The following is a 72,089-nucleotide window of genomic DNA, read 5'->3' as shown; positions in this document are numbered from 1 at the left end:
TAAACAACAAGATTGAAACGTCAAAGTTTTACTGTTATAGCTATAGTCATCTAAATATATTATTTCAGCTTTGGTAGGGTCGTTGCAAATATAACTGGAAGTTTTTTAACATTTTTGAAAATTTGAGAAACACAGAAAAATCAGGTTGTTTTATTCGAAAAGGTTGAGTTATATTTCTAGAAAAATATTGATCTGACAACATAATGTCCATAATATCGGTCATTTCAAGTAGTGCAATCTCTTTATGTATAATAAATACGTTCTAGAGTTAAAATTGACTTTATTTCGAAGGTCTTTGATTTATAGAAACAATAGAGATAATAACACTATATTTCAAATGAATATTCTATAATTTCTCATTCAACTTTCGTCATAATTTGACTAACGTCTTCAAATCAAGTGAACAAACTTCACTCAACTTCTTCCTGGTAGAAAACATCAAAATCATGTACTTAGCGGTTGAGTAATAGTAGCCCCAGTCATGTTTCATCTGACAGCATCCTCTCTTTTGCATATACGGCCGAGAATTATTAATGATGCCCTTTTTCCGTGTAGATAACTTCCCGTGAGATATACCGCAATCATTAGACGACACTGAAAGCTGTTTTTAGGTAGAAACCTTACAGAAATACAACACATTAGGGAGATAAATAAGAATATATAGCCAGGAAATAGAAAGATATATGTTCGAGACGGCAAGGCTAGAAAAAGGTTAGGAAGTAAATTGAATGAGAAATATAAAAGAATGAACAAGCTGTTTTTCCTCGTGGTTAGTTGTTTTTGTGATCATGACTGTTTTTTAACAGACAATGTGAAGAGTATATATGTATAGTTTTTTTATTTGGTAAATTCCAGAGCGGCTTCAGTGATATATGAATGGATTAAGATTTTATATTGAAACTACTTAACTACTTATCTACTCTAGGATACTTCACCTAGTCAAATACATTGATAGCACTTCTATTTATCAAATTTCCGAAATTAATTTGTCAAGCAGTTACGTAGTGCGTTCTTAGACTAACATAGGAAGATAGCTTGAAAAAACTGTATTATTTTTCAATATATTCCCCCTTTATTTCCATTTTTACCTTATAACTGGGTCTGGGTCATTATGAACAAAACATAGTCGTGGAAGTTCAGATCAGTGCCATATGGTGAGATTTTAATCTTTGTGAAGCCCCATTTGTGTACAGTAGCCCTGGAAAACGAAGACTGGAACGCCAACGTCGCTATTTTTTGATAATTTTTTGACTCAACTGCCTTAGTAAGTCAGACTAATATGCCGCCTTGCCTCCAAGTTTGTATTTGGTTCCTTATTGTCAATAAAAAAGAGTTAAACATATTACATGGATATACGTAATCATCTATGTATGAGAAAACTTTTTTCTTGTCACAGCATTATTTCCGCGTCATCTGCTCACTCTAAAATTTTATGCATCAAGTCCCGGAACAACCAGTATATCACTTTCATCTTGAAGCTATAACATTACTAAACAGTTTTTAGGAAACTCCAAAGCCGCAATATTAGGTAATGCAGCAATCTACTAAAACAGTAAAGCTGCTGTAAAAGTTGTAACAGTTAAACTGATGTGTTTTTGACTTGTGAGGGAGTGCTAAGAAGTACTATATGAACTAGTAAGTAATGGTTGCTTATTGAGCATCGAGCGTGATTCGGGATCAGAATAAGCATCAATGAGCCTAAAGTGCATTCTTGGTGTGTATCAGATCTCTCAAAAGTTCACATACATCTGCGACATATATTAAAACAGAAACTGAGGTACACATAAATGAACCTTCTGAACAGACTTGAAGTACCACTGGTAACTGGTTTTTTGAACGTACGCCATCATCTTCCTGATATAGGCATTACGAACGTTCTGGAATGCTGTAAATACATGAAGGAGAATGAAACTGCAAAGCTTACTATCGGTGAATGTGTAAAGATCTTACATGCAACTTCAAACACTTCAAATACTTTCCTAGTGACGTTAAAAGGCTCAAGTTGAGGTGCCCAATTACCTTTTGTGAGGACATTGATCTTTGGTAGTTTCAAGTGCAGTTCGACCAGCCTATGTGAGCAATTTTTGAGGAAAATTTGAATTAATAGAAAGATATTTTATATGATTCTAATAACTTCAAATTTAATATCCTTCAAATATATTGAGGTAATTACATATATTACAGAAATTATCCTTTTTTAACAACACAGTATTTATTCTTTTATATTTATTTACTTTTAACTATACTTCAACTGAAATCTATTAACAGTGAACAAACAACCAATTAACATATTGTTACGACCCCATATATCCCCTTACATCGTCCTATGAATTCGAATTCTCAACAAAATTTCCATATTATATCGATAGAGAGTCAACAACCTTGTTACCACTAAGTGCACTTTATTGTCCCAGCAGCAGTTGCAGGAAATTGCATATTTTTCAGGATATTTTATAGATTGTATATGTTAATGTTATTGGTTCAGTTAGTTGTCTCAAAAAGCGACGCTTCTATAAAATGTAACCATGCATCTCATTGATCCTTAGTAACTTTTATAAGGCAACGGTGTAACCTCACTTCCCCGGCTGGAGACTTCCTCGGAAAGAGGCATAAGGCCTCATTAGAAATATATAAATAACTGGTACTTAGATGGGGTTAACAATCAATATTAAATTCAACGTTGAAATTGAATTGAAAAAAGGTAGGTTTAAATACTATATGAATTAAATTGATAAAAATTAAACAACCTATCCCCGGGCACGATCCTCTAAATGAATATTTATTGCTGTGAAGAATAAAAAAGTATCAACAACACATAAATTTGATACAGAAATAACAATTTCACATCAACTGCGTGTACAAAAATGCTTGGAAAGCCAAAATGGCTGCAGCCCTCAACTAAATTCCCAGTTGTTGGAGTTGAATTTGTTAGTTTGTTTGTGGTGTACCTGTTTATTCCTTTGGGTGTGGTTGAACTCCAAACTGGCAGCTGTAAAACTAGCATATAAAAAAACTGAATTTGATTTTTCAAAATATAACTATATAGGAATCAGTTCCATTCTGTTCATTCTGTTCCCCAAATAAATACAAAATACGAATTTGTACTGAAAATATTATACTAAATATACTATAAACAGAAAGAAATTCCTAGAAAAACGACTGCAATTGCAACTAAGCTGGAATTTTTTAAACCGTTGGTTATATTCATACTAAATACACCATTTATACTACAACTAAACACTCACAATTACACTGTCTGTAGCTTACTTGCAGTCTCTGAAGACGATAACTTGGTTATCGAAACGCACATCAGACAGTATAATAGTGAGTGTTGGTGTAGTAGTAGTGTGAACAGTGTGCAATTTTGTGAGTAATATACATGAAGCATTGTTAAAAATTTATAAGGAAAACTTCTCAGCGAGTTTGAGGTAATTTGAATATTATCTCTCACTTGAGGCTCGTATTTATAAGAATGGTTGGGAAGATGTTTTTCAAATCAATTTTATAATAGGAATGATAATAATTACCTATTATTATTCAATTTTCATATTTCTCATTTCAAGTTATGCATAAGCGATGACTGATCTATATTCTTTATATCTAGTTCATAGATATACAGTAGTCAAGCTAGATGCCTGTAAATTTCAAAGTAACACCAACGGCCGCCGAGGGTAAATAGTGAAGTATTCTCAAGAGGAAGCGGGACAAAAGTTCCTTTTCACTACATTCCTCCTTCTCACGGTTTACTCCAATAGAAAACGTCACAACGTCAGCACTTTTTCCCCATTACGAGAGATTGATTTGATAAAGGCGTTCTTCAGTCAAATTTGAAAAGCTCACACCCGCATACGGATATACAAGCCAAGATAAAAGATAATTTTCTCACCGTTTAGGGATGTTCCGCTATGAATGTCATTATTTCTACTTTAAGGATTTTAGACCAGGATATGATAGTAGAATTCTCGTAGTGTTTATGTGAAATAGAAGAATTTCTATCATTAAACAGAAAAGCAAATTCTATAACTCACCTATTTTGTTTATGTTGATAATAACTGGAAAACATAAAATTAAAAATATGAATTGGGATATTATGTTTTAAAAAGCAATATTATTTTCAATTTCAAATCTCACTTGAGCTATTAAATCTTGTAGTAAATGAAAGTTAATGTATTTTTCTTCAGATCAACTAATTTTTCACTGCTATCAAAACTTTACTAGAAATACTAAAAGTTGTTTAAGTCTTTTAGAAATGGAGTACTTAATTAAAATTTTATAACAAAAGATAAAAAGAACCTTCTAAACAGTCTCAGTATCTCATCAGAAAAATGCAAAATAAACTTACGATATTAATCGATATACACTTATTTCGAAATAATCTGCACGGGATAGCATGTAAAAATTTCTAGCTACATCTGGATAAAAGCACCATTGCGTCCGAAAGCACAACTTTTACAAATCGGATGTGTAACTTGAATCAGGGCTGTCCAAATGGCGGCCCACGGGGCGCATACGACTCGCCAAATTGTTTTTACGGCCCGCGAGAACATTTTAATATTTATTTTACCAACTTATGGTTGGGAGATTATTCATTTATTCTGAACAAGAATGGTAAACTACAGGTTGCATGAAAAAAAGTATCATTCGTACACGCGGGACGTGAAAATACCACTAGTGAAAAAAATTAAGGAGCAGCTAGATCATCAAACGATTTATTCTAATCAAGACCCAAAATTTGCAGAAGCATCTGAAGCTGCATCGTTTGAAGTTAGTTTACAAATAGTAAAGATAAAGAAGCAATTTATTATGGATGGAAAATTAATTGAAAAATGTCCAGAAAAAATAGCAGAAAAAAGCATTTAATGACGACAAAATTGTAGGAAAATTTCAAACAGTATCACCAGATTATAAACCGATGACGTGTAAACGTGATTAACATGCTTGTCACTAATAACTTAGTTAATAGTTGATGTAACTTGAATATAATTATTCAAAAGAACTTTTAAAATTACAATCACTACACCGAACAACAAAAGGTGAAGATATTTACAAACAATTAGAATGTGCAGTTGAGCTAGAGCTATGACGGACAAAAATATTGGGCTCTCGGTACTTTTGCAAAAAGGAGGAATAACATGTCGTATTTTCCATTATGTGGTTTATTCCTTCAACTAAGAGACGTAATGGACGAGGTTTGCAAAATTATTAATTTAACTCACGGCAGAACTCGTTATCTTCCACACCAAAAATTTAAAACATTTTTGGATGAATTGGAAACTGAGTATGGAGGTCTGCTTTTACACAGTAACGTTCGTTGGTAAAGTACTGGAAAGTGCTTGAGGAGATTCTTTGAGAAACTTTTTCTCAAAGAAACTGCCGTCGATAAAAATTTTACTGCAAATGTAGTTGTTAAAAATTTTATTTCTATCTAGACTAGCTTTCCTAACAGACCTTACAAATTATTTAAATATTTTTATCAAATAAAAATGAGTGTTGCTTTTATAAATCTGTTACTAGATTTGAGGTTTAATTTGAAGCAAAATAATTTATTTTATTTAGAATCTTTCGAAGAGATCTGAGTAGAAATGAAAGAATAAGATATAGAAACGAATTTTAAAATATTTCTACCAAAATTGAATGTACTAATCACAGATTCCAATGAAAGATTTTCTCGATTTGATAATCTTAAATCGATTTGTTGTATGATCCAAGTAATATTGATATAAACTCAGTTGATCTCAAATATCAAATAGAATTATGCCATCTGCAGACTGACCCATTTTTTACATCTCGTGCAGTAACTGGAATAGATATATTCAAATTTTTAGGTAAAGAGAAATATCCAAATTTGTGAAATTCTGGACTTCAAATTGTTTCAATGTTCGGAAGTACATATATTCGGGAGTGTGCTTACTCTGATTTGAAATACATAAAGTCAAAATAAAGAAAATGGTCGAAGATTCCACTCTTGAAGACATAATTAGACTTGGAAAAACAACTATTGATGTCAACATAAAAGATATTGTTTCTAAATAATTACGGCCACAATGTTCTCATTAATTTATTACGAGTATTTTGTTAAGTTTTCTTCTTAGTATAAATTTTTTTTTCAGTTCACATAAACTAGCTGATAACTGATAAGTTGGACAGCGCTAACTTAGACTTTTGCAGTATGGAACATATTGCTTAACATAAATTCATATTTAGTCTTCTGACGAATCTATCTATTTACATATCCATAATTTGTGCGAGTACAAATTAAAACCTACCACTCTGTATATTTTAATCATGATCTGGAACTTGATTAATGCAGATATTAAATTATGCATTCCACATAGAGGAACGTAGTACACTAATTAACTTATACTCCGGCTAGCAGAACATTCCATTAGAAATAACAACTTCGGTATGCGATCTTTCTGGGAAGGTCGTTTTCGTAAATAAGGGACAGGAAAGTGTCAACATAACAATAAACAAAGGACTAAAACTTAATTTCTAGGATAAATAAAATGTATAACGGATGATAATGTCTAAAAATGACTTTTTTCTTATATAAACTCGTTTATTTTCAATCTTTCATAGTAAGAGATTCATAAATTATGAAATTAGCAAGTGAAGTAGTGACTCAAAAACCATTGAGACAGAGTATTTTCCTAATTATCATAAGGAAGTGAAATTATCGCAGAATTACACCGTTATTTGCACTGCAGAAGCAGAAGCTAAAAATTGCATCATATTGTTAACGAAACATTAAAACATGAAATGAAAATTTCCAGGCCACTATGTAGTATAGCTATAATGAGTTTCTTTGGTTTTAAAGCCCGCAATTGTCGAGAATTGGTAATCACTATCTTTTGCAGTAACTAGAAACAATGAGGTTTCTTTTGTCTTAGCCTGTACCTACCATTATAATACTTATGCTGATCTAAATCACATTTTGTTAGGATGCAGTGATTACATTCACTTGTTAAGTAAAACTACTCCTCACCTTTGCAGCTTACTTCCCTTCTAAGCATAGAAAACCGTCTTACTTTAAATATAGTCGTGCTTTCATCAAAAATATAGAAATTAATATTTAGATAGAATCATTAGAGAAATTACGTGGCTCAAGGACTTGTTTCAAAAGCCTTTTTCTTTCACGCTCGCTAACTAAGTATCGAAAAGATTTAAATATTATTTTCACCCATTCAGTGGTATTTAGTTGACATCATTCGGTTTAGAACAATTAAAGCAGACAGGCACGACAAATTTATCAAAATTGTAGACAATTTCAACCAGAAAACACCCAAAGATATATTTTGTTTTATACTACAAGCTGGTCTGGCATAGGTAAACAGGGCATTAATATCTTCATCAACGCTTTCTATCGAAATTATTCAAGACAGTATAAGCCTTGCCAACTGGTGTCTACGATGTTCTGAGGCAAATTTTTATCAACATTTCTAGTTTTACAGCTTTCTCGATATAATTCCAAGGTCTAGGCAGATTGAGGCTTTCACATCAGCCGAGATGAGTAAATCGTTGCCTAAAGTAGGCAGATAGAGACCATGTAATTTATTTCCTAAAATAATTCAACGAAGCCTAAACGTCGAGATATCAGAGAGTGATAATCTCTCTATTTACTTTGATAGAGGCGAGAGAATGTATGAGCCATATACCTTTGTAGTGCAGTATTTTTTATCAACTTTTTATTTTTGTTTCATTTCTATTTTGCGAAGTGTCTAAATTATTGCCATTAAAAAATATGTTGTCTAGATGGTGAAACAATTATTCTCCAATTTGAAAAGATACGTTCACAATCGTTTTCTTTGATATATGAATGTGGATTCTCATCTTATCATTTATTATATTTATTGTTGACCTCCTCAAATGTTCCATTTTCACATTTATCTTCATCACAAGTTAATTGAAATGAATCGAATACAATAAAATAAATATTTTGTTGCTCTGGCCATAATCATCATCATTTATATCGTATACGTGTTTGGATAATTCGTTCGCTTTAGTTGGTTGCTATGAAAAAATGGCTCATAAGCTATTTTTTTTTCGAATTCTTTCCCTTTCCCATATTTTTTAATGTACTATTATATTCCTCTTCAGTGAATAGTTTGGGTCTATAAATTAATATTTCCGAAACATAAATATATGAATACGATTGATAGCGTAGGAAATAACAAGAGTCTGTCACGGTATGGTAGTTAGAAACATTTCTTATTATTGCAGAAATAACTGAGGGGTATTTGAGGGGTGAAAAACACTCTAACTAATGAAAATAAAACGTTACTTAGTGAAACAACCACATTTATTTACTGAATATAGTTAACCAGACGTTGAGAAAACAAGGCGTAAGCTCAAGAGCACTTCTACGATATTTCACGATTATATAGAGGAAGAATGAATTCCGAGTTTTTTAGGTGACAGTGAAAAACACAATGAGAGAGACCTTCACAAAAACAATTGTTTGTCAGCAATTTTTCTTTTTGTTATCATGCTAACATATGAGCCAGTTGAAAGTGAAATTGAGTGCTGACAGATAAACAAGTTGTTGAATCTTTTATTCTTAAATAACTTTTTTCGTGGATAACAGCTGTATAGAATCATTGAATATTTATATTTTTATCCAGATTTGAAAGAGCAAATGTTAGGATTCAATTTTAAACTCAACTTAACCATATTATCCTGATTGCCTATGCTGATAAATTTCTATAATTCGCCAAGGAAAAGAGAACTATGAATTGAACTGAATATATAATGCAACCTCTGAGAACATCAACATTAAGATGAATGGAAAACAAACGGAAACAATGATAAAATAGACGATGAAATATACTAATTTGAAACAAAGCTGGAAGAAGAAGGAAGTGAATAGCTTCAAATACCCAGACTCAGTAATAACTGAAGATATTATGATCGAAAATAAAACAAGAGACAAAAGGAACAGTAGGAAGAATCTTTGAGAGTATTGGAAATAACTTCATTGCAAAAATAATTACTGAAAGGAATAGAAACAGTAATCACTCCTATATTAACTTTTGGAGTGAGTATGGATAAACTACAACACCAAGACAAAGAAATGAGATACAGAGCTTGAAGGTGAGACATTTAAGGCAGAAAGAATAGAAAACAAGATTAGACAGATCATGAGATACATATAAAAATATGTGAGAGCTAAACTTATAGATACTAAAGTATAAGGAGCGCAACTAAGATGGTTAGAGAATATTACAAGAATGGCAACAGATAAAATAGTTAGAAGAAGAAAGAGCAGCTAACAAAACAAAAAGGAAGACCAAGAAAAACATGGAATGAGGAAATTAAAATAGCGAGAGTTTTTGATCACACCTACCTTGACAGCTATATCCCAGGTATACAGTGCGCTCATAATATTCCTCTTGAATAAAAGTTCACCAAACTCGAAATAAACATATTTTTCAAAGAACAGATCCTGTATGTATTTTTGATTTTTTGAATCAGGAATTTTCAGTTTGCAATTGATATTTTTAAATTAGTTTGTATTTGAAAACATTGGTACATTTTTCTGTCAATGAGATAAAAAAATAATTCTGAAATCCAAATATGTTTACGAATAAGATAGGTATAAACTTCATAGGAGTGGTATCATAGAAAAATTTATGATGAAATAACATACTTATTGAATCACACGTATAAAACTCGCACCACATTAACAAAACTGCAGTTTCTCAAGTTTTTCTAGAAGTTGATTCACCCAAATATGTCCTGAAACTGGCCGACCAAAGATCGTAACTATTAGTGTAGACTTTGTCTGTAACATTATTAAGAGGAACACGTTTCATCATTATAATGTGACATTAGTAAAAAAATTGAATTTAAAGCAACCATAAAACCAAACGTAGATACAGATCCTAATTTCACAATTTTTTTTTCAAGAAAACCTAGAAGAACTCCATATCTTTGTTATCTGATCATTATCACGATCAATGAACAATGAACAACTCACCCAGTAGAAGCTCCTTCAATTATTACGACTACAATTATTGTCTACACTATTATGTAAAATCCGGCACTTTGCTCTGCTTTTACACTAAGCACTTAGATAACTAGCTCAAAAGGCTTCGTCCTCTTCAGTCTTCTCTCCAGGCTCGTGTCGAGGAGGTGGATTGACTCGATGTTCACTCCTCGTGACTCCTTGCGAATTTAGTGGATACCGGTCTTACGGTCCCGATGAAGATCGCTAATTCGCTAGTAACAGGGTGCATCAACGATGCATTATTCTGGTGTTGATTTCGCTGGCACATCCTCATAGTTGAATCCCGTAGATCCATACCGGCTTAAGGATTTGCTCAAATACAAGTAAGTTATCATAAATTCACAGAGCGGATTGTCTTTCGAGCAACCAATACCATTCATTTTATCTCATACCTATCTTTTCCCCTTTTCTTTTTTTGCAAGGTTTCCAGCGTAACTTCGCATCTAGTGTTAGCCCCAGATATTTTGCTGTATTAGCATAAGGTACCTTCAACTTCTTCAAGCATATGGTACAACGTCTATTCGTACTGGTACATATTGCTCCTTTTTATTTGTGAAATTCACATGTACCGATTTTTTCTTGTTTAAACTTATTCTCCATTTTTTGGTCCAATAAATAATTCTATTAATTGATGTCTGTAGGTTGAATGCTGCTTCTTCAAAATAGCTGTGTTGTCCGCAAACGTGGCGATATTGTGGTTTTCTAGTTGAGGGATGTCACTGGTGTATAAGAGGTAAAAGACGGGCCCGAGAACACTACCTTATGGTACACTCACGTTAATTTCTTTTATGTCTGAGTATGCATCTTCTTGCAATATTCTGAAGGCTCGCTCTTTTATAATTTCACGACTAAGATGATATTGATGGAGAATCACAATTGTAGATATCAAATTCTAAATATTTTCCTTTTATCAAGTGGAAATATCAGACGATGAGCAGCTCCTCAAACACTTAACTATTGTTAAATTGATATGCAAATAAACGCAGTCTTTGAATTCACTGTGATTAAACAACAAAATTACTTCGATGTTGGTTATCATTGAACAGGGTTTCTCCAAAAATCATTATAATTAAACAATTCAAAAACCAGCGAAAAGTAGAAACGAAGATATTAGGTCTATTTCTCTCTTATTCTACTGAGTCACCAAAAAATTCCTTCCATCGCACAAAAATTAAAGAAATTGGAATATTAGCAGGCTATGTCACTACGTGAATACACTTTTAGTAAGTGTACGTTCAGTAGAAGTGGCTAATTATCGACAGCATGGTTGAACTCGGTATACTTCCATGAATTTTTCCATATGCTTCATTCCAACTGTCCAATCATTTCCTTGAAGACGATCTAATTCGAAAAATTTGGTATGACAACTTTCATTCTGCTTAGCAATTTCATATGGAAAAAATGGACCAGTAAATAATCTGTTAGAAGTGTACCTTCTATCTCGTGGAGTACCGAATAATTTTTTTTTTGAGTTGCCAGCATCTATATCAACTTGGACCTTCTTGATACGCAAATATAGCGGCCAGAAATCAAAAGTACATAATTAATTTGAACTTCAGCAATAGGATTCCTCAATTTCCATCTATAGCAGGCTGAGAGTTTTCATTCGAAAGTAAATGGGAAAAGTATCCTTAATTTTAGATTATGAATATATTGTATGAACCAAAACTGGACGCCCTGGAATAGTCATCTCTCTCAAAATTAAAGGCTAGCTACACTTGGATTTCAATGATATGAATTCTGCACAGAAAGTACCTTCCCTGTCAAAGTAAAAAGAAGTAGTTCCAAGGACTAAGTTAAATAAATATCTCTACTAGGAATTTGGTAAGTAATAGAAAGCCAATGTAATTCAAGGTATAATTTTGTACGATTGTTAAAATGGAAGTCGAAATAGTCAAGTACTTTTTTTTAATTTAAGAAATAAGTGTAAATATCACTAAAAAATATGTATCTAAAATATCATATCATTAATGATGTCATTTTATCAATAAGACGGTAAACTTAACACTCACAATTTCAAATAAATTTTTGATTTGATACTGATATTAGTTGTTTATTCTCTTACATCCAAAGTCAGATTTTTTCTCAGTGTATAATAGAAAAATTCCGTTGAACACTATTTCCACGTTATATCTTATACAACATAAAAAAAAGAAATAATCAAACATTTGAAACAACTAAATAATTTAATTGCGATATATAATGTATCCGTTTTGTTTGTGTGCGTACATCAATTATTTCATATTTATTTGCTGCAAGTTCAGGAATCGAATGATAAGGAAGTTGTTTACGTCTGAAAATCTAGTGAGAGTGCCTCTGTTCAGTTGCAATTTTACGCTAGAATTGATATGAAAACAACGATTCAAGTTCTTTTTGTGTGGTCGGCATTCCACATCAAACGGTAATTGATTCAATGCAGCTCCTATCTGTTTGAAATGCGATTTTTTTCATTTTTTCTGGTAACAAGCCTCACTAAAAAAGCTTTTTATGTAGCGAAATCTAGAACAGAAGTTGGTATTCGCTTTTAGTGCTGGAATTAGAATGATTGAAGCAATTTAGCAGTTTCAATTTATATTGAATTGAAGTGATTAAAATATAGGACACTATAGAACTATCTGGTGTAATAATTGATATTCTAAGGTAAATCATAGATGCAGGAACTCATTTTTTTCATGAGATATAAGCTCGTTACATTTTATTGAACTCTGCAGTAGCGTCTCATAGTGATAAATTGTAGGTGTTCCTTAAAAAATTACCTTGTGGGAGATTTGTCAAATTTGATGGATTGTTAGAATGGACCCCAAATAAAAAATTCATGATTCATGATTCATGAAGCATTACTTTGTTCCTTCAACGATACCATATTTTATTACATCAATTTTATGGTATTTACAAAGCTGTGAATTGTGATAAAATTTTGTTTTGGATGATGATATATCCCATGATTTTGATTTTATATCTGTTTCTCGTAGAAAGAAGTATTCAACATATATTTTTTAAGGTTAGATTCATTATTCATAGTTTCAAGTAAACTTAAACATCATCCGATTCTACACCAAGAAGATCTTTTTGTAAAACTAGATACATACTTATATTGTTTCGAGAATAATTTTTGTCAGTAGTTTCGACAAAATCGTCAAAAATGAAAACTGGAAAACTGGTTACGTTGTGAGAATTTCTAACCAAGGAAACCCCGACTATTCTTTCTATCTATCCTATAATACGTTTTCAAACTAGTAGGACCGATTTGAATTTAAATTGGCAATCTGTAGATTCCTGATTAGTCAAATCGCAGCAGTTTTACACAGCACTTCTGACTGAAAACTTTATAAATTTTATAAATAATATATATTATAATTTTATATAACTTTATAAATAAAGTGTCCATTTTGTTCTTTCTTGCATTATTGTTATTGTTTTATCAAAATATGGAATCAGTTTTTGTCAGGACCAGTTTGGGAATATTATAAAAACAATATTTCAAGTACTAGCAGACAACGTTGGCCCTCGGAGTTCTGTAATTTTAGGCCACTTATCGTTTATAGAGAAGCAAAACATTGTAAATCTGCATAAACAAATCTCAGATGATGAACCAGAGAAAAAGGTGTACACCATCAATCGTTAAAACGTTGGGTAAAAAATATAGAAACACTGAAATAATTGTCTCTTCTTCACATCATGGTGGTCGTCCAGGAATTGTAGAAACGATCGATGATCAATAAAAAATATAATTCGACGCATTCTTCATAATTTCTTCTTAAAAATGGAGCACCAACTCCTAGATTAAATACAATTTTTTCGTTCATCATTGCAAGAAGTTATTAAAGAGAGAAATTTTAAGTAAGTCATAAATTTTACTAATTTTCAAATGAATTGAAGGTTCCTTTATTTTTTTATGGTATTTACTAAGTGAATTACTCTTTTTTAGATATTTGAGAGTAGATAGAAAGAATATTTGAATGGAACGCAATGATGATAGAAAAACATAGAACGAAAATAGAGACCTATTAATTATTGCCTAAATAAATGTCATACAAAATCCAAAATAAATGCGTTTTCTAAATATTGTCTAACAATTATTCGTGTGGGATTTGAGCATGAATTTAAAGTTGAAGATGCATTGCTTAAATTTGAAAGTAAAACTGGATATTATCTATCAAATAATTGCTAGACAGTGGTGTATTTGTAAATGACAATGCATCTTAATATGGCCATAGGGTAGAGAAGGTTTCAAAAATATTTATATTAAATTTAGATATGCAAAATGGAAGTTACAATCTAAGAATGAATATGGTTCGATCTGAGATTATATATATCATGAAGATGCATAGAGACTGCCCCCATATGATTGTGAATGGAATCCTTTAGAATTGATTTGTGCTCAAATGAAAAATGAAGTAGCAGACAAAATTACATGCTTTTAAGCTAAATGATATAAAGAATCTTCTAATGCAAGCCTTGGCGAATATGACAAAATATGGAAAAATTGTGTTGTGCATGTCATAGAATGGGAAGATCAATTTCAATAGGATTGTGATGATCTCTTGTCATGACAGTAAGGCAAATTCCCATTGAATAATTATTGATGAATTTATATAAATTTGATCACTGTTTCTTGGGTTATTGAGTGATAGACAATGTAATCAATAGTTCTACTATACTGTAAAATGATAATTTGTTACAAATAATGTTTAATAGAAAATGATACAAATAGTTCAATGTTTAAAACAATTTTCATGCCGCTTCTGATTTCTGAGTACTGAAATTACTATTTTCAGAAAGAGGATTAACTATAATAGGTTGTCTATTGAAAAAGAGGTCTTTTTCCACACCATTTGAAAATTTTCTGTTCTATAAAAGTGGTTAATATTTGAAATGAAAAATCTGTAGAAGAAGTAATGACAAGCATTATTCTGCTAAAGTGTATCACATACACATATTTTAGATAATTTATCTATTTTCAAATTAAATAAGTCCTTGTTCTTGCAATGGAACATTTTCTTATATTTCATACTGAACCAATTTGGGTAATTTTATACTTTCGCGGTCTCCACGTTTTTTGGCTCTAGAAAATCGGAAAATCGTCCGATTTTGATGAATTTTTTTTTAAATTTTCGTAAAATTATGGTTTCAGCGCTTTGAATGTTCACGAAAACGCACTTATTCACCTGTAATTGTTGATTACTTTCTTCCAAACAATCGAATGAAGTTGTTATATCTATTTTCATAATCTACACAAATTAAAAAAAAATTATATAAAAATGTTGATTCATCAACTTTGAAAAATTGAGAATTTTCACCATTAAAAAAATGGAATCTAACTAAGTTGGACGGTTAAAGAGAATTGGGAGTGGGGCTAGAGGCGGGGGGTGTTTGAAAAGCAGACCAAATGTGAACATTTGTGCTGAATTTTTAGCACCTCACCTAACTTAAGCTCAACTTAACCTAACCTAATCTAACCTAACCTAACCTCACCTATTCTAAGTTATATATATATAAATTCTTCATGGATTCAATTCCACAATTCGTTGTATTTTTTTCTCGCTTTCAATAATATGCAGTCGCCCTTTTACTGCGTGTTAGTTTGGATTAATGTCCAGACTGCATTATTCAAGTATGACTAATAATTTATGTCATCGATTCCAATCTAGTAACTTTTTTAATGATTTTTAGTGGTGTAGTGGTGTCATTCAGGTTTTCCAAAATGATCCTCCCAGCTTAAAAACAGGGTATAGAGGCCGAATCGCCCGTTTTTGAAAGGCTCTGTGTTATATAACTGTCTAATTTTATGTTTCATTATATTATGTGAAGCAATTTTTTCAATACACTTCGAGCATCATTGTGATATTGTGAGTACGTTTCAATGTTTTATTCTTATAGTATTATCTGCTGCTTTTCTCTTATAATCTTTCACTGATCGAATATATTATACAAGATCATGAGCGTAACGGTTTGAAACAATGCTGCACCACAGAATCCGATTTTATGGAACAGTGATAATTAATTGAATCCACTCAACCACTACTAAAGCTGTACAAGATAAAATAACAACAATCAGAAATTGAAAATTAGTAAAATGTATTGTATTGTTTAGTTCATGAAGCTTCATAAATGCCGTATTCGAGACCCATGATTAAATTGATATTTGACAAAGGAAAGGGAATTACTGATATAGCGCGGTTGGTCCGACTTGCTAAAGTAAATTTATAGAGGATTGTTTCGAATATAAATGATACATGAATGTATACAGGGCTTGTACTGCTAATTAGTTGGGCGCTTGCAGTTCATAACAAAGAACGTTTCTTGAGGTTATTGGCACGAATAACTAACAACTAATCAATGAGATAATAAGTAGTAAGATAAACCGACCTGTCGATACCTTAAACTAAATTGTACTTCAGGGGTTGTTAGTCCAATTTACCGTTATTATTTTCAAACGTATTCTTAAATTTCAGTGTCTAATTAGAATTACCTAGCTAGATATGAATTATTTGAAGCTACTTTCAAAGTACCAATTTCTATTATTCTATTTGTAATTAATTTATTATCAACCAATCTCTTGTCAATGCTTGGATCTAGATATTACACAATTGAACGTGAAATTTGGTAAGGTATGAGTTCTATTTTGTTTTCTTTATAGGTTTTCTGTATATAGACATACTTTTAATGAATTTTATACATTAGAGCTTCAGGTTGTGAAAGTATTTTTTCAGTTTTTTCTCAGTACAATAACTGCAATATGCAAATGTTGCGATTCTTGTTAATCCCTGGAATATACATAATGTTCATAAAGTAAAATATTTTGTTAACAATAATTATACTTGCGCGACAATCAAAATGATCTTAAAACCAATTAGCAACTAACAGCTAACTTGAATAACCACCGTCAAACTTATCTAGCCACGGTTTTACCCAATAACATCTTTAGACACACTTTGTAGACTTCCATATGCATATTATTCTATTATTATGACTAATTACAAATAGTTTGATCAAAATATCGATATCCAAGTCTTTATGGAGGTTATTATTATAAGGGCTGCAATTCTAATACTATATATACATTGAAGTTATTGGAAAAAAATTTCACAGAATCATTTTTCTCACAAAGTAATTGATGCGAAATGACTTCCTTTTTCTCTTTCTATTCCATAGTATAAATCTATTATGGAAAACTGATATTAATTTACGCAATGGTTGATTTGTTATCAGATTTCATTTCATCTCTGTTGATAGGTTTTATCTTGTACACAAAAATAATTGTCCCCAGTAAAAAGTGTGAAATCGAAAAATCTGGATATTTAGTTAGCTACTACTTTGAACAGTGTCTTAATCTATTGCGCTATTTGATTTCTAAGCAAATTCAAATTCTTTGATCTATTCAAATTGTTCTCACGAAGGATAATACAAAAACATTGATGCCGATGATACCTGCTCAAACATTAACTCTCAAATACATTTGTATTTTTTGTATTTATTGTGAGGATAAACTTTACCACTCCAGATAAACAAACTTAAGGAGAAAACTATACTACTTTTAGAATGAGCATTTGCATCTTTAATTATTTCAGCTAATTCTTAAACTTTATACTCTATAAAGATGAAAATGCTTCTCAGTAATGGGACAAATGGAACCCATACTAACATTATATTGTAATAGGGTTTGTCCTTGGCTACTTTGTTCCAGGATTTCTCATCATTAGTTACACACTTCGGTCGACCAGTTGAAGGTAGGAATGTGTTTGAATTCGGATCTTTTATTCAAAAATATTTTGCCATCCTTCAAACTGCATTTTTGGTGATTTTCTAATGAAAATTGTTTTAAAAAATCTAAATATTAGCGAATAGAATTTACTTCATGAATGTATCTGAGTGGTTTTAGGTATTTACTATATTTACTCGCCATTTTTGTCAAAGTATGATATTTGAATTATGCTGCCTTCTTATTTACTTAAACAGCTTTATTCTTAAAGCGGTGAAATGGATTTATATATACGATATATCTTACTCTTCGTGATTCATTTATATACCGATTATTTTCACACTTAAATATTCACTAACACTCTGCACTAAATTATTCACAAATTTTTAACACATTCATTTATTTAAATACAAGAAATATTTCAACTAGCAATGACCCAAACTTAATTTTTTGGTTTTTGCTCTAGGAACACAGTTTCCTTCTTACTGTATACAGACATACTTTTGATAAACTTGATACCTCAGTGCTTTAAATTGTCAAGGTATTGATTTAGTTTTCTTACAGTACAATAACTACAGTATACAAATGAAGCGTTTCTTGTTAATGTTCAGAAAGTAAACTCTTCTGTTAATAATAATTACACTTGCGTGACATTCAATATGATCTTAACATCAATCAGCAACTAACAGCTAAATTAAATAATCACCGGTCTACTTAATTAGCCAAGGTTTCACCCAATAGCATCTTCAGACTTCTAACACATTTTGTGTTTTGTCTTAATACTCAAGTAGCAAGCCTTATATATTATAGCTTGAATCATATATTGATTAGAAACCCAACTAGCGTTAGAGAAGTATTGCTGGATTAGCTTTGGTTTGTTGGGATGTTTTTTGGAGTTGAATCGTCCAGTGTATCTGTTAGCAGGTAAAATATAGAAATGAATTAAAAGAAAAATTACTCTGAATAAAAAAGCGTTTCATTGAGGCCAAATAGGCAGCTGTTGCTTCATTATTTTCTATCTTTTAGCTCTAAGAACACAGCTTCCTTCTAAAATCAATACTGAAATAATTAATTATCTTCAAATTCACTACACGAATCGAATTTCTTATTGTTTTCTTGTCTCCTTTATCAAACCAAATCAAATTTGCTGAGAATCTAATTTCATGAGACTTGTTAAAAACAATAAATAACCATTACTCCGATTCAGAAAACAGCATTTACACTATTACTCATTAATAAGACCTTCGTGGAAGCTAGCAATATTGTAGACCTAACACTCATGAAAAATGTATGTTTGATAGTAAACTTGGCGTTAATTCCAGTTGTTTACTAGTTAGAAGCTGCAAAACAAACATCGTATCTAGTTTTAATTTTATGAGAGAAATAACATATATAGCACTCAACCGCCGTTACACATTGACCTTTTGTGTATGGCCATGAGCGTACCCAAAATATATTTTAGAAAATTTGATTCATGATAAAGGATAAACTTCCCAACTTTTGATAATAAGTATTACTTATAAATAAGTATTACTCTTGTATAAAGTTGAATCTTCTTGCTCGAGATATGATCATTCTTCCATGTCTTCTGTCAACTAGAAAGTACCAAACTAGCAGCTTAGGCTTTGGAAATGTGAGAAAGTAAGAAGTAAGGTTTTTAGCACTATAATTTTTCTATAGTGGAGTGATGATTTTGAAATTGGTTTTAATTTGATTGGTTACGAACCCAAAATTTTGGCGTATGTTCCATATTGAATAACCACTTTACGTGACCTAATACTTTTTTATAATGATGTTAAATGCAAATCCAGTCGATAACTATCAGCCTTTGTATAATAAATAGAAATTTGCGCGTGTACATGAAATGCTATTTGAAGTGCGAATTTTCAAACAGATTCTTTGTTCAACTCGATTAACTTATTAACGATTAACGCTACCATTTGGACTTGAGCCTCCTGAGAACCTCCTCATTTCACAGCATATACACGAGATGACGATGGTTTTATATGTAATACAGTTAAAACAAGTAAACAAAACAAAATTATAAAGAATAGACCATGCATCAATGAAATACCAGCGTTGTTTACCAGACAGTTATAGAATATGGTGTTTTAGCAGAGTTCTTTCTACTACCCATTTTTTGAATAAAAGTTCTTTTTGTTTCAGAAGAGGCTTAACTCTAAAAACTGCAGAATGAAAGGAATGATTGTGAATGATGAACCAAAGGTTCTTGGCTCATCGTCACAAAAGGAACTACAAGAATATATAAAACCATCGGAATGGTAATAAATAATTTTCTATAGGATCAAGGAGTTTTTGAACGAAGTCAGTGAACTTTTCATTCAGGTGACTTAAAAAATGAGACTTTCTCTTGTGGAGATTTTTTATAGATGATGATATGATATGGATACTTATTGAGAAAACATCCAAATACGTGCTGTTTAGGAATTGCCTTGACCCAAAAGTTTCTATAGATGCTTTATAGACACATATTCTCAGCAACAATTCTTCAACTTCTTTTCAAACCTATGCTATTACTAAGGTATGATCAAATACTTTTGGAAACACAGCTGTAAGCAATTGATTATGAAAAAACAACTACTTTTTTATTTCAAAGTATGCTGCATGTACAAAAATTCTGGATAATATTAAGCGGCGTCGGTGGGCTGTGGAAGATTGTTCATCGGCAAGCAGAACAATATATCAAAAGTCAGTTTCTATATAGAGGTTTTTCATATTCTCAATACAAAATAAAATTTTTCCATCGATAAACAAAATTCAACAATTATTAATATGTATATTTTGAAAAATATCAACAAGTAGGTAGTCAAAACGCTTAGAGGTAATATCCTGTATTTCGAAAAGCTAGAAATGTAAAACAAAAATAGAAAATAGCAGATCTTGCTCAAGATGAACTGAGAAAATTGAAAACAGATGACATCCAAGCAATTCCAACACAGGGATTAGTACAATTGCCACAAATCTTCTCAGGAAAGTTTTTAAATTAACAAATGTGTGAGAATGTAAGATATAATTTTAATTATACGTATAGTAAGCTGACAAAAACGTGCATTCTAGTGTAGAAAAAATTGTTGAACTTTTTTATGTATATTTATTTCTATGTATTTCTTGTTTGTTCGATGTACTACAGATTCTTTACAAGTAAGAGAAAATAATTTCCGATTTTCAAGCTAAAATACATAAAAATAGAGAATTTCTGTGAAAAGTTTGCTATAACGCATTTGATTGTATATCTGGTAGTTACTTTCCATGTTTTTTATCGTTTTTCGTAGAATAATAGGAAAAGTTTGGGAGTTTTCGAACGACCCCATTATATTTCGTTTTATCCAACTACATCCAGTTCATAATAGATCAAAAAATACAGTAAAAACTATAATCACCGGTAGAAAATATCCTATAAAGAGAAAACTTTCAAATCCAAACACGTTATTCAATTACTTCGAAAAAAAAGATAAAGAAATATTTTTGTTCACACCTGATGAACTCTTCTTCTTCTTTTAATGCTTATCCATTAATGGATGTTCGCGACTACATTTTTCATGACTTCTCTATCTCTAGCGGTATGGATCAATGTCTGAATATCTTGTATACCCGTCCACTGCCTCAATTTCCGTAACCATGACATCCTCTTCCGTCCCAATCTTCTCTTATCTTCAATCTTGCCCTCGACTATCAGCTGAAGGAATTGATATTTATGGCCTCACATTATATGGCCAAGATATGCAATCTTTCGTTTCTTCACGATGTTATAGAGTTCACGGTCTTTATTGATACGCCCAAGAATATCCTTATTCCTCACTTTGGCAGTCCATGGTATCTTCAGGATTCTACGATATACCCACATTTCGAATGCCTCTAATTTGTTGATGTTTTTCATCTTAAGGGTTCAACCCTCTATCCCGTAAAGAAGCACTGACCAAACTTAGCACCGCACAAGTCTCAGTCTAAGATCAAGATCAAAGTCGGTACATGTAAATACATTTTTAAATTTTATGAATGTACCTCGAGCTTGTTCAATTCGGCATTTTATTTCACCGTCCGACGACCATTCTTCATAGAGCCAAGTTCCTAGATATTTAAATTTTTCTATCCGTTCTATAGGTTTTCCATTATATGTTACTCTAGATTTTCTAAACGTATTCGCTTCCCTAGTGATAATCATGAATTTAGTTTTTTTGATGTTGATGTTTAATCCCATGTTTTGGCTATGTCCGCCTACTATATTAATTAGTTGTTGTAGGTCATCTATATTAACTGTAATCAGTACTGTGTCATCGGCGTAACGTATGTTGTTGACCCAGACTCCATTGACTTTGATCCCAATGTCTCTATCTTCAAGTGACTCTCGAAAGATGGCTTCAGAGTATATATTAAACAGGAGCGGCGACAATATACAACCTTGACGTACTCCTCTGCGAACATTGGTCAAAAATGTTACAGTTGTTTTTAATTAAGTTATTTGTTTTAAGAAGGTTTAGAAACATTTTAGCAACATCATCTAGTTTATTGGAAAAATTTGGGGAAAAATTTTGGTCGGTTTCTACGAATCCTCAAGAACAAGAAGGCATTCAATAGTCTAAGACACCACAAACTAATGCATCTCCTCAAAAGACTTTATATAGATCAGAGAGGTATTCGATTAATTGAAAACTTATATTGGAACCAAATGGCACAAGTAGAAATAGATAATAATATGTCCAAAACCACTACCACCTATTACAATCAAAAGGGAAGTAAAACAGGAATGTATGCTTTCCCAATGTCTATTTTTTTCAGAGGCAATTTTTCAGGAAGCTAAAATGAGTTAATGGAGTGTGAATTAACAATATAAGATGTGGTGTCTCAATCGTTGATAACTTGTCGGACCTTTAACAATTGTCAAAAGAAGGGAATAAATTATGTGTTCAAATATAAACATCGAAAAATATCTGGAAACTACAATTTATACGAAAATTTCAGCATTTAACGGGAGTTAGCAAATTCAAGTTCAATCTAGCTTTCTGAAGATTAGATATCATACAAAGATATAAAGTGCCGCATCGAACATACACAACAGGTATTTATGAAACTAAAAGTGTTTACCTGAGCCTTAATCTACGATTGAGATTCTTCAAATACCACATATGGTCGGTGCTTCTCTCCAGTATGGAAAGTTGGACATAGAAGAAGGATGAGATTAATAAATAAGAGGCTTTGGAAACGGATATATCGAAAAATCCTTGAAGTACTCTGGACTAGACTTACAAATAAAGCGATACTAAGAGGTCTTAGAAAACAACGAGAATTTTGAAATCATTAAAATGAGAAAGACAGCATATTTATTGCACATGGTTCGAAATACGATATATCAATTTCTGCAACTGTTAATTGAGGTTAAGATCGTCGAAAAAAGAATTGTCTTGGCTGCGAAGTATCAAACTATGGACAGGCCCACACCATATACAGTACAGCTATTGCACCTATCAATTGACCACCATGGGACTTGTGTAACTATTATTAAATTTGTATTCGTTAATAGATTTCGAATAACTTCAATAATAAAGTGTGGTTTGTTAATTTGAGGGTTTGAATCTTGGTTTACCGCAAATTTTACGTAACATAATTATTATATATTTTTGAGGTTTGATATATATTTATTGTGAGTTCTCTGGCCTTCTATTTCAGAAATTAGATTTTTAGGTATCATTCTTTGGCCTTGAAAAGAACTTTAGACATGGTATGGGTGTTCGTGAACTCACGTGATATTGCTAGGATATTGAATTGTACAATTAAGTTTCTTTCTTCTACCAATTCATACGTTATGCTTTCTGCCATTTCACATACGTTGAGCAAAATTTAAAATCCTGTTTTTTAACCTTATTCTACATATTAGCAAATAAATGATTAGAGCAAACAAATCCAACAGTTTCTCATTTAATCATAAGCAGTAGAATTAATTTAAGGGTAAAACTCGGCACCCCATTGTCAGCGATATATTGAATAATTCACTCCTTCTCGACACGAAGTTAGCTTATTGGCAGCCATCAAGTTGTCTAGAACAAGATTCACAAAACCAAATAGCTACTTAGTGATTACCTCTTGACCAAAAATGATTGGATTATTATGAAGACAGTGATTTGAGAAATAGGATTTTAGGGGATCGAATAATCATCCCTTCTTTATTCAATTAATCATCCAACAGGGATTAGTTCGTTTTGATGACTCTAATTAACTCATTAGAATGTAATTATTATTCCTTTTTATACTTTTTTCATACACGAAATCTCCTCTAAACTTATAAAGATTGTATAAGAGAATATTTCCTTGAAATCTCCACCTTCACGATAAAATTACTTTTTAAGAAATTTCCTTTACCCTAAAGTCCTATCATCGAGAATTTCAGAACAAGGTGAATTTATGGACTATTACATGGAAAAATCCGAATTGTTATCAGTTGTATATCTGATTCTGCCTTCCGTTCCCAGGATATTCCACCAACTTTTGTGGTCATCGAAAACCGTTCGAGTGAATTGAAATATAATTTTGTGCGTAGTAGAATTGGGGATGATAATCTTATAAATCTTCAGATGGGAATTATATCCTATACAAGCAGAAACAGAGTGGGCAAGCAAATATCTACAGGGTAGTGACGCAAAAAATTAATATTTTTTAAATACACTTTTAAGCCAATTCTGGTGTTCATTCACTTCTTCAGCACAAAGTATATGGTAAATAGATCTTGTCAGTTGAAAACGTACCAAGTGTTGGTTTTTTTTGTATTGTGTAAATGTAAATAATTATTACACTTTGCAAAAAAAGATACGCATAGCTTTCTACATCATGACTGAATATTTATATAGAGGCAGCAAAATTTAGTGTAATTTTTTTTAATTACACTTATATTTATCATTTTCTAACTGAGTTTCACGAATCATCTCTCAAGGAAACTGTACTAGCTTTCCGAACCAATGTAATTCAATTATTTCGAGTGATGAAGCCAAATTTGAAGCATGTGCTGCTAATAATAGTAGTCTTGTCATAAAAACTGAAGGAGCTTTCTAGAATGATTGTGACACTTCATATACGACAATCGAATTTTGTCCGCTTTTTATCGTACAAGTTCTGAATTATCTCTTAAAATAAGAGTTGGTGGAGAGTAGCATTTAAAGCAATTTGATTAGCAACGTGAATGCTAGAGGGCGTTGTTTCATATATTTTGAATAATGTAATTTTTCTTGGCAAATTTGAGTAGACGCAAAAATGTTTTAGTAGGTTTTTTTGAAGTAAATTAAATCATCAATAGAATGACAGAAACCGCATAATGATATCTTTTTTAAGTCTCTAGATATCTTCTAGCAGGGACACAAACATGTTGGTGAAGTCTTTTCTCGTGTATTTTGTGTAAATTGATAATATCTTCTTCGATAGCTTTTATCTTCAGGTCACCATGAGAAATACTTTCACTAATATACCAGGAGACATATCTGGTTGGTACAGCTCCCATAGTCATCATATGATAGATATAAGAGAGTATCTCCCTATGAACCAATATATTTTCCAAATATTCCAAATATTCTTTTTTATAACATGAGGCTTCCAGTGGAGCTTCATATTGAGCTTTGTTGACATACTATATTGGTAAAGTTGACATGTATAGATATTGCTTAATTTATTCTGATTTTTTATTCCAGTTACTCGAGACTTATTCGTAATTTTTTTTCACTACTGCACTTACAAATGTATATCGTCAGTAATTTCTAGTAGGAAAATCACACTTCGTGGAAGTTATTGCAGATACATATTCAAGTGTGCTTCACATTGTAGACATGAGCTCAAATAATATTTAACGTATTTTTAAACTTGACGGTACAGCTTGTCATACGGCTGGTTCCTGTAGTCCAGATCTGTACTCGATCGAAACCATGTAGACAAAACTCTGATTTAATCACGTAAGAACCATTTCAGAATTGCGAACCCGCCGCCAAAAAATTCGGTACACCACGAAACTGCCAAATGTTTGTTGGTAGTATTTTGAGACAAAAAGAAGCAGTAATACCTTGAAAAAGCAATGAAATATTGTGGTTATTTTTTGACATTTTTTTTCCACTTTTTGAAAATAATTGCTTCAGTAGTGATGATGATATTCTACAAAGAAAAAGTTGTACATCTTTTTTTCGAAAAAAAAATGGTTACAACTCAAGAAACAAGTTAAGAATTAAGTAAAAACATACGCAAAAAATAATTATTGTCTTAAAGTCTCACAATTATACTGGTATATACTGAAATATCAGCAATTTACCTTTTTTGGCTATAAATTTGGATATGTTGATTTTTAAATTGAAATTATATGAAAAAATGTTTATCATGTACTTGTATCGAAACTGCTTATGTAAAGTTCCTAATTGGAAAACAAAATTCAAAATTATCTGGAAAATCATAGAGACGCTGAGCCGTAAATTTGAAAATTAACTGTTCAACAAGTTCAACGAGTAGTTTTTTAATATGAATATTTGCTATCAAAATCATAAACATTCATACAGACCTCAGCTTTTGCACACATTTCTTGATAGTTCAAAATACGAATGGTGATACTACCTACACAATAAACATAGTGGTGGACAATATAGAAATTATTTATTATTTCCATGAGAAGATGAACTCAAATTTGGATATCAAAAAATAGGGTCCATTAGGCCATAACTGAGACAGTTAATTTGTTTTCCTACTAATTCTAAGTGAACTTCTCGTTGGATTTATAGCAAATAATTATAGCGACTTGCTATAGAAGCTTTCGATGAAAATAGCTTACTTTTAGCCTCAAAAATAGTCCCAATTTCTTTGATATAGACATCTATTATCACTATCTAAATTAGAAAAAGAATAATTACGGTTTGTTCGTAGGTCTTTTCAACTAACTCATATTTTCAACGTGTATTTTCTACTTTTGAGTCTCTTTTGAAACTTTTTCTTTGTATTACAATACAATACAAAATGTTACTATATATTCTAGCTCATAGTAAAGTAATTAAGTGAAATTTTGTGATAGAGAGCTAATAAAATGTTGGAATCGAATTTCCGTTAAAAGTTGACAGTTTGAAGACCTGCAAATAACAGGTTATTCTACAAGATATTCAAAACAACGTAATCATGACAACTTCTGGGAATTTAAATCAGGAGATGTAACGAATGGATTAACTGTCGTATTTTGATAGATGCCCACACATCATTAAACGTAAACCTTCTGCTTCGAAGCACTACAATTGAAATCGTTATTTGACATGGCTATGATGTTTCAATTATAACGGTCGCTGTTACTGAATGGAAAGGATAATCGTGGAGATTAAACATTATGTTTTCAGAGATGGATTCATTTGAACCAGGGTAACTGAAGAACTATTGTATGGGTAACACAGGAAATTTTGTTATGAAATAGTTGCCAATCTAAATTTGATTAACTTTAGTGTAATGATCCAATCTGGCATATCGATGTGTTTAGTCTGGGAGTTTGCTGGTCTTTTCAAGTTTCAATGGAATTGAAACTGATTTTTTTCATTGTATATTCGACTGTACTATAAGCATTTGCTGAAATGAGACCAACATACAACATCACTTAATAAGTCGTGTGACTGACATACAGATGGTACTGCATGACTTTTCGATTAGTCGGAAAAAAGTGACAGCCATTTAAGAAATTTTGTTATTTTTAAAACAATGGATTCAAACCGATTTCGATTGATTGCTTCCTGATGAGAAAAAAATACTTCACAACCTCAGCAATGACTTTAAAAGTATTATACGGACTCTGCTCCATCAAATATAACCATTTGTTATTGGTTTTCTGAATATAAACGTAGTCGTACAGACACTGATGATGGTAAATGTTCTGGTCGTCAAATTAAGGTAGTTACTGGAGTAAAACAAAAAAAAATTCACAACTTGTTCATATGTAATCGTGAATTCAACTTGCGTGAGATAGCTGAGGCAATGGAGATATCAGAAGGCAGTGTTTTTACAATTATGCATGAACATTTGACCATGAGAACGCCTAGTGTTGATGATTCAGAGCAGCGTTTACACGTAATTTATCGGATTTTTTGCGTCAATATGAGACAATAGATGGAATATGGATCCAACACTTCACTCCGGACTAAACTATCATCATCTGAGGGGTGAACCACGTCCCAGGCGTTCAAAGGCATAACAGTCAGCTGGGAAGATTATGTCTTCAGTATTTTGGGATGCGATTAGAATATTGTTTATCGATCATACCCAAAAGGGAGAGACAATCATTAGCGAGTACTATTAAGAGTTATTGAATCACTGAAAAGGAAGAATTTTGATCAGTTATATCTGGAACCTGCTTTTTACGTTCAGTTTGTACATTTTTTAACAGATTTTATACAAAAAAGGAAAAAGGTGTTGTTTGTTGTTGTTTTATTTTTTATGGAAACTTTCCACAATTTGAGATTACTATCAATAGTCCAATTAATTTCAGGTCATTCATTCATAATAACCTCCAAAAAAATAATAATTGAATTAAGGTTTAAAATCACATCACTTATTGATAGTGGGTCTTGCTCCAGCTCTGAACAATATAAATGTTTGCAGTGACACAGATGTGTATCTGATAGATCATCGATATTTGTCGTAGGTTGAAATGATCCCACAAAATTCTATTGGTCTGCCGGATATTGCACGTAAATTGAAACGTTTAAATTCACGTCAAACGGAGAAAGGTTCACTGCACGCAAATGTATATTTGATTAAATCAATAATTTCTTTGTTATACGATATCGTTCACCTACAGTTTGGTGTTCATTTGTATCAGTATGACATTACTTCAATGACAAGCGAGAATTACAATAAATCATGTCTCAAAGTGGTTGCGACGGATTGTCGTTGTAATTTGCATGCTGTGAAAAAAATGGTCAGATTCGTCTATATTTGGTACCAGTAAGATCTCAATGCTCCCTTCTAGATAATGTTATTGAACAAGTTACGATTTGAAGTGACCTAATACATCTAACTAACTGTACATGGAAGTTTTTATTTCTCGTTGGAAGGACAAAGGATATGGATAAGAAATAATTGAGGTGGAAAGCTTAATATATGGCAACTGTTTCACAAAAAAAATTAACTTTTGCAACATATAAGCTTGTTCAGCTTCATAAAAATAAAATTTATTGATTCATATGGAATTTTGAAGCACTTGGCAACTTGAACCAAGCTGAAGCTCATTTTACCAAATCGTTGTCCTTAATCCAAGAACAAATTGTTCCGATATTGGAAAAGATGAAATAGTATACAATGATGTTTTTCAATTTTTTTCTTTCATATGACAGTATTTTGATAAAACTGAATTTTATTATCTATATTCAGAATACCGAGTGAAAAAAGTGTGAGTTCATTCTCGTTGTTTCCTGATGTTTTTCTCATTCATTCACTGTGATCCATGTAGTTTCATTTGAATCTCTTTGAATGGAAAAAATACCTGAACGATTATAAAAATTTTCTAAAATTTTTTTCCTTCAAATGACAGTTCCCTACAATCTCATTAAAATTTTGACAAAACACTCGAGTGAAAAAAATGTCAAGTGATTCCAATTGTTTCCTCATATTTTCTCATACTTGATACTGATCCTTGTAGTTTCATTTGAATTTCTATGAATAAAAAGAATAACAGAACAATTATATAATTTCATATGATTATTGTATCGTCGAATGATAAACATAGAGGGCCATTCCTAATTAAACTTTCCAAACCATCCAAAATCTTTCAAAATCTGCCGTACGGGATGAATCTCTACAATCTACGTCGAGTAATAGGTTCTGTCACTAGTTTTTTGGCAATTGATTGTTGTGAAACTGAAATAATTTATCGTCCTTTTCACTAGTCACTTCAATTTCGTTTACTTAACTAAAATAACTAAAAGAACTTGTAAATTCCATACAATGATATTGGGCACATTCCATGTAGTATTTTTGATCATGTTCAGAACTTTTTATTTAAACCTCCCGATATAGTAATATCCTCCTTCTTCATTTAAATAGTTTTCCAATGATAAAACGATAGGGTATATTCATACAGATGGTGTATATTCCATTGTTAAATCATCTTTAGGTGAGGATCTCTAATCATCACAAAATGAGTGAATCTTCCAAGAAACTAATAACCGGCACATTCACCAATATTTAGCTTTAATTAACATATTGGCACAGTACCGGCTTCGCAGTATATATAAATGAAAGAGTTGGAAACACTAATATTAAATTTGATTTTGAGGTATTGTTTCATATATCAATAGTCTATTTTATAAAGCAGAGATTTCTCATCGTTTTTAAACATGAAAGCTGTATCTCAATCTATTTGCATTAGTCACTGAGCGCTAGATCGGGATTAAGCAAAATTGTGTTAATATTTCATTTTATCATGTTTTATGTTTGAAGAGCACGTAGAACTTTTGTCAAACCGTCGTTAGCTGTAGTTGAATTTATTCTTTTTCCATTAGACGAAAGATGTCTCGGTAACAAAACCCTATTACGCCAAAAAGCAGTAAACTTGATTTTTCGAACTCACGAATTTTCCAGAAAGGAAATTGTCAAATTTCGTCATTCCATAGACTGCTGTTTTGATTGTGGTTCAACGTAGGCCCTTATGTTTCATCGCCTATCTTTATATGGCTTTGAAAATAGTCATTGTCTCACAAAAGTCGCTCTTCTAACAATTTCAGTACCCAACGAGAATACAACATCTGTTAGTATATATAATACAATTTTGTACAGAAAACTATTCAGGCAATGACGAAATTGTAGAACGGTTGTTCTCTTTGATTATTTGGTCAAATTTACCATACCAAATAAGGATAAATTTTGACGACGTTTCGACTTTTCTTTAAGTCTTTATCAAAATATGATATTGACATTGACAATTTGATTTTATCCTTATTTTGATATTCATGATGAAAGTGATCTATAGATCAATATAAATAAGCAAATTGTCAAAGTCAATATCATATCCAAATAAGGGTTAGACAAGAGCAGCTACTCAATTTTCCATTGTGCCATTGTGCACAATGATACGGTCATCTCTAAACGTCGTAGCCATTACCTCTACTTTTTCTTCTCGCTTGAGGCTTCCATTTCATTCTTCGTCTTCGCCACCTGTCTCCTGGTATTCTTTTGACATGACCATATATTTCCAGTGTTGTTTTCAAGTATCTCCATAGTCAGTATTCTTTGACATATTTCAACAGCTCTTATTTTGTTAATTCCTGTAATGTGTAGGATCCTTCTCATGTAATACAATATAATCATTTTCATGTTTTATCACTTGTTGTAATTGGTTAAATTTCTACCGAATATGTTACTCAAGATCTTGTTTGTAAACTACAATGGTTTTACATTGAGTATCCATAACTTCTAAGTCTGTGGCTTAAAGAAGAGCACAAAACATATTAGGGGAATGATAAAAATTTGTACATTACGATTCAAATGATGTACTCGCTTCATATATTGCCGACAGATGTCAATATTGACTGATACAGACACGCTACTCAGTTGAAGAAAAGTTCAACTGTTTAGAATATCCATAAGTTCCTTAGATATTTTTATATGCAATTGTCAAAGTTTTGGTTGAATGATGTGTTAACTAATACAATAAAACTTTGCTGTGGCTCAGAAATATCATTCTTTTTAACTATAGGTTTACTTTGTGTGAACGGAAGTTTATGTATGGAGTGATTCCCCCACAATCTTATTAGTAATCGTAAGATGTTGTGTCTTCAAATAACTATTATTATAATAATTACACTATGAGATAGCTTTCTGTTCTACTTGTAATCTGCACAATTCCCTTAGATGTTCAAAGCTTGTATTTATGTGGCTGCTTGTCTTTTAACCACAATATGCCCGGTTCGTGACGCAGTTAGCGTAGAAAGTTTAATTACCCTCACTTCCGCTATTTGACCATATTTATTACACAATCTATTATATTCCTTAGCGTACATTAAAGTTTCAGGTAAGACTTTAGAGGTTTCTCCAGTTATTCTTCTAGCTCCAAATTTCTGTTACAGGGAGCTTCTAAGTTCGTGTGACAAAATTCAGAAGATGATTGCTCGAATGAAATTAAGATGGATCGTTCCCTTAACAAAATTTTCTCAGCCCATTTCTTAAAAGATGGTGATTGATTGAAATTGAGTTTTTATTTTTTCTAAAATTTCAATAATTCTCAATCAAGTTACTGATGAAAAAAAATGATGTCTGTCCATAAAAAATACCGAAGAAATATTTCTAACTATACTGATGTTATAAAAAAGAGTATGTACATTTCAAACAAAGCACTTGGGACAGTAATTTTTGAAAATGAAACCATATTACTACAATTTATTTATTTTTTCACTAATTATAATAGAAGAATAGGATTCTCTAAGGAGTGTACGTTTATTGTTCTTCATTGGAATTTTTGCAAACCTATTCTTGTTGCTTCGTTTTATTTTCTATATATTCAGTTTCTTCTACATCCAAAACGCATTCGTGAAATAGCAAACTTTTTTGACTTTCTAATTTTTGCCGTAATAATAGTCAAGTAAGTCCCACTTTTATCCCTAACTGTCCTGAATCTTTTTCTTAGAGTGCTTGGTAATCAGTATCCTTCAAGAGTGAGTATCAGTATCCTCTCAACTCTAGATAACTTCATTTGAAAGCTTCGAAATTTTAGAAACTCCCAAGAATTCTCTTCAAGCTTCTTCACAATATACAGTTTTATTATTTTTTCCATGTTTAGAAATATCATGTCTAGTGATATGAAGAGGTATCTCTGAATTACATTTTTCTTGTAAACTAGTAGCCAGTTACAACACTTTTTTACTCAATACGAGAATTTTTGAGGTTAGTTGTTTCTAAAACAAATAATTTCAATACGATTTGGCGCAATCGTTTTCTGTAGAAAAAAGCTTGAAACGTTGAAAATTTGAAATACTCATGCAAGTGATTTTGCACTCAATGCAATGATATTGTGATTCAAAATATGCTTTAGCACCTAATTTGTGTACTCTCTCTATGTTATATATTTTTAGTTTTGATATTTGAATATGAAAAACTTATCTACGCAGTGAGCCAATTCCTAAATAAGTGTAAGTACTTAGTATGTTTTTTTAATTACAAGGAATAAATTTGAGAATACTAGAATTAATTTTCCGGAACTTGATAATATTCAAGATTAAAGGGAAATAGAGAATGAGACTATTATTCTGTGGATCGTTAAGTAAAGTATCATAAAATTTCATCTCCATATTTTGATATTTCCCATTCAACTTATTCTCTTATACTCGATTCTCTCTAGGTAGTAAAGAAGTGAGATGGGGATTATTTACAGTCGCTTTCTGTTGGTTCCTAAATTGCTCATAAACATTATTTTCATACTGGTACAATTTTGTTATAAGAATCTAGAACGAAGCTATTCACATAATGATCCTTGTCCACGTTCGCTTTGTTTGAGTCCTCTCCTGTCAACTGGATTGAAAGAAAACATCACATATTGAAATGTCCTTTTAACAATTTTTGTGTTCCTTAACTATTTTTGAATAATAATTTCCATTTCTAATAACTGGAATGTTCTCATATTATAGTTACACCATTGATAAATAGGTTTCTTGGAAAATGTATCTGTAAACAGCAATATTAATTCATTATTATGATTTTTCATTGAGGCAAGATTGATATACCTCAATTTAAACTACATTATCCATAAACTTCTATATCCACTTTTTTAAATAATAATTTTTACAAATGTTTTTAATACCTTCACGAGAGCGTAGCATCTCGTTTCAACTCGACTTTTTTGAAATTGTACGTTTTGAAATTCTTCTTATATCAAAATTCTGCAAATGGTAAATTGGTTTAGCAATGTTTTTATTGAAAATATTTGCTCATCGGAATGTGCTTTAAATAGCTCTTAAATTGGCGCATTTGTTCAGCAAATTTTCTGGAGTATATAAATTATTTGGTAGAATTTTTTCAAAAACTATGAAGTGATCTTCAATGCTTTTCCTATATCCCCATTTTCATTTTTTCACTTTGTAATTTCCATTTAGTGTCAACTAAAACTAGTATATAAGAGGATTTTATAAATCATTTCATTGTTGTATCAGTGGTATCCAAGCTAAAAGACAGCAAGTTGTGAAGACAACGCAAGCAGTGAAGTTTTTAGTTTCGTCCGGAATATTGGTCACATGAGTAATTATTCTACTTTGACAAAACGGACAAGTTGTAATCATTTGTTCTCTTCCCCTGATTTTGAGGCAGAATTTCTGATGTGGGAATTCGTTCGTGGCATCGGTAGTTGTTAACTTTTCAAACCAATTTCTCAAATTTCTTGTATCTATGGACGGAAATATTGATAGAAAATCTCGTGGATATAACATTTTTCTTTTCAAAATTTGGTTCGAAATGAGAGAAAGGATTATTATTGAATCATGGGAAAAATGACATTTGTGATTGACAGCTTTCATGTAAAATATTGTCATGAATTCTTTTTTTGACATTGAAGTCTCAACATACGAGAGAAGCTTCATTATTTTCTCATCATAAAACAAAACGTGATTCTTGTCAATAATGTTTGGAAGAATAAATAAATAAATAGGGGAAAACCGGGCAAAGTGAATACCCCAGGCAAAGCGACTATTCACCACTAGTCCTAAATTATTAGTTTTTCATTCAACACGCCACCACTGTTACGTTCGGTTATCTTCGTTTAGTACGCGGCAAACATCGAAGCGAGAGGCGACGTCGCCTCCTGTCCGCGGAGTGGAGAATTATGTTTTCGTAAATAAAAGATTGATTTTACGCGGTAAATACATTCATCCATTCGTATCACTAGTTCTGGATTTTTAGAAATGTCTCAATTTGGTAGCATATCAAAGAAGGTTTTTATAGAATATTTAACCTCAAAACTTACTTAGTCGGGCAAAGTGGATAGAGTATTCACTTTACCCGCAATTTCTCGTTGATGACTAAAAATGTTTTTATTCGTAGATTCGAAGCAATGGATGTACATCTGAATCATAATTTAGATGTTCCCGAATTATCTCCGCTTTTGGGTCAGATATAGCTGTTCAAGGAGGTGATACAGTGCTGCCAGAGACTGAAGTAAAAATTCTAAAAAATACTAACCGCGACAACTCACCTGATCCATAACCTGGATGCGCAGCCTCCCACTACAGTTCCTTGGTGTTAAGATCTATTCCAAATCCTGCCAAACTAATGACCACGAGTAAACGGAAATTACAAAAATCGGAAATATTAACTAGTAGCCTTATCAAGGAAAATAAACAGCAGAAATATGATAAAAATAAAGTTGAGAATATTAGTAAAAACTGGAGTTTCGGGATTTTTCCTTAAAATCACCGGCTTACGAAATAACGAATGTATTCCTTTCATTTGCACCATACTGTATATTTAAGAAGACGGTAAACCAACTAAAAATTGGATTTGTCAACAATTGTGTCACGAAGATTATTCTGCTTTTGAAGGCACTAAAACCTGTGACAATTGTCAATTTTAATTTTCTAATTTCATTGTCAAGTTCTTTTTTCAATTGATCAAAGTTAGTTCAGAGATTGAATATGGGTATTCACTTTGCCCAAGTACTTTTTTAAATTTCAATTGTACTTGATTATTGATCAAATATTAATGGTGACTGATATTCGTGTTTGTAAGAGAATTTTTGACGATTATTTTGTTTTTGTATTTTATAACCTTAAATACCTTAAGGTATCCACGTTGTAATGTCGCGTTATAATATATATTTTTATATCATTTTGGTAATGAATACAAATAATGTGATTCTGTATTACTTCTCACAATTTATTTAAGAACTTTTGTTAGAAAAGTATTTGGTTCTCAAACAACTAGTAATACTTCACTCCAATTGATGAATGTGATACATAGACAATTCAATGCTACTATCTGAACATCATTCATCATACGTCAACCTCAAAAAACAAGATAAAATAACCTAATCACATTAATATCACCACACATAAATTTAAAACACATACAGAACGCGACTCTCCAATTATTTAGAATCATAGATCATACCGGTAGATGGATTGCTACTTTTGTAGAGAAATTGGCAAGAGAATCTGGAATGATTTATATTCTTTACCAGTAGTCTAAAGCAAGCATTAATTCTTTGAAAATTAAAATTCGAAAAGTTTTGTTCTTATCCCCTTTTGATAATTCAAGTGCTTGAATTAGAATTTTTCACTACTTTCCTTTTGCTGGAGAGAATGAAAAGAGTAGCAGTCCGTGTCTACTTTTAATCAAATATTATTTTTTGCCAACCGCGCAGCAACAGTACTTAGGTGTTACTCTTAAGACTAAAAGGAAGTAAGCCCCTGATGGTAACATTGAAGAATGTTCAGAGTAGTTTCATTAATCGCGATGAAATAATTGAACAACTAAATACCTCTCTACCAGTATATTTTCATTGCATGTATATGTAAATCAGCGTAAAGTAATCTATGATTTTCATAGTTCCGCTTCATAGTACTTCATCTTCTGTTCATTCTATTTTTGTTATGTAAGTATGACAATGCTCAATGAGTAAATCAGAAAAAATTGTAAGTACCCACTAATGCTGTCTTTAGTGGATCTTGTTTGACTTCTGAGGAAATGAGCTCATTATATGAAGTAGTTGTATAGATTTCGTACTACTTAGAGTTCTCAATAGAGTAGCTATTGTTCCGATAAAGTTTGTGAGATCAATACAAAGTTGATTGTGAAGAAGTGTTTAAGATCCGGTAGAAATAGCTATTGTGGGAACCATTTTAGTGGATCTCCCAGCATTTGAATAAAATATAATATATGAAACGCAACGATCACGAACGAAGAAAGAGTTTTGAACATAAATCATTGAAATTAAATGTGTGATGCGGACCAATAAAATGAATTAACTACGCACCCTTTACCAAATTTCAGACTTTATATAGAGAAATCACTAGTTATTAACTGATTCAACTGTTATTTTGGCACAGACATTTCCAATCCAATCTCCAAATATATTCAAATAAAGACTAGTATGAAATCCAACTTGTTTTATTTGCTCATAAGCTGTAAACAATGCAGAACACTTATTCATATACAGTCAATGGAATTTACAACAAGAAATTTTAAGAACAAAGATCGTTAAATTGACTTGCGAGAACAATGTAGAGCTTATGATGAAGGAAGCAAGGATTAGAAACGATGTAGATAAGTTTTGTGTAATTCACAACGCCGGTTATTGTGGTTTTATATCTTAACTCATTACTACTTAGTTATAATTAAAATAATAATTCTCATGTATCCATATGACAATCACCAAAAAAAAAAATTAACAACCAACCCAATCTCTATCTTCTTCATATAACAAAATTCATACCACGACGTGATATTATGACGTCTTCTTCTCAAAAAAACATGTATTCTCTTATATAGTATTTGACAGGTTTGTTAAGAGTCCTAGTTCTACGGTTTTTGCTAGGTGATGTTACCTCTGATACTCTGAAATAATTTGTTTGGTCAATGCTCTAAATGTGCACTATTTCTACGCACAATTCGACCGTTGTCTTTTTCTATTAAATAAGATCTTGACGTATTTTCATATTTGGCTATGATTCTAGCTGAACCCCATATTTTCCTCCCCCAACCACAGCATCGTCATTGATCAAGAAATCTGTTCTATGAGCTGTTGTCCTATCATAATATCTTTTGTACATTTTCCTGTTTTCTTCTCTCTTGAAGATAGTCGATGTCTGTCGGACCCAATAATATTGATGAGATAGATAGTTTTATATTCTATTTTGCAAAAGCTGCTCTGGAGTTTTGGCTGACAGTGGAAGGTTCCTGAATTCTAAAAGTACTGCCTGTAAATCATCATACTTCCTCAACATATTTTTTGACATTTGAATTGCCCTTTCTGCTAGCTTGTTAGATCAGAGAATTTGAACTACAATAGTTAGGGAACTATTTCACGAACGAAAAATGTATAATAATCTATATAATATATAGTAAGTAACTATACAATAAGAGGCAACTGCAGGAGACTGAACTAAGATGAAGAGGAAAGAACGAAGAAAACATGTAATCCTGAATGCGGATGTGGTTAACCAATGAGGAATTTCTTTAGAGATTACAGAGCCATAAAAAGAACACAGCAAATGCTAATACGAGAGAACAACTATTTTGTATGATGCTAATTCAAGTCCAGGAGGAAAATCTCAACCAGGTTTGGATAAGAGAGAAAGGGTTTTAGTGGGAAGTACGAGTAAGGTACAGTTGCATACGTTTTCGTCATCTTTCATATAAAAAAAACGTGTTACTGGAATGTTTCAAATTCTTAATTGGTCCTATATAATCAGATTTTCATCTTAGATACAATGTTTCCTATTTTGACTGTCTTATTCATCTCTCTGCTCCTTGTATTATTATTTCAAACGTTTATCAATGTCTTACGGTCAGTTTCTATTCAGTTGCTCCACTTGCATGTCTGTTATTCTCAACAGTCATTTCATTCTCCATTTTCTTTCCATCATGTGTCTTGTGTCTTATTAAATACTCTATTTGGTATTATTCCTGATATAATATTTCTCCTTTTCAGTATTTTCAGTTCCTTTGTCATTTTTTTACTTCCATAAATACTGTGCTATATATTTATATCAAAAGTTCACCTTAAAAAGAATTCATTGTATAAACAGAAATTTGCGCGTGGTAAACTTCTTTATCAATTATATTATATATATATATATATATATATATATATATATATATATATATATATATATATATATATATATATATATATATATATATACATATATTATAAGTGATTAAATTAGTTAGTTATAGAATTTTTAACAAAATGAAGTGGTGCGCAATCATCATTTTAATATTAATAGGTATGTTTTTGATTTCGATAAATTTCGGTTATAAGAGTAGAAGGATTAGAAAACGTATCATCATCGTATTTACCTTCAATCTCAATAAACAATAAAGTTCTCTTCAAATTCACAACATATAAACTAAACACTACAACATATAAATCAAATGCCTCTTTCATTGATCCTAATTTTGGAGAGAAGATTTCACAAAATATCAATAAAAAAAATTATAAAACATTAATTATTGTTTCTTGAAATGATAACAATATCGACTGAAAGCATATATTTACTACAATATGCGTGATTGAATCCATTCCAATTAATGTTGGGTGAGCAATATTTCAAAATGTCAGCCGGCGGTTTGACTGTCTACTACTGTTTGAGAAGGATGTTTGCTACAGTTCCCGTTTCACCCTGAAAATTGAGGAGGATTTATATCAACTGACATGGCTCAAAGGCATATCTAGAACAACTTTCTGGATATAATATGTATCATTTGACAAAAATTCAATATTGATACATACATACAAGCAATACGGTATAAAACAGCATTAGATAACAGTCTAAAATACTTTTTCTATCTATAGAATTGAATTATATTGTTTGAATATATTAAAAATTAAAAGATGTTGATTTTCGAAATTTCATCGATGATGGGATAGATTTTTGATAGGTAGCTTTAGGGGTTTCTAGAAAATTATTGTTTGTTTTTTCTAATATGTGATGAGCCATTTCTTGAACAATTCAGATTTTTTTCTATAAATCTCATAGCTTTGACATGAATATAGAACGAAATTTGATTCTGTTTGAGTTGTTAACATTAATCCACTCTAAATAGGAGCATAAATTTGGTTGTTTTTAATACTAATATAACAAAAAAAAACATTCCTTGAGAAGTTGCAGTATCGTACGGTTCATATTTCACGATATCTTTAACAATTAGATTCAATTAGCTCAGTTTTATTTGCAAATAGTAACTTCTATCTTAAGCACATTTTGTACTTCATATAATCATTTGAAGCTTCTTAGGTATAAAATTCTATTTGATATTGAGTTGTTCGTCTTGGTATAAGAATTTTATGGTGAAAGTGAGATTCATTATATCTTCAAATTCACGTTCTTGTTTTTATTTCAAATGATTAAATTACCAAATCAATCTGTCAATTAAGAGCTTGGAAAGAACATGAAAGTTCTGTCTCTATTAATAAAAATGTAAGCGAATAGTTTTTGAGAAGGTGGAGCATACACTCTTGAAACATGACGTATCATAGGAAGATTGGCTACTCATTAATTTTCTAGGATTTTATTCCAAACATCTGTGTCGAAATGATCTACACCAAATAACAGATAACGTTTGAAATTCTACGTAATAAGGTTTTATTTGGATATGTAGCGAGAAAACTTTCGGGCCATTACATATTTATTTCAATATTTCTGTACATAACAATGTTTTTATGGATATCTTTAAACTTATTTATTTTGTCAAACGGGATATTTTGGAATAGAAGAAGGTTTCAAGTGCTATCTATGAATAAATTTCTACATTTTTGCACCATTCTCTCCAATAAATTAGGAGATTAATGATGAAATCCATTACAGTTGATCTGTTTTCTTAAAAAAAAGTAAAATTAGTCATTCGAAAATTGAACACAATTTAATAAAAATGAAATCTGCACCAGAGTTTTCGAATTTATTCGAACCAATTTAAAATTATACTGCTAAGGGCATATTAAGAAAAGACAGTAAGTGAATAATGGGTGAGTTCTTTGTGAAACTAAACGACAGTTCAAAACTTAATATAAATATGAGTTTTAATCCACCATATACTGACAAGTGTTTAGCATTGGGAAACAAAATTAAAGTAGAGGTGATACTAAAAAAAATAACTAAGAATAATAGAGAGTTGATACTTAGAGATAAAAATCGCTTATTACAGTTGAAAGAATTCAATTCTCAAGTGAGAAGCATATTATTGAAGATACTAATAGAGTAAGTTATAGCTACGGAACTTTAATATGTGACAAGGAAAGTCTACTGAATGTCAAACCAAAGAAGACACAATTTTTCATTCTGTTCTGAGAACAAATATATGAAAAGCTCACTGTATCACGAGATAGGGGATTTGAATTCAATAGGAATTGCCGCAACTCATCTTTCTCTAAAGGTTGGGTTGGTCAGTATAGAAACACTACAATGATTTTCATAGATTGCTTAACGAGGCTCTCGAAAATTTGAAAGAAATTGAGTTCTCTTTACCGATTGTAGGTCTTTTTTTCCTACTGCCAAAATGTGTCTTCAATATTGAACTGAAAACTTTTTCTCTGTTGATACGTGATGAAACAGTGCAGAAGATTTTTATTACTTCTGTTACGTGATGCTCTGTTCAGTGGTCACTAAAGCTGGAAAAAATTGTGCGAGAAAGAATGTTGTACTTGAAAATATGTCAAAAGAAGTAGTTGTGATATAATATACGATATTTCTTTCGTGAAAATATCTTGATCTGAAATTTCATGTATTCCACAGTTGTCCGCATCAGGCGATTATTATGTTGATGAAAATTGTGGACGATTTCACCATGATTTGAAATTTTGTTAGATTAGAAAACTTAAAAACTGTAATTTTACTGAGCAATGAGTAATACTAATAATACTATTTGACACATAATTTTTTACTTTGTTTGATTCTGGAACAAATTTCAAAATTAACGACTCGACAGTGCCAAAACACTGTTAATTCCAAACTAACCATTCAAATAAATATTTTTCTACAATACTATACTTTTCATCTTTGCTATAGCAAAAAACACTAGATGATTACATAATTTATGTTACATATATATAAGTTTTCTGTTTTTTCTATGGAATATGAATATATAGTGCTTATCATGTAGGTCTAATAAAACATGATTAAAAGTCAGATATGCGGATGAGGAGTTTCAATAGTTTTTGGGTACATTGACATCACTTTTCAATAAAATTTCAGATGAACTGCACTAACAGTCAAAACTTATCACACACTAATTCAAAAGAAACTCATTTTATTTACGATTGAACCAGATTTAGTTTTCTCTTTATTTTGTTTAGTTAAGAGTTAGCTAGGTAGCTGATAAAATGTTAGGGAATTATCCAAACGGTTTTTACCTCAGATTTCCAGCAAGTCGCATCGATTTGCTTGAAATTTTAACAGTATATTGTCAATACCTTAAAAAGTGAAGTCTATCCTATGCCCTAATCTGTCAAAATTCCGACTAGAGGGGTGGTAATTTTTGTTTGTTGAATCGAATGTTTGTTATAGACCTAATACAAACCGAGTTATTTGGTAAACCGAGGATTTTGAAAAATTGAAATCTAAATAATAGGAAAACTGTCAATTTTACGAAAAATATGTAAATGAGACTTTCTAATACATAAAATAAGACGTTCATGGGGGAAAACGTCAGTTTACCTTAACCAGTACATCTTTGTTTCAGGAACAGTGAAATCTCGGAATGTTCTCGAAAAACGAGCAGGTAAAAAACTTTGTAATAATTATTCGCAAAACTAGTAGTGAAAATTGGATATTCTTTCTGAATTTCCAGAAATTGCACAAAATTTTGAGACAATTCTGTCAAGTAACGAAAAAAATTTAGATTGGAAAGGTTACTGATAATTTGTATTGCTTTACCGTTTATAAATATTAAAAGCAAATCTCAACCGTGAGTTGTGGTTTAAATAGACTTTGTAATAAAATTTGATTCAAAGTTTGTGTTGACGAGACAGTTCAATTATTTCAATTAAGGTCGCACGAGCTTTTGAATGTAGCCGTCTTATTTAACAGTTTCGAAAAATAATTTTCTGCAGATTGTTAATTATATATGTATTATAACTAATTTTCAGTATCAAGAAGAAGTGTACGTCAAACATTATCGTCCATAACACCAACTCCACTATATTCACTGAGAGATTCTATAATAAAAAACTGTGTGAACAATGGAATTTCAGCGAATGATTTGAGAGATATGAAAGTGAGTTGTGTAATATTTATTATAAAAAGAGATTATTTCAAATGATGTTTCGTAATTATATCAAGTATAATCTCATTTGTTGAAAGTTCAGTGAGGAAGACAACATTCTTTTGGAAGGATCAGTTATTGAGCAACAGAAAACTTCTGAAGATGCCAACCGCATGAGTTGGCAAAACGTCAAGTAGCAGTTATTTTTGACGACGGCTTGATAGCTCAAGAAACATTTAAGCAATAGACGACGAAAAGCCTTACACAATTGATTCCACATCAATATATCTCCCATAATTTTTATCTTACCAAAATTTCGCATTAGCTCTTGAAAGCTCTGTATAAAATCCTCACTTGAGCGATTTACATTAAGTATACATGAGAGCAGGAGGAACTATGAAGAATGTGTCATCATATTAACAAACACCAGAAAAACCAATTGTCTAATAAACGTGTGCAAATAATTATATTAGATGAAGATTCTAGGAATCGACTGCATTGGAAATCTGTGTGGTACGTGATACTATCCACGTTTCCAATCAAATATCAAGTTTAATCCCTCTTTAATCAAATAATACGTTCTTCCAAGATTACTAATCAAATATTTGAACTATTTCTGCGACTAAAGAATATTATTTCAGGTTCATCCGGAAATATTAAAAACTCATCACAAAAAACTATATCAAATAAATACATTTTGATATTTCAACTTGTTTCACAAGATTATGACAAGAGCTCCTAATAAATAATAACTATGAAAGGGTTAGTTTTATACATTTTTATACGTTTTCCTCTCTCCAAAACTAGAACAACCACTGCTCCAAAGTTCAATTGTATTTAATTTTTTGAGTTGAAAACAAGAATAATCTAACAATTTTTATATATAACTTCCCAGGTATTCATCTCAATATATGTTATAGGCAAGTTTTGATAGAATGGCAAGATTCATGTCCAATGTGAATATATATACTACTCCCAAAGAGGAATATATCAATAATATAACTGAATATACCAACGATACAAACTCAAAAATTAGTCGCTGTTTGAAAGATTCTCAGAAGTATTTTTCTAATTTGGACTTAGAAATCATCACATCACTTATTAATTTTGTATATGACAACAAAGATATACTGATAAGTGAGTATTGCATCATTTGTAATTTGGTAACAATTAAATGCAGCATGCATACGAATATGTTTATAAATTACTTATCAGTGTTGTAATGTTTGTCCTCTGACCAAAATACCTTATCAATATATGTTCTCTGTGTTTATTTTTGTTTAATTAATCTAAGATTAGGTCATCAAATGCAGACATGCCAATTATTTTCGATCACTCCAATTTTTCAGATAATATATAGTATTGATAAAAGTATTAATAAAAATAAGATATTTTGTGACAAAGCATGGTTAATGTAGGATCTCGGCAAAATGGTATTATCAAATGAAACAAAAAAAGTTTGATAGCCATTTGTATCAAGACAATCCTCAAAACTTGGAATACTCTGAATATCCCAACTGTACCTATACATAAGGTTTGGAAGAAGTACCGAGACTAATTTTTCAATTACCAAAGTTATTTTTCTCTCCTAACGGTATCCCATAAGATTAGTTTCTCGGGCTGCTTTATACCTGCGGAGATTAATCTGATTTTCAAACGACTCTATGATCTCTACCATTACAGGTTTAACGGTTTCTTCAGGTTTTGAAGATGAAGTTTTCTCTGGGCAATATAGCCAGCTGGAAATCAGTTATTAAAATGTGAAGACGGTGAGCACCATTCCATCGATTGTACTGCTTGAGATTTGCATCAAACTGGTAGTCCTAGGTTTCATCCCTTGAAACGATGGTTCGTAAAAATATTGGTTTCCTATTACAAAAAGTGATAAAACCTACACCACCTTCCCTCTATTTTGTTTTTTACGTCTGATACGTCACAAATCGGAAACATAACTCAAATCCTCGAAGACGCTGGTACGCACTATATCCTTCCAATGATCAATTCCTCCACCATCAATCGTAGAGTCAGTCTCCGAATTCTTGTTCCTACTCGCTCAATTGCATCTGATGTCCTCTTTGAACTTTGAAACAGTTGGACACATATTTCCTAGTAATGGTATCTGTTCCAGATTCTTACACCAACATTTCCTATTTCTCCTTAGGATTTTTCCAACCAATCGACGAATTCAGAGATTCGTTTTGGAAAAAAATTGAGATTATATATAAGTATAAGATTTTAATATATTTTCAATATGTTATATGAACGCTGATTATGTTATTGATGGTAATAATTTCGATTTCTTGGGATATACTAGACCGAGGCATATATCATGAACTATATTATATTATCTGTCATTCGGGTCGTGCTTCATTTTCTCAGGTACCGATTGGGAGAGCTGTGTCCAGAAATTGAGATCAAATGATCAAATTCTAGTATCCTATCTTACTTGTTTACGTGATAGAGGAAGAGAGTTGGATGACGGCCCTTCCATTCCTAACTCTAAGACGGAGTTTTGCAAGTGAGTTGAAACATTAACGTAGAAAATAGATCAACTAGATATTTGTAATAATTCTGGGGAACTAACATAATTAAAATTTATCCAATATAAGGGATTCTTCATAATATCTCATAATATCTATAGACATCATCATTTTAACTCAGCTATTGTGTTCGGGTGTGTATTACGAGTCTCTGGAACCCTTCATGTAACTACAAATTCGCTGGAAGAAATGAACGACTTAACTACTTTGTAGGACAATCGGGTACGAGAAACCCGGCTGCAATATGACTGAGTTAAGGGTTAATTAATTTCAAGACATATAATGTTAGTAACAAATGGCTATACCGTATTGATCAGATTATAAATGTTATATTTCTACTTCGATACGTTGAAAATTATACATGATTTGATTGATGTTAGAAAACTTAGATTGTCGCAAAGATATTTTTACTGTCCTTTAGATAGGAGAAAATATTTTTTATTTGATAGTATATTATTGTCTTTACTCTAACGAGATGTTTGGTTTCGAAAGGTAGTATCTTAAAACTTTTGTTATATCATTTGAATTAGTATACAAACTGCACCATCACTACCACATGAACAGTTTTTCATATTTTATTAAAATACAAATTCAATTACCTGGGCCTCGTAGTTCTAGTGGCATTTGTTCTACAGTTGTTAAATGGAAATTTCAAATTTTCTTCTTCTTTTGTATAACAGTAATCAAGTTTCACAAATATCAGAAAGAATACTCCAAAGATCTGGTTTTTCATTCTATTGCACCCTTTTTACTATTTATCTACCCTTAAAAACTTCATTCAAGTAATTTCAAACAGTATTCCTAGGGTAGCGCAATTTCTGTGGAAAAAATTGAAATTTTCACCAACTACATTTCTAATTGTACGAATAATTATTTGTCCAATAACAGTTATGCTATTGATACAATTAATAACATTAACTTTCAAGGATTTTTTGTTCTATGCCTACGCATTAATCTAGAATTAATATTATTAGTATCTACAATAGTAATAATAAACTTAAACAGTTTTTAACTGGAAACATGAATATCTAGATCTAACTTTTACATTATGCTTTCAATTTATCTTCAGATAACCAGCGTGTCTTTATGAAGACATCATTATTTTCGTAAGCTATGAAGAAATCAAAATCAAATTATTAGCAAGTTATATCTCTTCATGAGTACACTCTATAATTATATTATGATGGAAGTAGAAATGTCGTCACCTGAGAGTCATTAGCGCATGTTTTAACAATAAGTTTTCAAATAAACAAATGTTACAATTTGATCAGCTTTCAGCGAACTGAACTGAAAAAATTCGCAAAAGTTATCTTATACGAGGTGATCAATGTCCTTCGTATGCGATTGTGAAAAATTGGACTGCAAGCTTCAAAAAAGGTAAATTTTCCATTGAAAATGGTGACCGATCGGCAAGGCCAGTTTCTGTGTCAATCCCCGAAAATATCGATGTAGTTCATGACATGATTTTATCAGACGGTCGAATTGGGCTAGAACGGATAATATTTCATATAAACGCGTTCATCATACAGTTCACGTCAATTTGGACATGAGAAAAATTGCTGCAAAATGTATCCCCAAATGTTTGAATGTTGACCAAAAGCATGCAAGGGTAGAGGCATCGCGTTCGATCTTTGCCAGATTTGAAAACGATGTAGACTTCTTAAACCGAATTGTTACTATGGATAAGACTTGGTTACATTTCTACAATCCAGAAACAAAGCAACAATCGATGGAATAGCGACACTCTGGTTCTCCAAGACCTAAGAAGTTTCGTGTCCAAAAATCTGCTGGAAAAGTTCTTGATTCAGTTTTTTGGGATTGCCATGGAGTAATCATGATTGATTTTTTGGATAAGGGTAGAACAATAACTGGAGGTTACTATTTGAAATTACTAACCACTATACGGAAAAATAAAAGAAAAAAGACGCGGAGGACTATCCAAAGGTGTTCTGTTTTTGTAGGACAACGCCCCTGCACACAAATCTCATGTTACCAAGCAAAAATTTACGGTTTGAATTACTAGAACATCCCCCTTATTTACCAGATTTGGCTCCGTCCGACTAACATTTCTTTCTTCAACTGAAAAAAAGTTTGAAAGGTCGTAAATTTTCTTCCAACGAGAAGGTAATAAAAGCTGTGGAGGTCTGGTTTGCAGAGCAAGAAGAAGCATTTTTTTGAAAGGTCTAGAGACGTTGCAGATTCGCTGTAATGAATGTATCCAATTAAGAGGAGAAAATGTTCAGTAATAAAATATTTTGACATTGAAATTTTATTTGTTTCTATAGTAGGCTAAGTATTTTCCAATATATCCTCGTAGATTCAGATGTACAGGTGGATTTCTTATTTATTAAACCTTTTTAGCGTTTTGTCCGTCCGTCTGTCTGTAGCAGCAATACGTCCTCACAAGAACCATGAAACGAACTCGTTTTTTGTATTTGATTTCTGTATTTCTGTAGAAGTGCCGAAACGAAGAAAAATTTTGGTAATTCTTGGGAAAAAATTGATAGATTTAACACAAATATGATCCCTTTGAACATGCAAGGCCAAATGACCTCATATGACATGAACTGACGTGAATCAACATCAATCGACGTGAATAGGTATCGACAGACATCAATTCATGTCATTGAGGTCATTTTTCATTCCATCAACCGATTATTATGAGAATTGTTATATATAGAAAAGTTTTTTGTTAATTATACTAATTGCTATAGTCTCTCGGACCGAGAGTGATACGTGTTTTTCACTTGTTTCAACCTGTTGCGGTCTTTCTTAAAATATTACTTGATATTGACAAATTGCAAAGTTATATTGATAGATCACCTACAACATGAATATCAATACAACTACAAAAATTCTATTGATAGCGTTTACTTATTCTCGAGAAACAACTGAACAAAAAAGAATAAAAATGTGGTTAAAAAAGATTTCTATTTTGATATTAATGTTGTATGTAATCCATTAATCAATATTATTTTGTAAGTTTTCAATGTCAAGCGATATTTCGATAAAGACCGTAATTTTGACCAGTCTTTTTCTTAATAATGTCCAAAATTTCTATAGTTTCTGTACATCTACATCTGAACAGGAATTAAATACTTGTTCATCTTTAGATTCCCATAGATACCAGTCCATTCGCGTATGTTTTACAACCCTTAACGTTGTCTGCGACCAGGTCCACGTCAAGGAATTAAATACAAAAAACCTAACTTGGCTACATGCTTCATGTGAGGAGATATCGTTGCTACGGCATTTTTTTGTAAACACGTCAAAATCGAAATATTCCAATTCGACATAAAATTTCTGATTTTTATATTTTTGTTATATATTTTACATTTTATTTTTTAGAAAATTCATACCAAGAAATAGATGTTTGCCTGATACTGTGGATGAATACTGTAAAAATTCTACAATCGTTAGTAAATTTACAAAAAATTACAAGAAAGCCTTGCAGTTGCCATGTAAACTTAATGAATCGGAAGCAGAGTGAGATACCTATATTGAACATACGAGTACATTCAAAATATTATCAAATACATGTCAAAATGGTTACGTAATAAATTTTATCAAAACTTGTTATTTGTTTAAATTTGTGATTTGTACGTTTCTTAGGAATCCCTATGTTATTAGAATCATAAACTGCTTTTTGACCTGTCAAATATTACTGGTACTGATATTAGTCCGGTCAATTTAGACAATCCATGTTGGAAAAATTCCTACATAGCTGAAAATCAGTAAAATTGTTGAAAATATGATTAAACATATAATTCTGACGTTAAACATCATTCTTGTGTATGAAAAAAATGTTATTCAAAATAAAAAATCAAAAAATTATTTTTTCGCTATTTTCAGTAAAACTATGAGTTTTATCATGAAAATAACCACGATATAAATTGTGGATCATAAAATTATCCACAAAAAACGTATCAATACATTTTTTCCTAATAGCCACTGTTTCTGAGATAAAATGATTCATAAAGTAAAATTTGTAATCGTCCCCTATGAGGTATTGCACTCCAAGTCATAACTTTCAAATTCTTCTTCTTGTTCTTTTTCTTCATCTCCATTCTGAGTAAATTTAAATTGCGTCAACAGCGATGTATCACATGTCGCCTCGTTGAAATCAAACGGTGCCTCCACTTTTGGTGATTCAAAATTACAGGACCACCGGCCTTGACAAGGTGTACATGAGAGTCCGACTTTTCTTCAACCACATTTAGCACTGCATCCTAGCCACACTTGAGCTTGGGAATATACCCGAAAAAGATGTTGATGAGCAGAAGCTGAGGTTGGATGAAGACAAGCGAATGAAACTTGTTGTTTGCTTTTAGTATTTTGAGCAAAACAGGCATATCGATACTTATTTAAGCAGGTAGTTTTTTTAGGAGCCCCGTACATAGTAATAAAAAAGTAAATGCCGTTGGTAATGAATTGAATAGTTTTTACGGAAATGGTGGGCAACCTTCAAATTTTATTCTCAATTATATTTTCAACAATTTTACTGATTGTCAGCTTGGTGAGAGTTTATGTAGTTTCACTCTTATTTTTTGATGTAATTTGACCGGACTATATTTATACTATTCAGGATTGTTAAAAGCTAAACGGTGAAATCAAAAAGAATAGAGGTGACTGTTATATCAGTTATTACTAAAGAAATCTCGAAATAACCAATTGGCATATACAATATTTTACAAAAAGAAAAATGTTGGAGGTGTGATAATGTATTGTGACAATATTGATAATATCAACCTCTTCCAGTATCATCCAGTTTGGACAATTTTCCAATAATAAAATTAGTAGTTTGTATCTTAAAATGGCAGATTAATTAACGGAAATTTGATGAGTCTCTGAATTTATAATAGATTTGTGTGGATACTTATTACTCAGTAATTTTTCACAGATTCCGATCTGTACTCCCGTGTGAGGCACCTTCTAGAAGCTCCCGACACGGATCGTGATGTGCGAAGACGGCAAGAGTGCTAACAATCCACACTCTCGATTTATTCAATATTTAATTCTCTACTTCCCACGCGTCATTTACTTTATTTTGATACTTACGCCTAAAGAACTGACATGAGAGGAGCGACAGAGAGACAAGGCGAGGGAAGGCGAGAGGACACACTTGCTGTTTTTGTTATTTCCTTCAAATACTTTACTAAACAGATTGTGGAGAATTATATAAACACTGAACTTATTCGTAATTGAAGTAATGTGAATTTGAAAATAAACAAAATATCTATATAAAATGCACTCAACAGATTTTGAATTTCATCTGTAGTTTATGTTATTTATATATAATCATTTTGTAGGTATGGTTCTGTTAAGATTTTGATACTAAAAAAAGGTAATGGATGAAATGGAATGAAATTATTTTCAATGATTGCTAGGAATAGGATGCTGCTCTAGAAATATCCATCTCATATAAATGCCGCTTGACCTTTCGACCTATTTTTATCTTTATCAAAATATTTTGAATTATGGGTTTTTGTTTATTTTCCTTGTTCTATCGAAATTTTTCCAATGAATCCAAATATACCACCACCCTCAAATAATTATTCTGTCATTTACTTTTTTTTTAATAACAACAAGTGAATCACATACCGTAAGATTATTTATTGATTTATTTTGAACTTTGATCTCTTGTGAACATGTTCAATCAATATTCTTCAAATTGTAATGTATTTATACCCAATCAAATTTTCGGTGAAGTTTCGATAATGAGCCACCACAAGAAAGTATTAACATGATATCACATTGGGATCTGTAAGAAATAAAATGTATTTCCGACAGAATGAAATAACTTACCGTCTAACTTCGTATTTGAATAATAATATGCGATATTAGATTCCTTGCATTATATTGAATACTTATTTGGTTTTTCCTAAATTGTGTTTTTTTCGCATGATTTAATCTATTTATAGGAGGAAATTCTTAGTAATATAATATGCATAGCACTCCAATATTCAAAATTTTATTTAATTTGATACACAAATAATATTTTGTTTGTGTTATTTATCAGTCTCAAAGACTTATGTATGTCAAAGTTTATCGGCACACATTGAATTTCAAATAGAGTGAAAGTAGCAATATACTTTCTAGAGTACACTATCTTTATTTCAGGTCTATTTTAATTCTAATTAAAAAAAATTTTCATAGAAATTATTTAATTATTGGCGTTTATCATAATATTATCTGACAAAATAGAAAAATATCAACTCTGAAAAATAACCGTGAGTGGTTGCGAGATCGTGAAAAAGAGAAGTAACGAAAATAAACTCTTTTTAATCAAATGATAAATTGGAATAATTAATATTTCCACCCCAAGCCCATCAGTTTGTACAAGCAACCCATTAAAGAAAAGCAGAAGGTACATTTCTGGAGCAGGCCCTATATGGTAAATTAGAAATAGATATGAAGAGGTCCAATAAAGTCTGATGGTGTGCAGAAACTTCGAAGGACTGTATTCAAGAGATCCTAAATCGGATCGAAGTTACAAAAACTAGCCCAACGGTTGTTTTATAATGAATATAAATTTTCCTCTTCATATATTTCTGAGAAACGTCAGAATGAAATACAGAAAAAGTTTAGTTTTAGTTTAATTTTATCGCAAAACTGTAGAAGTGAATAAGATCAAAATATTACTTTAGAAAGTCCACCGAACATAAACATATGACTCCAATACATTAGACAAATCTCTGAAAGTGTAAGTAATATACTAAGCCTTTATCAAGTAGATACATTTGCAATTGAAAAATATGTCCAGCTCAACTTGAGAAGGAATTATCGTTAACAGGATAGCAAAGTAGCTATTCGTGCTGTGAGCTCCAATGTCATAAATTCAATTTGGTTTGATATTCCTTAATTCCTTAAAAAGTCTCAGCAAACAAATGAAGTTACCTTCCAATAGGTTCCAGGGGACTGGAGGGAAATGAAATAGCTGAGAAAATTACTGAAGAAGGAACCGATTCCGTTTCGTACAATCGGCTACAAGACAATAAAGAGAACTAGCAGAAAAGGAAAGATAGAAAAATCATTTTTAATAATCTGCAGAGGTCGAGATAAGCAACGATACTCCTAGGAACCTATAATCAGAGAAAATATATTTAATAGTTATAAATCGAAGAATATTAACAGAAGTTTTGTAGGTGGATTGCCATCTCAATGGACAGCTGAAGACGCTAGGCTCAGCAGATTTTGTTATACGAAAAACCTCTGTCCAGATTCTTTAGAAGTGACAATGACTACGGATAACCAGAGTATTATTCATACTATATCGTGAACCTTCTGAGGGATTGATAGAGTAGCTACACAATGAGCGTACTCAACAACAAGTGGAGGAGACGCCTTAGGTCGTACGAATATGACATTTGGAAATAGACATAATATATCGTTTATATTCACAAAAATTAATACTCTGCTCAAAAGTAGCGTTCTCAGAAAGTAATTTCATGAAATCTTCAATAACATATATTTCTGAGGGAAACCTCACAACCGAACATTACTGCAACACTATGTTTTCAACAGGACGGTGCTTCGGGTGTTTCCAATCACGTGAAACGATTCGATGATCACCAATATCGCCACACTTATTGCAATTATATCACTTTCTGAAGGGTGATCTGAAATTTGATGCCAGCTTATATTGAAGATGTGAGAAAAAAAGAATCAGAGTAGTAATAAATAATATATTGGTAGAGGGTACTCGAAATTTCATAAACTCAATCTATCATCTTTAGTGAATGGTCCAAGAAGAGATGTAGATTTTTAGCATCTGTTTTGAGTCACCTATCGTTACCAATCGTTTTTTGTGAGAAAATAAGATCGTTAAGATTCAATTATTTACAAGTTTTTCAGTAACCCCACGTATTTACGACATACATGGATAGCGCTCTCATAATGCTGAAGTATCATTTATCTGCTATCTATATGGTTTTCAAAATATTTATTCAATTGAACTCGTATATAAGAGCACAATAACCAGTTATCTACATTATTCTTCTATAAACAAGTTGAGTATTAATATTGAAAATGAAGTGGACTACGGTAACAATTTTCTTAGTTATAAGTAAGTTTACAAAATTGTGATAAAACATTGCAAGATTTTTTCGTAGAATTAAATTGCTTCTGTTTTTTTGTGGAAAAAATGTTATTGGAGAGTATGAATGCGTTATATCACGATTAACGCAATAAACAAGTTCAACAACATAAACAGGAGCAGTTTTTTTGTATAATTTTTCCTATAACAATTTTTCCATCCCTTTCGAGAAATTTCATTCGTTCATTCACTCATTCATAATTTGTCGTATTTATTCATGAAATCATTTGTGTTTCCGTCGAACTATAGTCACTGAGTGCTAAATCAAGGAAACATAGTGAGTTAATTAACGTATTCTCACCATATACTTTTGTGTTGTCGCATTAAGTCGATTCAATAAACAATAAATAGATATAAATAATGCTTGCCACTATATTATCGGCTGATAAACCCTCCTTAGCTCGTATTATTATGGAGGCACCCCGAGAAACCTACTGTCCTTTTTACTATTTGATCTCAAGTGTGTTGTGGCCAATCTAGGTTCACGAAATGGCTGAAAAATGTCCATATTCTAATTGAACAACACCAAAAAATTCAGCGAATTTGTCATACGTTAACGTTTGTCGTCAACTATGAGCAAACAGGGCACCCAGCTCTAGAAAAAACTATTCATACTCGAATGATTATCAGAATACTGAGCTATGTGTGATGTCTACAGTTGATTTTGGATCGAAACCATAATTGAACATTCTACATTTTCCGTGATCCTTGGTCCACTTTTTCACCTTTGAAATTATTAGTGTAGAATTTTCATACAAAACTAACTTCCGTTTTTGTCTTAAGATACGAGGTTGTCTACAAACAAACATTCACTAAATTACACATCTAGACCAAATTTCTGAGGAAGAAACAAAAGATTGTTGATATAAGTAGAATCGCTTTTCAAATTAGAAAGCTCACTTATTGATCTGTACTCGTTCACTATCAATTTGTATTATGAATTTGATGGATTACGGAAATAATAGTGAGTTTAAATAAAGCAAAACAGTAATCGGTATAAATTGTTACGAGAGCACATTTCTTACGTTAGAAAAATATGTTTTAATATCTGTCATTGTTAGAAAATGAAATGGTCACCACTTTCGTTTTCCTCAACCTCTCTTCTGCGCGATGTTTTTTCTATAGAGTCATTCCGTATTGTTGGTGGTCTTCCTCTGAGCTTTTTCGCATATCATCTTGACTCTCAAATTTTCTTCTCATTCTTTACCCGTCTTAGATGGTCGTAGCATTTCAATTTTGTAGTAATGATTCTTTCTAGTATGGGTTTATGATACATCCATATATGTTTATCTCGTATTTTGTCAATTTATATTACTAATAGGACTTCTGAGTTCTTTATTTCCATTCCGTGTACTTTGCTCACAAGCACTTTTGTCAGTATTGTAGTTAAAATTCAGAACTGGTGAGTACACGGAGTGAGAGTAAACAGCAATATTTGTCTTTATAAAGTTGGTTTTTATTCACCTCATTAAATATATTCAATGTTTCCTCACATCTACTTGAAATTTTGCATGATATCTAAATTGTACTAAATGTTCTTCAATGGTTCGAGACTTTCACCACTATCAAGTTAGAAGAATAAGTATTTTCTAGCTTCTTAGTAAAGTTTTATAAAAATTTCACGTAACCTCTAGTTGCCTATCATTCCTAGATTCCTAGATAATATCGATTAACTTCTGTTCTAACTTAAACAACTCAAACAACATAAAGATTTTCCCTTTTTCTTCACTTTCTTAGAAATATGTACATTCATTACCTTGCTTATTGTATCAGCTTCAAAAATTCACATACATATTTCTGGACTACCTTGTATGTACAGAGAATATTAAAATTATGTTATGTGTGATGTATATTTGTGAAATATTTCTTAAGGAAAAACCTGGAAAATCCTGTGATTCGATTGTAAATAGAAAACGATGATAAGTCTATTTATTTGAATCAATATTGTGTTCTAAGTATTAATTAATAAAAAGCAGTATTTGTATAATTTAAATGGTTATATACTCATCAATTTTCTCTCGGACAGTTTATGTCTAATATATGGTTCAATTATATCGAAGATAAGCGATAATAACATGAGTCTTAGCCTTTCTAATCATTCTCCGAGACACATTGATTTCATTGAAATACACAAATGATTAATATTTAAGAACATGTTTTTCCATTAATTTGTTTGCAAATCTGTTATTAGTAATAAGAGTTCTAGTTAATTCCCCATACTCAATTTGTAATTCAATCAACTACATTCATCTTATCGTCTTCAGTTATTTTATTTTATTTTTATTAAAATTAAGGCGTGATGAGTGAGATTGCCACGTAGTATTTTGTGTCAGAGGAACTGAAAGTATTTTTTCTGAGTATATTTTTAGATTCTGATCCATTTACTAGTTATCTCAATAGATTTTCTAGTAACTAAATTCAAATTTTCACTAGTTTTTTTTTCATATAAAACATAGTTTTGAAGCGAATTGCTTCTCATTATACAAATTATTATAGAAAACTTTGTGAACTATTTTCTTGGAAAGAAAGTAAACTCGTGAAATGGGAATTGAATTCACTGCAAGCCACTGTTCTTAGCTATCCATAAAATCATCCCAAATTATCATTTGGTGCAGAAAAATCTATAGTGAACCTTTCAATGTCAGAAATCATTTTCTATTGGAGAGATCATAGTTAGAAAAACTTTTTATTTCTGAGAAGTGTGAGCAGGGTTTCTTTAGGCAGTATAATGAAACAGTTCAATGGTAAATTTTCAATAGATTCCTCGGCGACAAATAAAACTGCTTGATCAATAATTATATACAGGGTACTTCTAAATTCTACAAGCAGTAGAAAAATTGGCAACATCTTAAATATCAGCTATTCATTTCTGTGGCGAATTTTGAAGAACAGCAACCATATTCTTACCACATCCAACGGGTTCAAGCTCTTTAACTAGATATTTCCCTCAATATCACACATTATCGCGATAATCATGTAAATGCAGACGAGAATCCCTATAAGATTATAGGGCACCTTTTTCAAATCGTTCAGTGAAGGAGATAAATTTCCAATGAAATTTCTCGAACTCTCCCTGAACTACTTGAAAACATCGCATCAGACAAACCGGGTCTGGAAACCCATGACACGTAGGCTACGTTCTCATATTTTGTCTAGAGATGGTCATTTCCTGTATTAATTAGAATTTTCTGTATTTTACATATTCGCTGTTTTCTACTGAATTTATTTGAAAAATTATAGATGATTGAGTTTATTTTTTTCTCTGCATCAAATGAAATAAGGATATTGAGCTATAATTTTATTTCATAAAACTTTATCCTGAGAAAAGCTTTGATACGAAATAAAGTGAGGTCTGCTTATTTCAACTCCGCATAATATACCAGGAATATTGAAAAAATTCCTCTAGTGAGTCCTTTGCGAGTGTACGGAAATTATAGAATTTAAAGTTTCTAGCATTACTGAAATTTTAGAAAACAATAAAAACTCAATTTTAGTCACCACCTTTTAAATGTGATATCTCAGAAAGGGTTGGGCTCAAAAAAATTAATTATAGCAAAGACCCATTTTAATTTCATACAAGCAATCACCTCCTAAATTTTTTTGCATGTATTCAGAAACACCCTATACATATATATATATATATATATATATATATATATATATATATATAGAGAGAGAGAGAATTTCTTTCGTATTTACTGGAACTGCATTCGTTCCTTGTAGGAATAGCTCACTGATGTTTATTCTAAATATCTGGATGGCTAGAGAAAATGGAAGAAAGAAAGAAATTGAATGAGAATTAGAAAAGTTAGTTGATGCTCTTCTTGAGCATGAATGTATGTTTATGTTTCTATTATCATGTGATGTCAGAAAATATCTAAAAATCTAAAAAAATATTTGAGTTCTATATTTTTCCATATTTCAGGTCTCACAAATGCTGAAGATGTTCAAGAAAAAAGGGGAGGTACGTATCATTTTATTCTAATATCATATCAAATTAATATATATTAATTCTTATATATTCGACTGTTCAAATCAAATAATAAATTCTTTTATTTTTCCAGTACTAAGACGAACTACCAGACAAGCATTAAACTCGATGTCCACCTCGTTTTTACAACAAACAGAACGTAACATAATAAATAATTGCAATAAGCATAAAACTTTATCTTACACTGACGAACAAGACTTGAAGGTGAGAATTGATTTATCATATAGATGAATTGAACTAATGGTAAAGGAAAAATGTTGGAGCAGCAAATTAACTATAAAATAACTCCATTGTATTCTCAATATTTTATTCCAACAGAATCTGTCCGTTCGACCAATAGGTTGCATAATTAAATACAGAGAATACTAAGGAGTGTTCGAGTTGTATGCATCAGAAAAATTATTATGGTTTCATATTATGAGTATTTGGTTCATAATCTTTCTTTACAGCAGATTCAGTTTCAGCCTCATATCGAATAATTACACCTAGATGACTGAATTATTTGACTACCTCAGAAATGTATGATATTTTGTTTTCGTGTTCAATTATCAAAATTCTCTGGTACCTTTAAGCAGCACACCCGTCATTTGCTAGTCATTTTAATCGTTTATTCATTATATGTAAATTCTTTTAGGATAATAATTTTTTTTTGGGACACTGCACATTCTAAAAAAATATCACTGAATAATCTCATCATAATTTCAAATAACTATTTAACGAGTTGAAAGCACTGGAATTCAAAGTATATTTAGAAGTATTTGGAAGAAGTCGAGCTACCACCTACGAGTGGTATGAGATATGAAGGACGATAGACTTGAAGTTACAGTTACAGTAACTACTTTCATATTGCTGCTTACATAATGAATTTGTGAAGCATTTGATAAGTTGTTGGGCTTAAAATATACGAGACATTATTTCCATTCACCAATTTTTCTAATTCTAATCTTTTAGTTAACATTAAAATTGTTTTGTGAACGATTTCAATCAATAAGTAATTTATTTCATGTAGAAAGCAAAAATATTCCACCTAAAAGGTTTTAAGCATCAATTGATGAACAATAACCCAATCTAGTCGTATTAAACATTGATAATTATGTGTCAATTTAGGATAGAAGAACCAGTGAGGAGAGTATCGAAATATCCTGCTGTTTTTTCTACTATTAACTTACAAGTATATGTTTGTATTTGTTCCACAACCGTCATAAATTGATGTATTTGTTTACATGAATTTAATCTAACCATATTTTCTGATACTTATTAAAATCATATGAGGTTAATTATTGAGAAAAATCTAAATTCAAAGATGAAACGTTAATTAACCCCCAAAAAATCCTTTCGCTGATAAAAATACGCAAATATTCACTATAATTCCAAAATAAATTTAAGTAAAAGATAAAAAGTTACAGCGGTTTTGCCACTTTACGCTGGTAGAAAGTCACGTAGACTTTTTATAGCAATTTTTATACCAGTATCAAAATTATGTTCATATCTATGTTTATGTATTCAGTTATTGTATAGAATAACTGATTATTTCATTGAATAATGAGTCAAATTATTTGATGTATAATCCTACTTCACCTAGATACTCTCTAAAATACGGAAAGAACATTCAATTATACATTAAACAAATTCAAGGACAATTTATTGATCATAAATAACAATAACTTCCATTAAAATGAATTTGATTCCTATTCCGACTATTAATTGAGACGATTCGTATTGTGATATATACGTTCTATTAACTAATCGTGGTATATGAGATGTTGGACGGTATTTTCACAAGTTTGATATGTCAGATGTTCAACGGTATTTTCTATCAACGAAATGCAGTATGTAAGATGTAGAACGTTAAGTTCTATTAACTAGTCGCAATATATGAGATACTGAACGGTATTTTTCATCAACAAGTCACAAGTCGCGGTATTCCAGATGTTTGACGGTATTTTCTATCAACGAAATGCAGTAAGATATAGAACGGTATGTTCTATTAACTAGTCACAATGTATGAGATACTGAACTGTATTTTCCATCAACAAGTCACTAGTCGCGGTATGTCATGTGTTTAACGGTATTTTCTATCAACGAAATTGTTGTGGGATCGTGCAGATTTTGAGAATTTCACGTATTCAAAAGTAACAAATTTAATATATTTGATAGCACAGATTTTTTACAATAATTTTTAAAAATCATGAACAGAACTATTAGCAATTACAGTTTTTATTGATGTCAATGTTCTTCTTCTTTTTCTTTTTTTCGCGGCAACCTCTTACTTGCGTTCGAGATGTCAAATATGCTGCGTTCGAGGTATTCAACACTAATATTAATCTTGGTTGGGTAGAACACATATCTTGACTACAGGACGCTTCAGCTCCGTTGTTGCAGTTCTGATAGTTACGGAACGTATGATGTTGTCAACACCGGGGTGGATTTGGAGGATTCGTCCGAGTTTCCACTTTAGTGGTGGAAGGCCGTCTTCTTTGACTATGACCAGGGTGCCAACTCGAAGTAGTTGAGGATGGTTTATCTTCCATTTAACTCTGGTCTGAAGATGTGAAATATATTCTTTGGTCCATCTTTACCAGAAGTGTTGCAGAATTTGTTGTGCTCTTTGAAAACGTGATAATCGGTTTTCCTTGATATCAAGGAGTCTCGGTTCAGGAATCGTCGTTAATGCTTCTCCTATCAGAAAGTGCCCAGGAGTTAAAGGATTCATATCGTTTGGACCATTAGATAATGGATAGAGTGGTCGGGAGTTCAAACAGGACTCTACTTGACACAATACTGTAACAAATTCCTCCAAAGTAAGAGCCGCGTCCCCCATTACTCGTCTCAAATGAGACGGTATGAACGGTATAGATCGGTATGTTCTATTAACTAGTCGCGATATATGAGATGCTGAACGGTATCTATCAACGAATTGCGGTAGACGACGTGTTGAACGATATTTTTTATCAACAAAACGCAGTACGTGAGATATTGATGTGAAACAATTGACAAGTCGTGGTATTCCAGATGTTTAACGGTATTTTCTATCAACGAAATGCAGTATAGAACGGTATGTTCTATCAACGAGTCGTGGTATATAAAGTCTCGGTTAGCGAGATCATACAAAAAAAGCCTTAATATTTGTAGTATAGCTTCATTGTAAACTATGGATCTGAAGTTCTTCGATTTTATTTTGTCTACCTTTCTCAGTATGTGGTTTAGCATTGTTTTATTGGAAAAAAAACCAAAAACCCTCTTTCTGTTAATGAAACATTGGTATTGTTTCCATAAAACCTAATACAATCGCTTCACCTGTCCGTTATATGCCTCGGTATTGATAGCTCGATCTTCTGGAATGATTTTGTAGTACTCTAAATTTTCATAATTCCATCAAACCCACATGAAATCTTTCCGGCTAGAATCAACCCATTTGCGATGGGCTCTGGTAAGTGTACTTCATCTAACCACTGATTTTCCATGTTAGTGTTGTTCAAATTAATCTTGTTTAATCGTATATAACAATATGTCTAATGAAACGATTATCTTTCGTTAGAGGCGTTTCCACTTATAAAAACCGAAAGTACTTATGTATTTCCATAGCACCTACGTGGTTTATTGTATCAATAAAGTATTTATGTACAGCTTGTTGCTGTGTACTCTCTGTGTACGCTCTGTTCCATATCATTTTAAGGTAATAATATCCCTAATGTTTCCAACTACAATAAATGCAGAAGTCCTCAGAAGTCCTCAATTGTAGCTATGTCTATTGGTCTTCTGTATCTACAACAATATTTTATCTATTCCTAAGTCCACTAATTTCATATTTTTAACATTTATATCAATAATCGCTAAGTGGTTTCTTTTCTGAACTCCTTACTCTTCAGATATCAGCGTTGAAATTGTTAGTGGTGAGTGATGATATCTTCCCTTGTTTTTTGACAAGACAATTCGAATCTCTCTTAAATTTTCCTCATTGACAAGTTGGTTTTCATTTCTGTAGAAATCATTTGTACATAACAAACAAGGAAAATAGAGAATTTTCTTCAAAACATTGTCATGATTCAGCAGGAACCAATACAATCTGTCTAAAACCGATCAAAATCGTTTGTTTGGTCATATTTCATACGTAAAAAATCAGTTACCTATTATTTTATAACATTTTGATATATAATATACTTTATGTTACTTTTTCAGTTACTTTCTCAGTTACTTTAATGGCAAATTTTTCTAGGAAACATTCGATACTATGAAGAGATGTGTACAAAAATCTCCCATTTTCACTGTTTCAAAACAAGATTTCCTGGATAAAATTGAAGAATGTAGTAGAGATTCCATCAAGAAAGTGAAGAATTGCTTAGCTAGTAACCAACAATACTTCCCAGATTTCATTTTGAGTCTATCTAAATCCATGGTTCATTTCTTATATGATGACAAACCTCTATTCACAGGTGAGATCAGATATAAATTTTTTCAAGAATAAATATGATGAAAGATTTGAAAGTTTGTTATTTCATCTGAATTATCGAACATATTTAACCAATTAATACTCGAAACTTTTCTCTATGATGATTGTCATAGCCCAAGCAACTAAAGTTTTACTCAAAATAGTTGATATAAAATTATTAATATACAGAATGAGTTACAATCCAAGATTTTCACTAATATATTTCATAAATTTTCTTTCCAAACATCAACAAATTATATTTTATGATTGGTGGTACCCAAAAAAAACCATTCGGGATGAATTGAATCGTATTCCTTCCATAAGTGAATTATTAGGTTAAACTTTATATTTGGATTCCATTTTCACAATTAAATGATCTAACCGCACCAAACCAAGTTCATCTCTTCATGTATAAGTTAGGTGTGGTTCATGACCATAATTCTGGAATATATACTGAGCACATTTTCTCTGGAATTGCAAAAGGTCTATGCTAGAATCTAACCGCCTCTGCAATACCTATACAATCATTTATAATTCAGAAAAATAAGGTCTCCCTTTTTTTGGACCTAATTCCAATTCTATATTTGAATATGAATTCATCGATTAAATCGATTCCCCCCATATGAACTAGAATTATTCGAAGCAAGATTCGTTTTAGAATGTCTATTCTAAAACGGATATTGATAGTCTAATTATATCAAGAATGTGAATTGAATTTCAATGAAAAGATATAGCAAAAAACGGAAGGTTTTCAATTTTTTCTGAAAAAATGGAGCAACTTTAATTGAAAATTTGACCATAATAGAAAAAGGATTCATGAATATGAAAATAGTAACTTTATTAAAAATAAGAAAGAAAGAAAATAACTCTTCCTTCACCACAATGAAACCAAGCAGGTAACCAGATAACCCAAAACAACTGTTCATTTTCCACCTTTACCCTTTTTACATTCAAATATTGGCTAAGAACTGAAAATTGTTTATTCTCAGAGAATCCTGAATTGTCATGCAACCTCAGTTGCAATTATCAACTAATGGTTGAAAAATATGAAAAATTACTTCTACTCACTGATATTCTGCATAAAATATTCCTAAGTTGACCGTATTTGAAATATAAACTTCAGAAACTATCATATCTTATCAATTTGTTGCATTCAAAATATTAAAAAATTTACAAAATATCGAGGTTTTTTCACAATTTTTTCGTGAATCACACCATCAATCCAATTGATTTGAATGCTATGAACATTTGAAATGCTTTTACAAGCGAAAGTCATTATTAAGTTCTGATACAACTTGGTCGCTTAGATTTTCTTGAATCAATCAGTATAACTTTTGAACTTTCGACATACAATCATTATCTGTCAAAGTATAAGCTGATAAATTACTTATACTTTATTTATACTTCACTGATTGAAACAGGATTAGAAATAATTTCAGAGTGTGAAAAGTGCAACCCAACTTTCTGGCTGACATATAATGGTGTCAAACTTTATAGCAGTAGGTGTGAAATTAAAGTATGTACTACTGAACAAATTCTAATAACATAGTGAAGTTTGGATGATAAAATGATAATACTTCTCAAATTATCGATTTCAACATATTTTTGGGTACAGATTTCTCGTTAATCGTGATAGGGATCTTTAGCATATTACGTCATTTCCATCCCCATTTTTCCCTTTCTGTTTTCAAATTTGATGGAAAACTTGTTTAGTATACATGTAGAAAATTATGATGATACAAATGTTGAAACTTTTGTAAAATTTAAAAGATAAATTGAAAATTCCAAATGTTTACAAATTTTGAACTATTGAAAAAAAATACATCTTCTGAGAATAATTGTCACACATTATTACATTGTATTTTGAAGATAACTATCAAATTTCGAACGCTTATTGCAAATATTTTGGTTTTGGCTTGTTAAGCAAATACGTCTGAAGTGATTCGTGACGATTTCATATAGAATATTGGTTCCAACCTTTTTAATTTGGATTTTTTTTCATATCCATTCACGTATATAGAAAATGTCGAATTTCATTTAGAGAGTGGAAAATAATTGTAGATATCCCAAATCATACAATGCGGTTCATATGTGAGAAAAACCTGAAATTTTTATTCTTAAATTGACAAATTACAATATGCAAATATCATCTCCCTCCAGCACCTCCTCTGAATTATAAGAACTCGAAATTTTAAATAAGAAAGGGAGTTGTTTGACACCTTGTTGGAAAGGAATTTTAGTCCTCTATTGAGCAATATACAGTTTTTCAAATTGGGTACAATCATAACTGAGAAAATTAATTTTTCATATATGAAATTTTTATGAGATCTCTATCACAAAACTTTACGTAGAATGAAGATAATCATGCCGCATAATATTTAGAATATTTTTCAATGTACTTTACAATTAAACTAAATGTTCAAAATGACCACCATTCACTTCTTGGCGAGGCGATTTTTGGAATTCTCGTACATTTTGTAAGACCGCAGGGGTTATTTCGTTAATTTCTTACGTTATCCATTGAAATAAACTTTATATTTTGAATAACCGCATAAGAAGTAATCGAGAGGAGTAAAATCGGAGAATCTAGTTTTCCAATCCATCTATTGGGAAAAACATTTAGATAATTTCTAACTGTACGTGCAAAACGCGGCTCAGTCTTGTTGGTAGTAAATAGATTGCTTTGGATGATTGACATCAGGAAAAAGTCTTTGAAAATCTAGATAAACCTCACCATTAACTGTGCTCTCAATAATTTGATTGTTAATGATACCAGCCCAAACAATCACTTATTCAGGATATTGAGTGTCATCCTCACACATCCAGTGAAGGGTGTCTCTGTTCCCTTATCTACAGTTTTGTTTGTTAACCGTTAAAACGTTAAATCTTTGAGTCTCGGACAAATAAACCATACTTAAATTTAATACGCCCATAAATATTATAACGACGTCTTTTAGTATCTTTGAATACCTAAATGAGAACTGCCAACCAGGTTCATATCAATTGATTATTTAGCTTTTTGCCTAATATTCTAGTATCTTCAAAGATTGTTTTCTTATGTTTAGCAGAACAGATACGAAAATATCTGATTATTTCTATACTATATTTTAATATACTAGATAATATTGTTGATTTAAACGTTAGGATAACGGAAGAAATTAACAAAATAACCCCTGAGTTCATACGAAATCTTGAACGAGAATTCCAAAATCCAAAAGAAGTGAATGGTGGTATGTATATAAATGTTAAGCTTTTTGATGTCTTAACAATGCTAAATTGAGTCGTCAAACTTCGTATAAGGGCGTATATTTATTCCATTATAATTTGAAAGTATCATTCAATGCAGAATATAATTTCAAAAATTCTACTAGACTTTTCACTATAAATATCTTCTGTTTAATTCATTTACCAGCAAACAGATAATCCAAAATATATGTATATGTACCAGGGTACTCAAAATTTACAACCATTTGTTCTCAAGTTGGCGAATTTTTTTTCAATAAGCATCAAAACGGATTTGGCTTGGTTCATGAAGTAATCCATCAACTTTGTTCATAAAAATAACATTATTCTCATTATAAGTTAATTAAATGAATATTTTCCCTCATAAACGACCCCAAAAAAGTATCAAAATGGTTTAAATCCTGACTATTCGTTTCTCATGAAAATCAAATAGTTATTCCTAAATTGAACTACATCTAATTTTATCATTTTAAGATGTTTTTCGAGTAAATATGTAGTCAAAAAATATATGTAGAACCGATACGTATGTAATCTTCGATATTTTAATTTCAGATTACAAAGTAACCAGCTGTATTAGCACTCTTGGACGCTACAGCATTCTTCTAGAATATATCGAATGCTTGAAAACCACCTCCGCCAAAACACATGATGACCAAAACATTCCCATTTCTCAAGAAGAATTTTGCAAGTAAGTTCAGTCATATTTTATTGGTGTAGTGAGTTTTTGTCAAGCAAAAAATATGTTAAGAATAAGATTGAATACTAATAATTATCAATTATCATGAAAAATTTTAAGCAAACATAAGTGATCGGTGATGATTGATTAACAAGAGGTTGTCCCAGGAGAATTAAACAAAATAATCTCCTTTTATCCAATTTTCCATGTGTTGTTTTCCTCGGGAACGTAACAACATTATTTCTTCATGGTTAGAGAATTTTTAACAAGTTTAACGGGCAATTTTTCAAGTTTGAAAGTAATTGTAGGATACGAATAAGAAGCAGATTCACTTGGAGTAGTTATAGTTGAGCTTTCATTCTCGATGGGCTGCAGTCTTACCAATAAAATATCTTATCACAAATTTACTGAAATTCTCCACTAATGTTAGATAGGAAGCTAAATAACATCTCGTCTTCACACTTGAAAAGGTCACTTTAGAGAATGTGTACCCTCAAATATAGAAACAACTATTCCTATATCTACATAGTTGCAAAGGACAAATTATTCTTTAAGTATATTTTTTCTCTCCATTATTCTCAAATACTCTTTGTACAACTTTGAGGAATGCTTGGGACCGTTGTCATGCCAGAAAATGTATTTTCTTTCAATCAGGCGCTGGACAGAAGGTACTACTACATTTTCCTTCAATTTTTTTATAGCCTTCTTTCTTCAAAATGTCTCAAATTCTTACAAGGTTTCCAGTGTCCCATCCTTTAGAAAATCCCCAAACCATCAACGAGTTTTACAATTGGGATTACACATGGATCTAGTATCCATTCTTCCTTCGACACGCGCACATCACTCTCCTCCTAAATCGAAAAACCTCAAACTGTGACACATCACTCCATAAAACTCCCTTCAACTCTTCATGAATCCAATTTTTATATTATTTAGCCCCTTAATTTTGTTTTGACGACTTAAAAAAGGTTTTTTCACTACCACCCGCTTTTCTTAGTCTCCTTTCCAAGTACTTCCTAAATTCATAGATCTACGCAGCTAACTCTGAGCTGGTGAGTCGTCTGATCAATAGATCAATACAATACGTTTTATCTACAGAGTTTGTTCTTACTCGAGCCCTTTTGAACATTATCTATCGCTAAAGCTCACAGTTAAAGAATGATAAACAAATCAGATGGTACGTGCAAGTTTCTAACTTGTTGCACCCACAGACAAAATATAAAAATGTGCTCGTATAAAGTAAACAAATAACGGAAAATATTAGTTTTGGTTTGTAAGACAACATTTCGACCTTCGCTTGACAATATGAGAGAGACATTTGTTAAAGTATAATATCATGAAATTTAATACAGTACAACATCGTAAATCCGGAATCGCTGGAAAAGGATTGCTTCCGGATTTTAGATCATACGAACATTTGAATGCATTTATGGTGGAACAATCGCATTTTAGAAAACCGGACTTACGATGTTTAACTATGGGATGGGCACAAACTTTTCACCAGTACTGTTTATTAGGGACTATCAAAGAAACGACAAGTGAAATCGTAATAGATGTGTTAATATTGGCTATTTTAAATTAATTTAAATTAAAATTGATAATAGACAAATTTGTTTTCAGTCGTTACGTACCAGCTACGGAATGTTTCCCAGGAACTTTAAGAAAACATTGTGATAATAATGACAGAGTTGACAAATTCCTGACAGATTTCTTAGGAGCCACGACGCAACCATGTAAATCTGACTATCAAACTTATGTAGGATTATCGAATAAAATTGATGCTTGAATCAGTATAGTAAAGCAAAAATACTTTATAAATATGTTAATTGATTTTAAGTATTCAAAATAAATACTTTTTAATTATTGTTGTGTTATTGTTCGTGAATCCCTACAATCAATAAACTATATAATTAGAGACTATGTTGTGTTATTATAAATTTACCAGAGAGTCAACAAACAAATGCATGAATTTGAAAAGTAGTAGATCCTCACGTTTTTCAAGCTATAGAAGAATTCATTATAAAGACATTAAACCAAAATACTGATATAAAAAATTGGAATCAGATTGAGTATTAAATTAGAAAAGAAGGAAGCTGGTATTTATATTGTGGGAAAAAATGAAACAAATTCAACATATCAACTATTATTTTCACGTCGTTCAATATAAGTAAAACCAAAATTCACTGACCAATAGTTTTTATTTTCTATCTTGTACAAAATATCAGGATACAGTGTTAGAAATATGGAAAAATTCTACAAAAATAGTTGAATAAAATACAGTTAAACGCAAATTTACAAGGTTTCTAAATAAGTTCAAAATACTAGAACACACTGAAACAAAAAATAAAATCAGAGTGGGATGAAAATCAGCATCAATTTACAAACGAGGGAAGCTAGTATTTATATGGAGTAAAATAAAAGCAAAATTGATGTGAAAAAAAATAAAACAAATCAAGAAGATTCTAAACGTTGTTAAATATATGTTGAATATGTTTTTTGAGAAAATACATTAGATAAACCAAAATTCACTAACCTATTTTTACTCTCCTCTTTAGCCCTCCTTGATACAGAAGGCAGCAAATCCACTGGTAACGATTTAAGAACATTGAAATTAATAATAAAAAAATATCTTTACGAACTCGTCCACTACATGGTTCATAAGGCATGTTATGGTATAATGGAAGTTTAAAATTCGGCGGATACGGCGAATTGCCTTCATTACATGTCTTGACCACAGCGGCGAGTTGTTCATATAATTTTTTTAAAACTAATTTCTAAGAAGGTGTTGTTATTTATTCGTGTCTTACGTTCTCAATTCATGTAAATACTTTACACCACACTTAATAATTATTATTATTCACTTATCACTATCACTTAACTAACTTAAATACTTTATTCAAATTCCACGATTACTTCTATTTCGGTCTGTTCACTACGGCTATTTATTATAAACTGAATGAAACTGCACCTTATAAACTCCTTATATATCCCAAAAGAATTGTTAAAACTCTTAGATTTATTCAAAAGAAACAATAATAAACTTCATGTTATGATAAAAACTTATTTAAAAGAATTACAATCAAAAGCGGCGGGTCCGCCGAATTTTAGAAATCCACTAAATCCAGGCAGGGCTAGCTCTAGGGCGGAGTGTGCCTCTAACAAAAGTTATCTGATTTATCTGAAACTCTTCATACCTCGTCCTTAGTTATTGATTTTTTTATATATAGAAGAATGAGAAGTAAGCTTTTATTGGGAGCTCTGTGTGAAGTAAATCGTGGAAAGAAGGGAATGTTTCTTCAACTTTATCATTCCGATTTCTTAATTATGAGACAAATATTTGAATCATTAGCAGTGTTAATAAAGCCATAATTCATGGCGAATATGAGGAGAATGTGTATAAAATGGCAGAGAATTGAGTTTCTAGTAAAGAGATGGTTAAAATTGAACATTCATAAGAGCAAATATGGGATCATTTGAATGCTATCATATACTTTGATTTATTGTCCAATGAACAGAAACTGGACAATATCGATGAAATAAATAGGTCCTTTGTAACATGCCAAACAACGTTGGATTGAAGAAATTGTTTTATATATTGTTTAAAGTATTCAAAAGTCCTGGATGATTGATCTCTTTATTAAAATTTCAGGTGAATTTGCATAAATTTAAATATAACAGCCTGTTGAAAATCGTTCTCCCGGCTTATCATTAAAAAATAATGCTTTCACTACCGCTATAACTGTTTGAGTTTTTAAAAAGAGAATTAATTTTATATTCTTCGTCGCAAATTAGAAATACAATTAAAATCGATCTGGCTGAACCAACCAATGGATTGATTATTAAAAAGTAATTTAATTAAAAATGTTGACTAGCTATTTTATTTACAATTGAACTATTTTATTATTGCGTGGAGAGGATACATCCCTCTAAGGATTTTCTAAGCCTTTAAAAGTTCGATATCAACTCTAGCTGCAGCTGATTGGTTTCAATACAAGTCTTCAATTCAGTTCATATACTTCTGGTTTATGTCCAGTCGCCTCAGTATTTGAATCTTTCCTGTTGTCGTAGCATTTCTGAAACGGTACTCAATCTCTACAGCGAAATCTTAATCTTTTAATTTTATTATTCGTACCCAAACCGAATTCCTACTCTTTGTGCGATGATGATAATAATTCAGGCAATGAATTGCAGTTTATTCGTGAGAAATATCCTCTCTGTGCTTACAAGATTCAAATTTTGTTACATATTCTAAATTGATTAAGTCTTCGGTTGTCAACTATTCCCAGTCAGTCTCTTGAAGTGTGGAAATATACAACTGCAATGCGTCATGACGAAATCTGCGAATATCGGAAGTTACGTGCTAAATTAGAGCTTAAACACTACATAACATCTCCTGAATTTATAATATTGAGCTAACAGTGTAGTTTCCTCTAAAACTAGTTGGATGTCGAAAGTTATATACGAATTTCCTTCTAAGCGGTATCTTTAATTCATAAGCATCAACATTTTTAAAGCATTCGTAATACATTCTTGATGTGGTATAGAGTCTGTTTATTATTGCTGTTCTAACATCTAGCTGAAGAATTTAAACCCTATTTATTTATATGTATATTTATATATTTGTGACAGTTATGTATTTATCAGCTGTAGTGGATATTTCCTTTATCACGGATTTTGTTAAATTTCTTTCAAGACTTCTTTATAGCAAAAAAAGGTTTGTATTATTTTTCAACAAAGACATTACAACAGTGAGAATTACAGCTCTAATTTAACAGGAGGAAAATATAGAACATTAATTTTAATTCATAAAAATTTCTGGATGCACTAATACTCGAAATGCGGCTGTCAAATATTAATCGTTTACCTAGTACGTTGAGATATATCACGAGTGAAGTACCATTTTATAGTCTATGGAGTTGAAAGGGAAGAAAGCTAAAAAAGTGTCCAGCTGGAAGCCTGTCTTAATTTTCTCACTGTCAAAGGACAGTTTGCGTTATAATTCTTCTAATATCAATTGCAGATTATAAAAACCTCTGCCGATAATGTTGTTTGATATTATAAATTTGACGGCCGTTATCTAGACGTTATCTAGAAATCATTCATCATACCTTGTTAACTTGCTACAACTGAATATTGAATTATAAAACGTAAATAAAATGTACCTACCTGTAAGAAAGTTTGGTTTAAACAGGGTGCCAGACATGAACTGAGCCGTTTTTTACTTTGTACGCCATTCATTTTTCTTATGGAAAACGAAATTTCAAAGCAAAAATCATAAAGGAAAATAAATTCTTTGCAAATAAAACAAAATAACAAAAATTCCAATTCCAAAGTATTTTTATGGATAATTATAATATATAATAATTTATTATTAAATTCATACCTGTCTTTATTCTGACTACACTGATCAATTTAATTGTCTTTATTCGCTCATGGTCTAAAGTACTTCATATTTCTATTTATTCAAAAAAATTTAATAATTAAATGACTCTCACCAAGCAACGCCACTGCTTATCGCAGGCAGTCTGGCAGGAATATTTCGAAGAAATCGTTTGCATACAGTTTCGGCCAATAGAAATGCATTTATGTTTACGATTCGATATTTTCAATGGTAAGCAGAGGAGATGATGAGTCCACATGGACTAACGGTTTGTTAGATGTTTAACGAATGTATACGGGGAGTGAACAATATTTTTCATTTCTAAATTTGGTATGAGTGTCGTACGTATTTATGAAATATTGATTGTTCCTCGCAATTGATATTGGAAGAAATATACAGTGTGGTGATTCTCCCACACTCAATACGTTGTTATTAGATTGTTAATTTTCAGGTAATGTAATTTGATCCACATGATAATGACAATTTTATATTCATTTGTCCTTTTTGAATGTTTGAAAGTAAATTGCTTTCAAATGTCATTCAAAACCAATAATATAAACCTATTAATTCATTACTACTTCCTTTTATGAATCGAATGTTTGGTACTTATTAATGTTAAAAATTAAAATGGAAAGGTATAATTAAGAATTATTATTCTGGGAAATTAGAAGGAGTTAATACAGCCAATCTGTGATTTATCTCAAAATATTCACAATAAATTGTATGAAACTAGTCCATTCAGTTCATTAATATGATACAGGACATTCCAAAATCACTATCTCGTAACACAAATATGGAATTTTTGCGAGATTTTTTCAAAATAATAACATAAGCATTCGTCGAATAGTGCTGGAATGAAGTTATATTCCGTGATTAGAATTTCGCACGATGAAATTTCTCTCTATTGACTTCAAAAGATCACCGAAAATGAATTTTTGTTCAGTGGCTCAACAATAGATTGTATATTTTTCCAACAACCTTCTTACCAGACGTTGAACGTTAAATAGACAAAATAGCTCCTGAAACCAAAAACCATTGTTAAAAAAACATCATTAGATTAAAATAGGCAATTGCTGCCAAGTAACTTTCTTATGAGGCCAATACCAACTAATTTAAAC

General features: G+C 31.3%; 2 protein-coding genes and 1 long non-coding RNA gene across 4 annotated transcripts; 2 read left to right on the top strand and 1 right to left on the bottom strand.

The window, feature by feature from the left end:
• Nucleotides 1-32,734: 32,734 nt before the first annotated feature.
• On the bottom strand, nucleotides 32,735-34,208 carry LOC130895122 (uncharacterized). 2 transcript variants are annotated; one of them, XR_009059435.1, is made up of 2 exons: nucleotides 33,431-34,208; nucleotides 32,735-33,371 (listed from the first exon to the last, which is right to left on the bottom strand). It is a non-coding gene; the product is annotated as an uncharacterized LOC130895122 (long non-coding RNA). The 2 variants fall into 2 exon arrangements; XR_009059436.1 differs by having other exon boundaries at nucleotides 33,508-34,208.
• Nucleotides 34,209-38,556: 4,348 nt separating this feature from the next.
• LOC130895402 (uncharacterized) lies at nucleotides 38,557-48,732 on the top strand. Its single transcript, XM_057802653.1, has 6 exons — nucleotides 38,557-38,644; nucleotides 42,096-42,134; nucleotides 42,502-42,629; nucleotides 43,538-43,754; nucleotides 44,997-45,135; nucleotides 48,506-48,732. Exons 1-6 carry the CDS (start codon nucleotides 38,608-38,610, stop codon nucleotides 48,645-48,647), a joined length of 702 nt encoding a protein of 233 aa, XP_057658636.1. The 5' UTR covers nucleotides 38,557-38,607; the 3' UTR covers nucleotides 48,648-48,732.
• A 4,351-nt stretch (nucleotides 48,733-53,083) lies between these two features.
• On the top strand, nucleotides 53,084-67,454 carry LOC130895870 (uncharacterized). Its single transcript, XM_057803447.1, has 6 exons — nucleotides 53,084-53,222; nucleotides 57,178-57,216; nucleotides 57,317-57,447; nucleotides 61,460-61,676; nucleotides 65,468-65,603; nucleotides 67,212-67,454. Exons 1-6 carry the CDS (start codon nucleotides 53,186-53,188, stop codon nucleotides 67,375-67,377), a joined length of 726 nt encoding a protein of 241 aa, XP_057659430.1. The 5' UTR covers nucleotides 53,084-53,185; the 3' UTR covers nucleotides 67,378-67,454.
• The last annotated feature ends 4,635 nt before the right edge of the window (nucleotides 67,455-72,089 follow it).

This window comes from Diorhabda carinulata, chromosome 6 (assembly GCF_026250575.1).
Source record: "Diorhabda carinulata isolate Delta chromosome 6, icDioCari1.1, whole genome shotgun sequence".
Lineage (NCBI taxonomy): Eukaryota > Metazoa > Arthropoda > Insecta > Coleoptera > Chrysomelidae > Diorhabda > Diorhabda carinulata.
This window is presented reverse-complemented; position numbering and strand designations above follow the sequence as displayed.

Excerpts from the sequence above, each read along its gene's own strand:
- LOC130895402 (XM_057802653.1), top strand. The coding sequence starts at position 38,608 with ATGAAGTGGTGCGCAATCATCATTTTAATATTAATAG. Across the intron at positions 43,755-44,996 it reads CAACAAAGATATACTGATAA|GTACCGATTGGGAGAGCTGT; the intron begins GTGAGTATTGCA and ends TCATTTTCTCAG. Across the intron at positions 45,136-48,505 it reads TCTAAGACGGAGTTTTGCAA|AAAATTCATACCAAGAAATA; the intron begins GTGAGTTGAAAC and ends TTTATTTTTTAG.
- LOC130895870 (XM_057803447.1), top strand. The coding sequence starts at position 53,186 with ATGAAGTGGACTACGGTAACAATTTTCTTAGTTATAA. Across the intron at positions 61,677-65,467 it reads TGACAAACCTCTATTCACAG|ATTACAAAGTAACCAGCTGT; the intron begins GTGAGATCAGAT and ends TTTTAATTTCAG. Across the intron at positions 65,604-67,211 it reads TCTCAAGAAGAATTTTGCAA|TCGTTACGTACCAGCTACGG; the intron begins GTAAGTTCAGTC and ends ATTTGTTTTCAG.